The 72089-nt window shown below is 40.3% G+C and overlaps 4 protein-coding genes across 4 annotated transcripts in view; 1 reads left to right on the forward strand and 3 right to left on the reverse strand.

Annotated features, from left to right (window-relative positions):
- Positions 1–9373: 9373 nt before the first annotated feature.
- LOC124092743 (olfactory receptor 1S2-like) lies at positions 9374–10360 on the forward strand. Its single transcript, XM_046444548.1, has one exon. It carries the CDS (start codon positions 9374–9376, stop codon positions 10358–10360), a length of 987 nt encoding a protein of 328 aa, XP_046300504.1.
- Positions 10361–17704: 7344 nt separating this feature from the next.
- LOC124092998 (olfactory receptor 9Q2) lies at positions 17705–19384 on the reverse strand. The gene has a single exon (XM_046445058.2). It carries the CDS (start codon positions 18903–18905, stop codon positions 17961–17963), a length of 945 nt encoding a protein of 314 aa, XP_046301014.1. The 5' UTR covers positions 18906–19384; the 3' UTR covers positions 17705–17960.
- Positions 19385–27948: 8564 nt separating this feature from the next.
- On the reverse strand, positions 27949–34223 carry LOC124093222 (olfactory receptor 9Q1-like). Its single transcript, XM_058579682.1, has 2 exons — positions 33953–34223; positions 27949–30199 (listed from the first exon to the last, which is right to left on the reverse strand). The coding sequence occupies exon 2, from the start codon at positions 30184–30186 to the stop codon at positions 29251–29253; it is 936 nt and encodes a 311-aa protein (XP_058435665.1). The 5' UTR covers positions 30187–30199; positions 33953–34223; the 3' UTR covers positions 27949–29250.
- A 35975-nt stretch (positions 34224–70198) lies between these two features.
- The window catches only part of LOC124092744 (olfactory receptor 9I1-like), a 2094-nt gene continuing 203 nt past the window's right edge, over positions 70199–72089 (reverse strand). Inside the window, exon 1 of the mRNA XM_046444549.2 lies at positions 70199–72089. This exon is cut by the window's right edge and continues 203 nt beyond it. Within this exon, the coding sequence (XP_046300505.1) occupies positions 70239–71237 (999 nt within the window). The 5' untranslated portion in view covers positions 71238–72089 and the 3' untranslated portion in view covers positions 70199–70238.

A 72089-nucleotide genomic window follows, 5' to 3' on the forward strand; every position in this document is an offset into this window, starting at 1 on the left:
TGTTGTTGTTTTTGTTGTTGTGCCTTATTTCTAAAACCTACACTCTTTTTTTTTAAAGTGCTTTAAATAAGATTGAATTTCTGAACTGAATTTCTTCCAGTGTAGGACCTCTACTTAGTCCTACTTTAAAGATTCCCAGCCACCCAAGTAATTACTGTATCAGGAACCCTCCTGCAGTGAATAAAGGTTGGTACCTGTAGACGCATCCTCCTGAGGAGATAATGATATTGATTTTATCCCGTGAAAGGTATCTTAAGAAAGGAAAATTCATAAAGACACATTTTACTCAAATGTGTTTTACTGTATTAAAGGTAATGGTAAATCGTAGCTTATTTAATGTATGAATTTCATTCATTCCATCCATCCCAACTGGTTGTCTTCATTTTCTTTCATTTTGCCACGCTAGGACTGGGACAGATCAACCACAGAATTAGTTTTCATTGACTAAGCACCTCAGATTCCCAGCCTTAGGAGGGTATTAAGGACAACCGCTGATGATTGGCAGCACGGCCTGCGTGAGCGCCCCCTACTGGTGGTTCTCACGCAGGCGTTTGGCGCTCTGCCTCCTTCACACCTTCATAACGGCTGCTGCTCATAGATCTACTCAGCAGGTGGCGCTACTGTTCCTCCCATTTCAGAACTCTCCAGTGGAACCATGATCTTCAGGTACCTGTGACCCAGTTCGGGATAAACTCTCAAGTAGAATCCACATCCCTCTCTGGTGTTCACAGCAGACATCCTGCTCCACTTTCTCATGCACACCCTGAGGAACAACAAGGTGAAGAGGGCTCTGGGGACAACTCCTCCCAGGAATTATATCTTCCGAAACAGCTATGGGAGGGTCCAGCCCCAAAAGCTGATTCCAGTGAACCACACCTGGAAGAAAGTGAGAGTATCTGCTTGCAAGTATTAAAAACTGACCTAAGAAATTGGTATGAATTTTCTGAATGCCATATGATTAAGTATCACAAAGGTCTTGAAAAGTTTTTATCCTTTGATTTCATGCAATGTGTACTCCAAAAACATCATCTCAGTAAATTTTCAGAGTCAAACAAAATCGAAAAATATAAGGCTGCTGCTTACATAAATATAAAATGAAAACCAATTAAATCTATAAAATGGAAAGCAATTAAGACCTACAAAATTTATAATATTCTATACAAAAATGAAGCAAGCTTAAAATTATATTTAGAATAATATTTAATAATTCAGGGAAAGTTTTATCATTATATGTATAAGTGACAAAATTAAGATTCAAACCTGTATTTACCGTAGGAACCTAATTTTCTTTGTTCATTTTTGGCAGAACTGGGGATTGAACCCAGGCCTTGTGCTTGCTGGGTAAGTGATCTATCTCTAAGCTACATTCCCAGCACTAGAAATCCACTTTTGTAAAAATATAGGTGTGTAATATTAAATAGAAATACACCAAAAAGTTAATAGTCATTATCTGTGCCTTGTAGGATGCTTTTTTAAAATTTGCTTCTTTAGTTCTTGATGCATTTTCCACATTTTCTAAAGCAAGCCTGTGTTCTTATAATTGGACCAATAAAATTTTTAAAAAGAAATTGGAGGTTCATATAGATTGATTTGGCATGCAAACCTCCCATCATCACAGCTTGAAGCCATTTTTGTATTTTTCCTAGTTTAGGACTGATTCTTTGGGCTCCTTTTTTCCTTCAAAACTGCTTTTGATGCATTTAATTTTTAAGCTGATTTCACATGGGGATAAGGAGAAGAACTACAAAGTGTTACTTATTCTGGGGACAGCCACAGATTTGACAATATATTAGAAATGCTTTTGCTTCCAAGTAAATGCTGCAGGAGAAGAATAAAACTCCCTGGTCGACAGGCTGCTTATCAGCCTATCCAGGCCAAGTCAGATCAGAACATAAGGCATCAATTATATTTGTACACATTGTGTCAGGCATTGTCTGAAATACCATCAAAAGAGAAGTTTGCTTCTGTATTTTCATGCTTCCTTTCATTCTCTGTTTAATGTAACAAATCATACAGGAAATTAACTTGGAACTCAAAAAGAAGAGGATGAAATAATACTCTATAGCAAAGAAGGCCCTTAGGGGTTGCTTGATCCTTTCAACTTGAATTAGTGGGCTCTCCCAGCTACCTTCCTGCATAAATTTGAGATAAATAGAATAAAGCCCCTCTTTTCTTTTCTCCTTTTCTTTTTCTATTATTTATTTTTAATTAATAAATTTTGTACATTCGTGGTTTAGGCAACATGGTTTTGATGAAGCCACAGTTGTGGAACAATTACATCAGCTACTTAACATATGCATTGCCTCAGATACCCTTTTTTAGCAACACTTAAAATTGATTTTCTTATCAATTTCCAAATATACAGTATATTGTTATTACTGTAGTCATCTTGATATACATCTCTTGAACTTATTCCTCCTGTCTAACTGAAATTTTGCATCCTTTGGCCAATATTTCTTCACTCCAGCTACTTCCCAGACTCTGTCTCTATGAATTTGATGTTTTTTATCCTTCACATATATGATACCTTGTATTATTTGTCTTTCTGTGCCTAGCTCATTTCTCTTAACATATATATGATTTTGTGTGAACCCCATGAGTGGTGTTCTAAGAAACAACAAGTTTTGAAAGCAAAAAATATATATACATACAGTATATGGATATATAATATTATATATATACATTTATGTGTGTGTATGTTTACTTTGTGTAAACCCTGTGAGTGGTGTTCTAAGAAACAACATGTTTTGGAAGCAAATAAGTCCTTGAATTAACATTGGGGATGTGTGATCTGTGTCATGCTGTTAATCTTTCTGGGGTATTGGAATGTCTGTGTTTGAAATACTACCTAAAATGCCGAAGATGAGTATTCCATGTTTGGCTACTCATTATAGTCTAATGTGTTTGGAATATGCTGATAAACCTAACATTTATAATTATTAAACAAATTACAAATACCTTTCATAATGACAAGAAAGTTACAATTTTAAGAATGCTTTTTAACTTCATTAGAAAGTTAACTTCATTCTCAGTCTCCACAATAGGGAAAACTGAGAGCTCTGATTATGTGAAAAATTGAATTATTATGAGAAAGATAATATGTTTTAAAACTGAATTATAAACATGACTGAGAAGATAGATGTATCATATCTATCTATCTATCTATCTATCTATCTATATATATATATATATATTGGAAACAAAGAATTTACATTCGTAATATAAAATCATTTATAAATCAATATAAAGCATAACCTAGTAGGAAACAATAGTCAAAAGATAACAAGTAATCTACAGAAAATAAAATATGAATGAGCCATAAACAAAATATATGTATTCACAAGCTTGCACATAATGAAATAAATTAGAAAGATTTAAGGGTAAGCATTTTAGTCAATCTGATTAAACAAGCTTATATCTGATATGCATAAAGATGTAGGGTAACAGAGGCTCACAACTATTGTAAATGTAGATTCCATACCATATTTGGGGAGATATTTGGCAATATCAAATTTTACTTAAAACATATATTTACTTGTGCATTACCTTTTATAACTTTTTTAATTTTTGTTTTTTAACTGATATGTAAAAATGTAGAGTATACATACTAATGGAATAGAATGTAATAGTTTGATAATGTATATTATGTAATACATTATGTAATATTTAGTTAAGTATATCCATCTCTTCCTATATCTTTATGGTGAAAACATTCAAGATTCTTCCTTCTAGCTTTTTGAGATATACAGTACATAATTGTTATCTACAGCCACCCTACTGTGCAATAGCATCCCAGAGTTTCTTATTCCTGTCTGACTGCAGTTTAAGACCCATTGATAACTTCTCTACTCCCCCTCCACTTCTACAGCCCCAGTCTCTGGTTGTGTTACTTTTAAGTATCTATCCTAAAGAAATATCTGCAGAAGTGCATAAAAATATCTAGAACTATTTCAGTTCTCCATTATTTGTAAGTGGAAAAGTTAGAAGCAATCTGATAACCCTTTAATATGAGAATAAAGAAATCGTGCATTATGCCATCATAAAAAATGAGGTACATCTAGGTATACTCTTGTGGAAAGTTATCCTCAGAGACATACAGAAAGGGGCAGAAGGGGGATCCTAAGAACAGGGAGCAAAGAGTGTGCTCTGCCCTGTTAAGCTCAGCACTGACAATGTTTAGCATTGCAGGCACAAGGTGATAATGAAAGGTAGGCTGTCTTTTTGTCATTTTTGTTGCTGTGTTAAATTCTTTGCAGACAATGCACCCTCTTTCTGCCTACACCTGGATGTTCTACACCCCCGGCCCTCACCCACTCTCCATAGGTGCTGTCTCCCAGGAAGACCAGGAAGATGTGCTGAATACAGAGCACAGGAGAGTAGCAAGAGCCTGGCCCTGCTGGGCAACTTCATCCCTTGTCCATCACCATATGATGCTCTAAAATATGACCTCTTGAGAGTAATGATTTCTGCTGAACTTCATCCTTACAAATTTTTTAAAAGCTCTTTGGCTAATTCTATTCCTAAAATAGCACAAGGAAGAGGGCTATGGAGAAATCATTTCCCTACCTTAGCTAAGTTGACATATACATTCCAGTGCAGCTAGATGTGGGTTTGCCATTCCTGTCCATAGGATTCTGCCAGCACAATCCAAGCATACACAGAATGTCTAAACTGTCATTATAAGAACATCTCACACAAACTGCCTGGGACCAAGGGACTCTTTTTAGGCCAAAGATGGTGTAGCAATGAACTCATGACCACAGAATTCATCCTTCTATCACATAATCCATTTGACAGAACAATGGAGCAATCTAATTAAACTATCTAAGGTACCAAGCAGGAAGCAATATCTTGTGAGTTGGGTAGTGTCCTTCTGGATTGTGCATATTCTTCGAGCCAACCTCAGATAAGCAGGAAGTCATCCTTCATAGCTAAAACACAGATTCAGGAGCCAATGGATAACAGCAGGAGTGGCCCTTCTCTCTCACACCCAAAGTCCAGTTTAGGCAACTGTGGCTTCTCATTCCTGAAATCCTGAACCAGAGTAATTCCAAATTATAAACTGTGATAAGCAATGATCACAACCAAAACCCAGCAAGATCAGGGCCATAAGAACTGGGATCCTTCAGGGGAAAAGGTCCAACTCCCAAAGACCAACACTGGTCAACCAAACTGTGAGCTGAAGTGTGAGGGATGGAAGACAGAATATATCCATCAGAGCCTGGGTGACAGCCACAGAAGTGAAGATTCTGGAATGCATGTGGACAGCGTTCCTGCCTCAGCATTTTTGATCAAGACAAAGCTTCACCTTGTGAGAGACTCTAGACCATGCCTTCTCAACAGGAACAAATTCACATCCACATGGCCCAAATTTAGTCCTACAGGGGAGAAAAAAAAAATTCTTAGATATTGTCGTAATGTGTTTCTCTCCAAAGCTCAATGCCATCTGAGAAAAATTGTTTCCCCAAAGTATTTAATGTCATGGGGGTGAGGTTGTGAAAAGAATCCAGGATAAAAGTCTACAAAGGCTCCTAAGGTAGTATCTGAGCAATAAAAAATAAAATATTAAGGAACATTTCTATGTATTGGCTGAGAGTTTTGTTTCCCCATTCAAATATTTTCATTCTCCTAAGAAAATGGAGTCACCACACTGTACTGTCGATGGGTCAGCATGAGCCAATCCAGGTAGCAGGACAGGTGAACTGCATTGCACACCACATGTCCCTCCTCTTTCTAACAACACCACCCACCTCGCAAAGCCTGCTTCCTCTTCCCAACTTCTCTGAGCCAGTGACATTGAGCCTGTGCATCAACTCTTCCCGCACAAAATTCCCCTTCTCTTCTAGAGTCGGAGTGAGAGACGTATATTGTGGAGCAAGGTTCCTAACTTCTTGTGTGGCTACCAAGTGGCTAGAGAATGCAAGGTGGAAGCTCAAGATATGGAGTGGACCTTAGCTACTGGAAAACAGGAGATGAGAAGGAAAGACCATATAAAGATGACTTCCTATCTCCCCTCTGTAGACCGCTCCCAGCTGTGACTTCTCCTTCCATAACAAATATACTCTGAGTGAACATATCTGAGGAATAACCTTATCTGGCTCTTCCATGCCTGTTGTAAACAATGATTCTTGGAGTAATGCATTGTGTTACATTTTATTGCCTTTACGGTAGTCTCAGATGACTGTATTCCTCCTCCTAACCTCTCTGAGGTTTTTCCTTTCGGTAAAATACCAAGACTTAAATTCTTGCCTTGGGCTCTGCTTTCTAGAAGGCCCATCTTAAAACAGTAAGAAAAGGGACTGATAAATATCCCTCATGGACCAATTGCCAACAAAAAGATACTAACTCCACCCACATTTCCTTCCTGTGACTAGACATGTAGATAGTAGATAGATAGATAGATAGATAGATAGATAGATAGATATAGTCCAGAAGAGAAGAAGAATTTTATGTGGGAAGAGTTGATGCACATATAGAAAGAAAGAATAACTTGCCTTTAGTTTCTTCCCCATTACCTCGTTATTTTAAATATTAGTCATGAATACATGTTATTCAATCCATGTCATGAAACCATGTTGAGTTGCTTGCTGTTTAGAAGAGAATACATGCTCTTGGTACATGTATTATAATACATGTTATGAGGCACATGTATATATTAGAAGAAGAGAAGTATTAATTGGGGCTGTATATCCAGCTGTGCAGCTTCTTTCATTCCTGTCCATTTTGGGGTCTGTTTTTTCAGATTTCCCAATGTATTTTGAACCACTAAATATGATTTCAAAGTTTCTTTTCAATATTATTAGCACACATCCATTTTCTTTGCTTACTGGGTCTCGGACTCCCTTCTAATGTTGACAACCACTGGAGTGCTTAGAGGTCATGGTCTATACCCTTCCACAGGGGATGGCATCTCTTTGGAGTCAAAATCACTAGCAAAAGAATGCAAACCAGTTCTCCAGTGTTTACTAAGTGTCCCCTCCAGCAGGCTCTAGAGAGAAAACAGAGAAGGGACTTTTGAGATGCTATCATCTCCCCAGGAACATGAGACTCACACAAGTCAGTAATTGGCTTGCTCTGAAGAGCAATATCCAGCCAAATTACAAGTAGGAAATCACACATAGGAACAAAAACAGACAGGAAAAGCAGAGCTGCCTGTCTATTCCCCATTTACCTCATCAAGGGCAGGATGTGAATATTTGTCTCTGGGGAAACACTTCAGGGATGTTATCCCAAAGGACTCAGAAGGAGCTCAATGTCCCCCGTGAGCCCAACACTATGAATCCATTAACGCTGACGCTCAGAGCAAGAACTCAGCAGCTCTGTGAAGTGCATGACAGCTGCCCCCAGGCCCCATCTGCTACAAGAAAGCTTCTGAGTCCAGACTCCTGTAACTTCCTGAGATCTTACCGACATTCAGAGGTGAATCTTTTTAAAATTTAGCAACTGGTCTTACTTAACCAGCTGATCACTTCAAGGACTCAGAACAATGTGTGCAAGACGGCTGGTGGCTGGGAGAGGGGAAACAGCAAGGAGAGATTAGAGATCAACACTCAAAAACACACAAGCCCCCTTTCTAGTGAAGCCCAATCCAGCCCAAGACCTGGAACCACAAGACCCTCTAAGATCAGTCTGTGTCTTAGGCATAGATCCCTGCTGGTCCCTTCTCTCATTTTAGTTTTGTCATGGAACCTCCCCTTCCCTGTTTGATTTGTAAGCCAGGCTTCTCAGAAGCAAAGAGACCTCAAAGCTCCATTGACCTTCAGTTTTCCAGAATCCCAGAGGTGGAGATTCACTGTTTCCTGACCACTCCATGGGAATAAAAAAAAAAAAAAAAAAAAAACCTTTGAGAGACAAGGGACTTGGGAGACAAGAGAAGAAAGAGAGGAAAAATGAGAGGGTGACTATATAAGGAGATTAGAAAGATGGCAATCAACCCCCGTTTGGTTCTCACACTGATATTCTTTCCAGTAAGTCACTAATCCACGCTCCCTTCCCAGTCTTTGGTGAAACCACGTGAGTCCTGGCAGTTTTCTGGGTCACTTATGGTTTAACAATGACTTTTACTTTGGCACTGAAGATCTACTTCCAGGTATTAAAAAGCCAAGCCCAGCCAAGCCTGGCCCAATTTAATCCTTTCATTTTATATCCACTTCAAAGCCCAGGTCCTCTCTCCGCAGCTCACATCTGATGTACAGCATGGAGATCTACAAACCAGAGGCAGCTGTTCTTCCCACGTTCTTTAACCCCACATCCCCATCACATGGCTGCCATTGTCATTGTCATTGTGGTTGTTTGGGTCCTCCTTTCTTTTCTTTTTCAGCTTTATTGAGCCAGGGAGGAAAAATGAGAGTGGGGAGGAAAAGGTGGGATGGTCCAAGTCTATTACCATAACACACCCAGCAGTTGGTGCCTCCCATGTGTCAGACATGATTCCTCTTGAGACCATTTTTGGGTTCTTCCAAGGTGTCCTTTTCAGACTACTCCATTATGCAGTTCCCTGAGAAGGGCAATAACTTTTCACCCTCATCTCTTTCATAAGAGAGCTGTCTCCGGTGTCTTCCTGCTATAGCCACCTCTACCCAGCACACTGTTTCATGGCTGGAATCCCAACAGAGTGGCTTGAGTTCCAATGACCCCCTGTAGCATTCACTTCACAGACTCCTGCCTGGCCATGAGTGGTGATGCACGGTTTTCCTACTAACTCCCATTTTTCACTCTGCCCTGCTATAGTAAGCTGATCCAGTGAGCTTCCACTTTTAGAAGGGAGAGCTACAAGTCTGAAGGTTCACATGAATCCTCTAAATTCTCATGGATCACCTAAACAAAGGTGCCAGTGAAACAGAGTTCTGGTCATCCCTTCTTGCATTCATTTCCCAAGAACAGTTCTTTTGGAGTCCTCCCCTAGTGTGCCTCTATAAGGATTCTCATGTTCAGTTGCTTCTCCTTCCCTGAATTCTTCAGTTTTCAAAATGTTATCTCCTTAGATTGAAAGGATGAAGTGGACAGTGGAGACAGCCTTTGGATGAGTTTGTTCATTCTTAAGTAATTCCTATAAGGGTATCTCGCATCTTTGGAATATAGGGTGCGCTTCATCTGTGGTCCTCAGTTTGGGAGATTTAAGAAATATTCAGAGCTACCTGGAAAAATCACATTCAGAATCCTGTTAGAGTTTAAAACACGTTAATTGAGAATTATCTACCATGTGCTGTCTTTTTCTTAAGGCATTTCCTAAGTCTCTGCACTGCTGAGATAGTTCCTTATTAAGTAGCCCTTCTACTAAGTAGGAGGAACTTCATTCTCCTTCAGTTTAGAGGAGGTGCCCCCACTCACGGAAATGGCTGAGGGGTACCATTTTGTTATTTCTTATGGGGGTATGAAGACTTTGTGTTCCATTCTTCAGGATAACAGAAATATGCATCAAGGAAACCACACCACCATATCAGAGTTCATCCTCCTGGGACTCTCCAACAAAGCTGAGCAGCAGAATCTCCTCTTTGTGCTTTTCCTGGGTATGTACCTGGTCATTGTGCTTGGGAATGGACTCATCATCCTGGCCGTTGGCTTGGATTCATACCTGCACACCCCCATGTATCTGTTCCTGGCCAACCTATCCTTTGCCGACATTTCCTCCACTTCCACCTCAGTCCCCAAAATGCTGATGAATATTCAGACCAAGAGTCAATCCATCTCCTATGAGAGCTGCATCACACAGATGTACTTCTCCATCGTGTTTGTCGTCACTGACAATTTCCTCCTGGGGGTCATGGCCTATGACCGCTTTGTGGCTATCTGCCACCCTCTGACCTACATGACCATCATGCATTCCAGGCTCTGTGTTTTACTCACTGTCATCCCCTGGTTCCTCAGTAATATGGTAGCCCTGACACACACCCTTCTGCTCACTCTACTGGTCTTCTGTGACAGCAATGCTCTCCCACACTTCTTCTGTGACTTGGCCCCTCTGCTCAAACTGTCCTGCACAGACACCATGATCAATGAGCTCGTGTTATTTACCGTGGGCTTATCAGTTATCAGCTTCCCCTTTGCCCTCATCTTCTTTTCCTACGCCTGCATCGTCAGGGCTGTCCTGAGAATCTCATCCGCAGAGGGGAAGTGGAAAGCCTTCTCCACCTGCAGCTCTCACCTGACCGTGGTACCGCTCTTCTATGGGACCATTATGGGGGTTTACTTTTTCCCTTCGACCACTCACCCTGAGGACACAGATAAGATTGGGGCAGTCCTGTTCACTGTGGTGACACCCATGATGAACCCCTTCATCTATAGCCTAAGGAACAAGGATATGAAAGGAACTCTGAAGAAGCTCATCAATAAAAAAAGGTTACTTCCTTTGATACCATGAGCATCTGAATTCCTTTGATCTTCATGGCCAGATGGATGATTGAGCCCAGAGTTTGTGACAGAGATGGGATGGTTCAACTTTGATGAACTTCCAGATAGCTGCCTCCTATTCCAAACTCTGAAGGGTTGGTGATTTCCCACATAGTTCTGATCTTGAAAACAAGATCCTTCACCCCCACATACATATTGTTGTCCCGACAACAACACACATCTTGATTGCAATCTACAAACTCTGGTGTAAAATTTTAATAACTTAGACACTAGTTGGTACATGTAATGCCTAGAGTCTAGTTTTTGCAGCTTTGAAGCCAGTTGTTATTAATCATTTATTCAATCTGTTTTCTAGGTAGTTTTTCCCCAAAGTGTGTTTGCCAAAGTTCTATTCAGTGAGATGTTTAATAGTTGTAAAAAGGAATATTCCCACTTTCAAATAATTTGGGGCAACTCTGAGTTAAATAAGGCAAAATGTTATGAACTAGCCAACTTCTCTGAGTTTTCAGCTAATATTAATTTAAAGGGTAAAGTGGTATGCAGCACTTCTCAAAACTGAGCTGATTGATAATACAGAAACTAATTCATCTCAGGGTGGTTTGTGGAACTAGTGTTGCATAGAATACATTTTGAAAAATGTGATTCCAGGTGACTTCAATTATTTCCATAGAAAACCATGGAAGTGTGTATACAGAAGTTATCAGTGATGGTCCTGACTCTGTCCCCAAGTTGCTATTAACCTTCAAGCATGCCAGTTCACCTTCTTGAGCCTATTTTCTTATCTACAAAATAAGGTGATTGGTCTAGGCTGCTTGTGCATCAGAGTTACTGGGGAAATTTTTTTTCCAAAATTCACATCTTTAGATCTTGCAATGCCTTTTTTCCTTGGCCAGATGCAGTGGTGTGGATTCAGGCTTTTTAACTCCCCCTGAGTCAATTTTACTGAGTTTTAAGAAAATAATCAGGACAGTCACATAAAGCAGTTCAGTGGAAATCTCCTGACTCCTAGGCATGCTTTTTAAATATCCCAGTTGTTCCATGTATGGTCAAGAGAGAGCACTGAGTGATATGAGCCACCACAGTTCTGGAAAACATTAAGCCTAGAGCTCCTTAGGCATTATACCCTGTTAATCACAAAAGACCCTCAGAGGCGTGTGACTGATGCTCATTTGTTGGTGCAACTGCATCTCAGCAAATATAGATTACTCATCAATTATAAAGATCAGTTGCAAGAAGGCTTTGACCAAGGTTCAAACGTTCAGTCTTCTCTGAGGTTAAAAGAAATGCTACCAGCCATGTTTTACTACTTTCACCCCAAAACCCACCCTGGACATGCTGACCCAGCCTCTCTAGTGAAGGAATCAGGCACTCATGTTTGCAAAACACAGAGGGCTACCCCAAGAGATTTGGGTTAAATTGGTCTCTATCCCTATGACCTGTTCTGTCTATTGTCTTTGGATTTGAAGTTCCACAGGAGACTGGAAGGCAGGGAGTGAGTAACAGGAAAGCTAATTTGGCCAGAAATAGACTCATATGCAAATTGGGAGCTTGCTCAAGAACATGAATTAGAATTAGGATTAGAACATAGAAGATAACTGGGAAAGAAGAGAGAGTCACAAACTCTTAAGAGGACCTTGACAAATCTTCACAGAGGAGAAGTCGAGATTCGTATCTAGATGCTTGCATAATCCTTAGACCCCAATTTGTCATCGTCAACAAACATCTATTGGGAACCTTCTGTTTACCAGTCTCTGAGTCTGACCACAGGACTAAGAGAATAAATGACTCACCATGCATGACCTCAAGCACTACCAAACCAGAGAAAGATTAAAAATAATTTTACATGATTTTTAAGACTTGCTAAGCAAAGGCAATGTTTGGCCAGTAATTCATGTCATTAAGGAAGCATAAGATTTTTGCACAACACAGTCAAATGAATTGTATATTATTTTTGCTCTAGCCATGCCTGAGAATAGCCAATTTGTGATTTGATCAATAAAAAAGAGAAACCTCTGCCATCTAACTGTAATGCAAATGTAAGATGGATGCCTATAAAGACCAAAAAAAAATCTATATATTTGGATATTGAGTGAGCTATAAAATCTATATGTATAAAAAGCTTGCAAATACTCACTAAGCAAAATTTTTGAGTACCTGTGGGAGTCAGAAGGAAATAGGGGCAGTGTCTCTGCTTTCTTGACTCTTACCTCATAGGTCAGGAGACAGTGAGCTTGTAAATGAATAAATGATGACTATAATACAAGGCAGAAAGAAGTAAGCAGGGTTTGGGGAAGATAATGAAATAGGGTGGAAGGTGTCTTTTAGGTAGGGAGGATTAGGAGTTGGGGGACACTTCCACTAGGCATTTGAGCAGAAAACTGAATAAAACAAAGGAGTGAGCCAAGAGAAGATCTGGAGACACTTTCAAGACAAGGGAAGAGTGAATTTAAAAGATAACCTACATAGGGACAGGGTTGTTTCTCAAGGGACAGGCAGCAGATAGCCCTAGGGCAGAATGAGGAGGAGAAGGAAGTAGAGACAGCCATGGGGTGGTTAGGAACCCATCCAGATGCAGTCTTGTAGGTCATGTCATGGCAAGGAATTTTATATCAAGTATTTATAGAAGGACTGCTTGGTACATACAGCTGAATGAAATCGCCTGTGACTAGAGAGAAAAATTCTGACAAAGCCCTGGAAGACTCTGATCTTTAAGAACAGAATAACATAATGCCCAGAAAGACAAATGAATTTTTCCAAGAAGAGAAAAACTGTTTCAGATCCACTGTTACAAATACGTTCTAATTTGCTATCATCCCTAGCTATCTTTCAACCTCAGCAATGAAATCAAAATGACACTGACTTCTGCAGAACAGATTTGTAAGGAGATACAAACATCTCACATGTCTTCCTTTCATTTGCTCTATTCTCCTTGTAACAAAGGACTGTCAATAACTCAGAACACAAACCTCTTTTATAATTGAAAATAAACCTATTATATATTTTATGAATAACTAGAAGAGGGGAGCTTGCAGTCTCAAAACACAAAGTAGTGATAAGGAAATAGAAATTTTAATTACCTTGATTTGATATACATATTGTATACATGCATGGAAATATCACACTGTATAAATGTGTACAATAATATGTGTCAATCAGAAATTTTTAAAATAAATAAATGGAATTAAATTAGCATACAGCTTTAGGCAATATTATCTGTGGCCTTTTTAACTACTCAAGAATGATCGAAAATATCTTCTATTTCTCTCATAATAAAGAGAATAGTACACTATTGACCAAGTATACACATTCCAAAAGCAAACAGTGTATTCAACATATTAATAAACAAAAATTTAAAAAACAAAAGGGTATCTCATGGATGCATAAAATCTCATGAAAAAAAATCCAAAAATCCATTCCTGATATTTAAAAAAAAAACTCTCACAAACTAGAAATCAAACAGAACTCCCTTAACCTGATGAGAAATCCTCAAATGAATGGTGAAGAATTGAAAGTTTTCCTCTAAGATCAGGAACAGGAATTTATATCCCCTCCAAACTTATATTCAACATTGCAATTCCAATCAAATTTTCAATAAACTTATTTTTTTTTAAGATTGAAAGACTGGTTTTAAAAATTATATGCAAGTTCAAAGGGCATAGAATACCTGAAATGGCCATGAGAATAGTGAAGTTTAAGGACTAGCACTAATTGAAATTGAGATACATTAGTATTCAACATGTGGTATTGGTACAAAAACAGAGAGATCATTGGAATGGTATATAGAGTCCAGAAATAGGCCCCCACATGAACAACTGATTTGGGGCAGATGTGCAAAGGGAACTCAGTGAAAGTCATCCCACTGTCACCTTGAATGCATACCATCTTTATTTGTCATTTAAATATTTATATCAAATGTTTTTAAGTGGGCAACAGACATTTCTCCAAAGAAGATTCACAAATGCCCAACAGGTATGAAAAGACACTTAACCTCTAATTCAATACTCCACCATCCAAAAGATGGTTGATGAAAGGAAAATGTGCACTCACTACCATAGAGGAACGAGACAGCTTGCAATGTGCCCGGAAGCCTCATCAGAGAGTGCTGCTTTGGGTACCTGAGTTATCCCAGCAATTCGCCTCAACTGTCTTCTCTGGTGGGGTCCTTGATCCCATGAGGGAGCTTTTCCCATTCCCTCCTTCTCCCCTATTAACCCCCTTTCTCTGCTCCACTGATCACCCTTCTATTTTCATGGAATAATCCTCCCCCACTTTTTGGTTCCCCTCCCCCCCCCTTTTTTTTCTAAAATTGATTAAGGGGTAGATTTTATGTTATCTTTTCTTACTATGATTTTTAAGAAAGGTCTAGGCATGCCAAGTGTCCATGAGAATTTGGAGTAAGTGGAATTCTTATGCACTGCGAGCATTGCTGATGCAAATGTTAAGTGATACAACTACTTTGGAAAACAATTTCAGAAGATTCCTAGAAAGTTGTACACACATTCTACTTTATGACCCAATCGTTCTACCCCTAGGTATATACTTGAGGGGAAAGTATATATCCAGTCAAAGGTTTTCCATTGACAATTTATAATAGCCAAAAACCGGAAACAACCCAAAAGTCCATAAACAGATACATAGATAAACAAACATGGTATATCATATGATGTAATAATACTGAGCAATAAGGAGTAAATTATTGACATATGCAACAATGTCAATGATTCTTGAAATAATCGTGGTAGTTGAAAAAAACTATACATTATTCCTTTATACCAAATTTGCATGATTTTGTAAGAAATTCAAATCAATGTATTATGACAAAAAGCAGATGAGTGTTTTTCTGGGATGTGGAGAAAGAGTAGTAGGAAAGGCCACAAGGGATGAAGTACAGTAGGGCATAATAAAATTTTTAAGAATGATGTATACATTTTTTATCTTGATTATGGTGAGAGTTTCATGAGCATATTCATTTGTTAAACATATCAAATAGTAAATTGTTTAAATATACAATTTGTTGCATGCCAATTAAACCTCAACAAAGCCACATTTTTAAGTCAGCAAATCAGAAAGGATTTTAGACACATCCTTCGAGTATATCTTAGGTTGATGACCATAGAACCAAAAATAATGAATTATATATACATAAATATTCAATTCCATGTTTGTACATGGTATTAAATAGTAAGAAATAGCAATGATTATATTTGGAAAGTAAACTCAATTCCTTCAATGATTCCTTAAGCCCAAAAAAGAAGATTTGAAGGCAAGGTTGGTGACTGCATGGTGGCACCATATTGATTAGCTGTTTATTGGAAAAAGCTTTGACAGAACAGGTCTTTCTGGGAAGGCTTTGGTGGGCATAGTTCAGCTGAACCAATCCTGCTCTTTCTGAAAATACCCCCAGACCTTCCACATTGTCCCATGGGAGGTGCCTAGGTAAGTTTCATGAACTTTCCATTTATGTCAGTCTCAAAAATGTCCCCACTGCAGCCCACAGTGACAGAACATTGAGAACAAGTGTACAACTGAAACCCGGACCACTCTGAAGAAAATCTCAAGAATGTGGGAACTTGGAGAAAGAAAGGGCAGAGCAGGCAGAATCAGTTAAGAGGAGACACTTTGGAGTAAGAGGCCTCAGAGCAGAACCTTCATCGTCTGCCACTTTCTTGCTACATACTTTCAGTTCAGTCAGTTAAGTCACATTACCTTTCTGGTCTTAGTGGTTTTTTTTTTTTTCTTTTGCTAAGTGGAGTCAATAATAATTATTTTCCATTACAGTTGCTAGGACTAAAATCAATGATTCATGTAAAGCTTTTAGCATAGTGCCTTGCATGTGCTTAGGATGCATTAACTTAAGAGTTAAGTTTAAAAATTATTAGTGAACTCTCCACTTGTAGAAGTGTCTACCTCCAAAGCTCAAGGGACCAGGAGGGACTATCCCAGACAGTTCTGAAATAAAAAGCCCCACAGATCAGCTCTTTGTGTTCTGAAACCTGGACGTTCATTTTAGTAACATGTATGGATGGTTATAGAGCTAATCAGCACACTCCTATTCCACAAGCACCCAGTTGGTTTTAAGAATAAATGATACATGAAAAGCCCACGCAGGGTAAGTGCTCTGTAAGTAGAATTTCACAGATGAGAAGCAGGTTGAAAGGCACTAACTAATCTGAAGCCATACAGCGAAGAAGTAATAAACTGGATACAATGATGCCAAATTCAAGGACTTTTCTACAACATAAACACATCTAACACTCACAGGAAGCCAGTGTGTTGAGGGAACACTTACATAGCAGTTGATATTTGAAAAAAGGCCAAACGTTGGATTGTTTTCACCCCATTCAGCAGTTTTTAGGTGTTTGATGCAAAGACACGAAAGCTGACAGGTGAACTCCAATGTTGTGGCCACCTGCACAGTTTTTTTCCCCTATATCTTTACCTTTTAGAGTTTGAAAGCTGCCATCTGTTTAATCTGCGCACCTCGCTTTCTCATACACAACTATATGTGCACGTGCGAGCACACACACACACACACACACTCAGTCACATTACACAGCACTAGCACTTGGGCTATAAAATGAATGATGCCAGCTTCCTTCTACTTCCAGAGATTGGACTTTTACCTTTTCTCCACCAGACAAAAGGAAAAAGAAAAGAACAATAACAATAAATTCTGGGCTGAGTGATTTAGAGCAGGCAGTAGATCACAGCTAGAGACAGGAGGTATGGCAATTAAGAGCTCGGACTCTGGCTGGGTGGAAGTGGCACTCTACCATTTGCTTGCTGACCTTGGGAAAACAGCTCAACCTCTCTAAGCTTAAGTGCTTCGTCGACCTGCAGGAATAATAAGAGACCGTGCCTTATAAGGATATCTTAAAATTAAATAAGGTAATTCCTGTAGCAAATCTCCTATTATTTCTGGAAGGTAATATCGAATAAACATTAGTTGCTATATATTAATATTATTACAGTCTTTATTATTATCATTTCAAGCCACAGAGAAAGAAGGAAAACAAAAGGAGAAGAAATAATGGGATTTGGAAAATCCCTTCGAATAAAACAGAAGTTTCCTTTGTAGACAGCTTCATGATTTTTCCAAATATTTTTTCCTAATTCATCATGTACTTCTGTGTCAGGGAATGTACTGGGGCCAGCAGATATTAGTGAATAAAGACAAACATGGTCCCTACCCATTCGTGCATAAGATGCTCAAAAAAAAAAAAAGGACTTATTAAGTAAGTAAACCCATAGGGCAGATAAGAAACTAAGGACTGAAGAAGATGAAATTTGAAGGTAGACACTGAAGCTTCATTCATTCAACAAATATTTATTGAGGGCTTTTTATGTGCTCCATTCTTTGCTAAGCCCTGAGTATGAAAACATGTTTGTCTCATGTCAATTACTTTCCAGTTGTGAGTATCAGACAATATCAAACATATAAAACATCTAGTATGTCCATTTATGACAAACATTACATAGAATAATAAGAGTGTAATTAGGTGCGATTTTTTACTAGAATAGTGCAGGAAAGCCTTCCTGAGAAGGTGACATTTGAGAAATGACGGGAAGGATGGAGAAACTGGGAAATGACATATTTCACAGGGGTCTGGCTAGGGCCTTCTGGAAACCTTTGATCTGCTCAAGAATTTCATAACTGCCTCCTTGACCTCCTTATTCCTCAGACTATAGATGAGGGGGTTCAACATTGGAGTCACCACTGTGTAGAGCACAGACACCACCCTGTCGCCCTCCGAGGACTGGCCTGAATTATCTCTCAGATACATGAAGATGAGGGTTCCAAAGAAGAGAGCGACAGCAGTGAGGTGGGAGGTGCAGGTGGAGAAGGTCTTGGCCCGGCCTCCAGCGGAGCGCATCCTCATGACGGCCACGATGATAAACAGGTAGGACACCAAGATGACCAGGATGCAGGCAGGCATCACGAAAATGGCGAACACGACAATCACCACTTCCTGGGTGTAGCTGTCCCCACAACTGAGTTTTAGCAGAGGAGGGAGGTCACAGAAAATGAAGTCAATCTCACTGTTCCCGCAGAAGGAGAGAGTGAAGGCCGTCACTGTTCGAATGAAGCCACTGGCAAAACCGGCCACATAAGCCCCGGCTACCAAGCCCACGCGGGTCTTCTCGGTCATGATGGTGACGTAGAGCAGCGGTTGGCACATGGCCACATAGCGGTCATAGGCCATGATGGCCAGGAGGTAGCAGTCAATAGAAGCAAAGAAGGTGAAGAGGAAGAACTGAGTGGCACAGTGAGCTTGGGAGATGGCCAGGCCGTGTTCCCACAGCACGGCCAGCATCTGAGGGACGATGACAGAGGAGTAGCAGATGTCCACAAAGGCAAGGTGGCTGAGGAAGAAGTACATGGGAGTGTGGAGTCGGCGATCTTTGCGGATCAGGAGGATCATCCCAGCGTTCCCCAGCAGAGTGGTGAGATAGAAACTCAAAAACACCAGGCAGAGGGGAAGCCCCCACTCGGGGTGCTCAGTGAAGGCAACGAGGAAGAACTCAGTCACCAAAGTGTGATTCACCTCAGCCATCCACGTAGCGCTTCACCAGGAGCCAGAGGAGGGGACCCCTCCAGAGAAGTTCAAGTCATTTCAAGGAATAAAGCTTAAATTGAGTGTCTGACATGTCGTCATTTGACTTCAACACACTTTGCCATCTCAGGGTGACATGAGCAAGTTGAGAATTCGTGGTAATGTAACAAGTGATGAATGGTTCTATTATAGTGGGAATGGAAAGCAAGTGATTCTCTAGGTTACAAGTCAGATCTTGTATTTGCAACTCGCTTTCCAATTAGCTGTTTGATGTTACCAAGGCACTTAACCTCTCTCGACCTCAATTTCTTCCTCTGCCAAAAGGTGATCGTAGTATCTGCCCTGCTTAGGAGCTAATGCATAAATTAAAACAGATGTAAATGCACATTGAAAAGTGAAAAGCATTCTATGGATATATGTGGGCTATTTACAATTTTAAGTGAAAACTTTAAGGAAGGAAAATTAATATTCTATGAACAAAAGAGCACAAACCAAAAAAAAAACAACAACAAAAAAACATTCATTAGCAATCAGCAATGGGCTCTGCTTACAGGAATAAATCTATTCTCAGTTTACAAACATGAATGTTTAACAAACAGCTGTTATCCTCATTAGAGCTGGCTGGTTTACTGAGGCTTTATATAAATATATACACACACTAGCATTAACCCTGGAAACAACAGCAAACATAAGCTCCTTTAGGCACCTAAAAAAGCTCCAGAAGCATTTTTCAGTTATTCTCAAAGACTCTAATAAAGGAAGAAACTTGATAATAAACAGCATACAAATTTGAAATCAGGAGGAAGCAGAAATGCTTTTGCAGTCTGGTGTTGTCGGAGTGCTATTGGACAGGAGTCTGGGTTGATAGATTTGGGGGTCCTTGATGGAGTTCTAGCACAAGGCTGTCAGGAGCACCTTGGTCATGTTTGAATAGCTTGGGCACCAGCAGTCAGGCCAATGCTGAGCTCACCCGAAAAGGATAATAACAAAGACAAGAAGTTGGCCCTGCAGGCCATCAGCTGGGCTTGAACTGTCCTTACCCAAATTCCACTTTGCTGGTGTCTTCATCCTCTGTTTGCTGTTTCCTCTGCTTGTAACCTGGGAATCCAGAGGACACTTGGGTTGTGGTTCATCCACATCAAGTGTGAAACCCTGGGCAAGTCACATTTCCTCCCTGGGCTTAATTACCTTGCCTGTGTTCCCTTTCAGTAAGCAACGGTGCAGCCTGTGTCCACAGTCACAGGAACCTGATAGACATGGGGTCATTTCTAGTACCTCTATCCCCTGTTCTCACTTCTTGGAATCTCTCCTCTCACCCTTGACAAAGCAATACATCTCTGACACTAGCATTTCCTGGGAGGTTTTGCAGACCCACCCCAAGTCAGCAGGGCTAGGAGACCAGCCTTTCTCCCCCTGCTTCCTCTCCAGCCCTCACCCCTGCTGGTGGCACTTCTTATATTCACCGCCCCAGCATGGTACCTCTAATTGGTTCCTGAGGTGACTCTCCAGGGGAAGGTGATTTTGTGACTTCCTAACAAGGGCTCTAATACCTTTGAAGATTTCTCTTTCATTTCAAACTCCCAAAGCCCCCTCCTGTGTCTTGCCATGCCTCAGCAGGGTCTGATGAGGCTCATTTCTAGTCTTGCCTCCTTCCTGCTTTGTCCTTGGAGCCCTCCTATGTCTCAGTAGCATGCACTTTTGCTCTCTATCACCGGGACCAGCTGAAACTGGTGACTGAACATTGACATGTGGCAGAAGCAGAGGATGGTGCAAGTGGGGCGTCACAAGATGGCATGTGACGGAGGCAGGTGCGAGTGAGCTGTGAGCAGACTTCCTTCAGAGAAACAGAACACACTTGATGATGACCACATTCTGCACCAGGGCTCTGGTTCTGAAACCTCAGTATGCATAAGAGCTACCCAGGGAATTTGTCTACCATGTGAATATCAGTGTCCCACACGATGGGTTTGGGAACAGTGCATCTCTTATGGGGAGCAGGAAGCTACATTGTTAATGGGTACCCCAGGCGACCTGATAGAATTAATCCTCAAAAACTATATCTAGAGACAGTGTCTAGAGGAGCATTTTGGGGAGCTCTTGCCCCACTTGACCTTCTGCCATCCCTTCCCCAGGCTGCAAAGGAACCCTGTGCCATAAACCAAATGAAAATAATAAAGACGTGTTCTTGAAGAGCCTGATTGCTCCAAAGTCCCAGTGATGTCTTCCTTCCTTGTAGGAGAACTGAGAGTTTTGATGTTTTTTGGTCTTATGAAAAGTTTTTAAAACCTAGATACAGAGATAACCAGGAAGGTTCTTGGTGGCAAAACAATAATTCAAAGCAGGCCAACACTCTGTCAACTAAGCCCATCCGGAAGTTGCTCAAGACAAGACGACTTCAGGGAAGTAATTCTCAAGCTATCTGCACATAAGAATCTCCTGGGGAGTTTCTAAAATCCCAAGGCACAGCCAGATGCAGTGGCAAGTTCCTGTAATCCCAGCAGCTCAGGAGTCTGAGGCAGGAGGATTGAAATTCAAAGCCAGCCTCAGCAATTTAGGGAGGCCCTCAGCAACTTAGTGAGATTAAGTCTCAAAAAATAAAAAGGGCTGGGGGTCTGGCTCAGTAGTTAGGTGCCTGTGGGTTCAATCTCTGGTATCAAGAAAAATTCTTTTTAATTAAAAATAATAATAAAATCCCAAGGCCCCAGTTGTACCCCTGAATAATTAAATCAGAGTATCTGAGTATAGGAGCCCAACATCATTCCCTGGTGATTGCAATGTGCAGCAAGGTTTAGAACTACTAACAGAAGGCTCCTGCATACCACCAGGTGTCTTGGGACATCTGGAGCTTGGAAACCGCATTGTGCTATATTCCTATATGGAGAGTCATATTGAATTACAGCACATTTGAAGATAGGTAAAGTCCTATAATTAAGAAACCTCATCAACTTTATCTAAACCATGATTTCTCTAAATTATTTAGTCACAGAACTTCTTTTTTATTAGCATCCCACAAAACCAGAGTTCCTAAGGATGGATGCTCTTTAGTAAAGAAATAAAGAAGCTCAGAAACTGTCCCAATGCCAAGCAGCAAAGCAGCAATTATTCTAAGAAACAGCGTCTCCTAATGATTCATCTCAGGATCTGGCTCCTTAAAGTCTCTGTGAGACTGGTTCCCCCAAGAGCAATTGCTCCTACTGGGAAAGGAATTGGGAGGGAATCTGGGGGAAAAACACCCTTCCAGACAGGTCCCCCAGGAGCTATGGAAGTGACACCACCTTGCCCTTTAAGAAAGGTGTCCTCTTCCATCAGGAAGTGGATCCCATGGCTGAGTCCCTCAGTTCTACTTCATGAACAACCCTGGACATACCCACCCCTTCCCCAGGCTGCAGAGGCCACTGAAACCCTGCTTTCAGGAAGCATTGAATCAAGTTGAATGAATTCAACTTACTTAATTAGGTTGATTGAATCTTTTCACAATGTTTATTTTGATCAAAACATCACATCATACACATAAACAAATACACTTATCATTTGTCTGTTAAATGAAATGAACTTAAATGGCTTAATATAAAAGCAAACTAAAATGATTATTAAGCTGATTCAGCCACCATGTGGCCGGCTCTAGAAAATGAACCTCCAAAATGAGTTTTCGTCACATTTTAACACATTGTATTAGGACCCATAAAAGTAAAGTAAAAGAAGTTTAGATTATTTTTTCCTAAAACCTACAACTCTGAATAAAATTTTGAAGGAAAATCCAACAAGATAATAATAGCAAAAGACTATTTTAACTGCTTACTATCTATATAGCACGCCTCTTCACTCTTCTAAAATAGATGACTGATGGATGGATTGATTGGTTGATACACTAGCTCATTTAATCCACACAATGATCCCATGACTTGCATACTATTATTACTCCCATTTATAGGAGATGAATGCTTAAGTGGATACCCAATATTCCCACAGAAAGAGCCAAAGGTTTGAATCCTGCAGTCCAGCTCAGAATGAGCACTCTTAACTCCTATGCCATACTGCAAACACTCACAAAATGGTCTCTAAATTCCACAATTGGAAATGGTTGAGGGATTCTTGCATGTCTGTATTTTCCTTCTAGACTTTTGGAAAGAAAGGGTCTTGGCTTAGAGATGGCATGAAGCTACAGGTGAGTAGATAGTGATAGGAAATTCTTGGGTACTTTCCTGGGTCCCTGCTCTATTCTGCAGACTATCACCACAGCCACTGCTGATAGCAAGGACTCAGGCCCACCTATTCACATGTAGTCTCACCTTCCTAGACATAGTACATCAGACAGGTCCAAGACCTGATCTGAGTTGGTTGCAAAGAATAACCCTCTCTTCTTCCAAAAAGAAGATCTGCTCCAAGTGGATATCTGTTCCCTGGAGCCCAGAAGTTGTGACTTGTGACTTGGAGGGGATACTAGGAAGGATATAAGAAGGACATATCTTCAATTCTCACTTTATTATCCCTGGTCACTATCTTGCCCCATCCATACTTGGGTGGATCTCATGCCAATTTAAGGCTGAGGGACACCTAGCACCAATAAATTTGCCTTGGAAGAACTTTGGAAGGACTTATCCTGCCACAAAAACTTCTCTCTCAATTCATTATTGGTATTCCTGCTTTAGCTTTATATATTCTAGAACTGCAGGATTTTTATAGTCTCTCACAGCTATTAGAACTAATAGGAATATTAGAGGTCAAATGACCCAGGCTTTCCGATTCACAGGCAAACTGTTCCAGGCCACCAAACAGGAAGATTGTTAGTGGTTGGCTCAATTAAGTTGATTGTCATCCATGACTGATAATCCAGCACTTTACCCAGTGGGCCCTTATTGCTCACAAACAAAGAAGATGCCCCACATAAAAATGACTAGATAATCATGTTAATTCATCTTGATACAATTCTATGCATGTCTGCCCCCTAGCCCCAAAACACTCCCAGAGGCAAATAGTCCCAAGATGAGTTTCTTCAATTGTTTCATTATAAGGTTTCTCAAAGTTTTCTCAGAGTCTCCACATCTGAACCTCACAGAAGGGTGGAGTCAGAAGGAACTCAGGAATCCAGTCCAACCCTTTACTTTATGGGCATGGAAAATGAGACCATGAGGGAGAAGGACCTATAGCCCTTGGGTTTCTTAATGAGATCTTAGTTGCAAATGACAGAAGCCCAGAACCTGGTATAACTTGAACACATAGAATTTACCGGAATATCCTGAATTTTTCAAGTGTACACCAGAAATTTCTCAACATCATTTAAAGGATGGGCCAGGATGCAGCTAAGCCTGGGGTACAACTGAGACCAGCAACTCCTGAATTGAGCAAAAATTTCTCTTTTGTCTGTAATTTTCTCTTGAATATCGGCTTTAGTTTCTTCCTAAACCTACTTCTTCCACAAATTAGGGAGGGGGAAAATCCCTCTGGTTGTTCCCATACTTTACATACAACAAAGAAGATGAAAACCAGTTGTTATAGTACAAAATTAAAACAAAAAAAAAAATCCTTTCGGATGGCAGAAGGCCAAGAAATGGGAGGCAGGGATTGGCCAATGTTGGCCAATCAGTGAAGACTAGAAGGATGGTATTTATAGGGAGATGTAAGTACTCCTGTGAACCATTTGGTTAGAATTAAGGAAGGAGCATTTCCAATATTAGAAAGATGCTGCTCTGAGAACACAAAAGAATAGATCTTCACCACAAAATGGCAGGGAGGGTCAGAGCAATTGCTACTGCCCTGTGCTTTAGGAATCCCACAGAGCTGATGACAGGTGGCAGGACTGAAAGGTCTACCACTGGTGGGTGCTTTAAAAGTTCACGTTCACATCCTATCTGCCATCAACAAGGCATTGGAAAGACCACTGATGCTTGGGGGTTTCTTTAAGTTTTCTGCTTGACCTTCTAGAGTGAAAAAAACGTGTAGAAATTTTTGTCTCTGGACATTCCTTCCTTGGACTTGGCCCCCATTCCTGTACTTAATTGCCTGGTTCTCAAATGTTCTCTCTCCATCCAAACCCATCCCTGGAAAGAGTTCTGAGACAGTCCTTTTATGGCTGGCAAAAGGGTCCCTTCTCAAGTAACTTAAATGTCATCAAAGTTAAAGCCCAAACAGAGGGCTGGGGATGTAGCTCAGCGGTAGTGTTTGCCTATCACATACGTCTGAGCCCCAGTGCTGGTGAAATAAAAATCCCCAATAGATATATGAAATCTCAGGCCACAGAAGGATCCTTAGAATTCCCTTATTCATCTTTCTGCCTCATTTTGCAGATGGAGAAAATGAAATACAGAACAAGGGGATTCCTTTGTGGAAGGACACACAGCTGGTTGGTAGCGGTCATCACTCAGCTCTCTTTCCAGCATATCCTGTGTTCTCCAGTAAAGGTCAAACAGGCAAATTTCAAGCAAAGGATTTGGAAACAAAAAAAAGGAATTTAAAAAGGAACTATGCCCTTTCTTGGCACCTCGGAATCATGTGACATTGCTCACATCTTCTGCCACCAAAATAAAATAAAATCTGCTGATTTGCACTTCCCTGGAAGGACTGTGGTCCTCAGAACATCTCATTGATGTGTGGGTAAAAAATGGTGGGAGGGTCTTCTAAGACCCTACCTGACACCAACAAACCCCTTCTTTGACAGCTTCCAAAGGACCTGAACCTAAAAGTAAAGCTCTCCTTGGAGGGCACCATATGTTGGCAGACACCTGAGGAAGGTGATGTGAGGAGCCACGCGAGGGCCAGGCATGAGACAGGCAGGGTGCAGGTGCGGCACCATGTCCCTCATCCCCTTGTTGAGCTGGATTTCCATGCTTTCACATCAGAAGATCTTTTTAGTCTCCTTTTAGATATTATAGCCACATTCAAAACTTCCCAGTAGATGGTGTTTCCTAATCTGAATAGCCTAGTTTTCCCTAAGCATGTATATCCAAAAGCAGAATTTAAACTTTATTGAGTAATAGGTACACAAAAACATTGCATTTACTTGATGTAAACATTTTACTGAGTTTTGATATATAAATATACTCATAATACTACAATCAAGGTGCAAATTTTTTCTCATGTTCTTTTTTGGATTTTCTTTTTTTGTTGTATTCTGGGTTGTTTGTTGTTATTGTTATTGTTGTGTTGTATTTTGTTTTGTTTTTGTTGGTTGATTGGTTGGATTTCTGGTGCTAAGAACATTTAAGATAAGACCTTTCTTCTTTCTTCTTAATATAGTATAAAGGGTACACTATCATATCGTTAGCTGTAGGTACTATGTTGTACAACAGATCTCTAGAACTTATTTGTCTTGCCTATTTGTCTTACTGTAACTATACCCATCAAACAATTACCTGTTTCCTCCTGACCCTAGGAACCACCATCCTACTCTCTTCTATGGGTTTGACCAGGTTCAATACTTCACGTAAGTGGAGTTCTGCAGTATTTGTCTTTTTGTGGCTTGCTTAAATCACTGAGCATATTGTCCTCTGTGTTCATCCATGTTGTCACAAATGGTAGGATTTCCTTTTTTTCATGGGGCTGAATAGTATCCCTTGTACATATATATCACCTTTTCTTTATCCATTCATCTATCAATGGACATTTGGGTTGCCTCTACCTCTTGGCTGCAATGAACATGGGGACAGGGGTGAACAGATGTTGGAGATGATGATTTCAATTCTATTAAATATATACCCAGAACTGGTATTGCTGGATCCTGTTAGGATTCTATTTGTGATTCAAAAGCAGATTTTTAATGAGTTATCAGCAATCATGCATCTTCTATTAAAGCAGAACTTTTAGAATCAAAATAACTGAATAAAAACAACCACAGATTGTTTAAATAAGTTCAACACAATGTGCAGAAAGATGTACAGAAATACTAACACCATACCCAAGCGACAACCCACTGACCTCCCTATTATCAACTACTCTTAATTTATTCCTAACTAAGCCTCATGTCCCATTTCATACATGAATAGAATGCATTTTTCAACTTTTGCTGAGCTCTTTTCGCAGTAAAAAAAAAAAAGTAAATGGAGTCCTACCTACAACTTGGAGTTTCATAGTCAAGTTCCTACAACCTTCTCACTTAACCCTTTGATTTTGAATAGAAGTCTTTAAGTGCCTGCTTAAAATTTAACCAGAAGGAGGCAGTGAAGTGCATCCTTGGACCTGACAACTCATTCTCTTGGTACTCCCTTTCCATTCATCGTGTACCCCCTGCCTTCTGGCAGATTCTAAGGGAGCAAATAACTCTTCAGTGTACTGCTTTTTTCCAAGACTCAATATTGCCTTTTTAAATGAAGAGTGTTTGGGTCAGCTTTTACACTGCTGTGACCAAAAGACCTGATGAGAACAATTAAAGGAGGAAATGTTTGTTTTGATGCTCACAGCATCAGAGTTCTCAGTCCATAGACTGCCAGTTTCATTTGCTCTAGGCCCAAGGTGAGGCAGAACATAATGGCAGATGAGCGTGGTATAAGAAAGCAGCTCAGGACATCGCCGCCAAGGAGGAGAAAGAGCTCTCCTCACCACAGACAAAATATAAACACCAAAGGGCACATCCCCAGTGACCCACCTCCTCCAGCCACACCCTACCTGCCTGCAGTCACCACCAGGTTAATCCCTATCAGGATTATCACACTGATGTGGTTAAGGCTCTCCTAACCGAACCATTTCACCCCTAAGTTTTCTTACATTGTCTCACACGTAAGCTTCTTGGGGGACATTTCATGTAAAAACCATAACAAGAAGGGAAATTCCTATGACTAACTCAAGATCTCCAACTTCTTGCTTAAGGTTGTCTACCACTGTAACACACGGACACTTGAATTATATGTTAATCATGCCCTTTGATGGAGCTATGCATTTGCAGCCTAAGCATTAATTCTCAGACAAAACTCTATTAAAAATTTAAAATGTTTCTTATAAAAATTATAATATTTGTTTTAAAATATCCTTTCCTCTAAAAAGAAACATAATGTCTTTGAAGATTTCTATGTGTTTTATTTTACTACATGATCTCAAATTGAGTATCCCTGGGGCTGTGTTCTCTGAATCTTCCACCTTTCATAAAATCTGCTTCTTCCACTTTGAAATCCTGTTACTATTCTGTGGAGCTGAGTTTTGAATCATCTGTTTCTTAGATACCGTCATCCTCCACCTCCCAGAATTCTGCACATGGTTTGTTCAACCAGGATCTTGTTTATTTGGTATTCCAGGTAGCAGGGAGAGAAGGAGTTTGAGTTTTGGAAATGAACAATCAAAGAAAATGAGTAGATGGGACTGTTGCTTTCCAGTGCAACTGGAAACTGACTGAGACAAGATACCTGTGGTTGGAGAAGTGAAGATCAAGAACCAATACCCTTTAGGAGGCTTTGGGTGCAGCCTGAGGTGGTGCAGCATACAGAAAAGTAGGACAGGCTGGGATGCCTCCCCACCACCCCTCCAGGGACCGAAGCTCTGACAGCACAGAGCCCATGCATGTGATACCATTATGGGCAATGGGAATAGTAAAAATTCACCAAGTGGCTTCTCAGGTCTGCAACATGACTAGGGAGCTGGGACAGGTGGGATAGAAGAAATAATAGGGTGTGTTTCCAGTGCTGAGAGCAATTGACAGGCATGTTATCACGGGTGGCTGTCATCTAGAGATTCGTGTGAAGCATCCCTGGGAACCACATCCAGGATCTGAAGGATTCATTCAGCAGGGTCAGCTTTAGTAACTGGGCCACCAAACTACCTCAACTCAGTCATTAAAAATGAATAAAATCTAAATATCGAATCCTAATTGGTAGCATTGACTCTGCGGTGCATAAGGATGAAGGACAATGCCAATATCTGCAACTCACCTTGAAATTATTCAAACAACAAGGCTGGTTGATGGATGAATTGATGGATAGATGAATTAATGGATGGATTATCCATACGGGATGCAGTAAATATAGCCAAATATTAGCAATGACAGAATCCAAGTACTGAGTGTTAGGAGCTTACTATAGATTACTTTTAACTTTTCTATACGGTGGAAATCTTCCATAGAAAATTTTGCAAAGTAAATATAATCTTGTTCTACAATCACAGAGCAATGAGGTGTGCCGTATCTGGATGACCCAGGATTTAATTTCAGATTCTGTTGCCGCTTGTCCTGGGAGTCATAGCTCTTGTTCCACTCTTTTCTCAGCCCAACTTTTCCTTCTCTTCCTTCCTCTCCCTGGTGCTGAAAGTCCTGGTTCTCTTTATGCTTTGTACCATGAGGGCCTCACTCGACCATTCTACCTGTTATAACAGGTATGGCCCAGAATGCTGGCCCTACAGAGTGGGTGACCCTAAGACTTCTCCAAGGTTAGGACAGCTGGATTCTGCTGAGAATATTCCTGAGTGCCTCCTTCACTTCCTTGTTCCTCAGGCTGTAGATGAGAGGGTTCAACATGGGAATCACGGTCGTGTAGAACACAGACACCACCCTATCTTTTTCCGAGGACTGGCCAGAGTTATCCCTCAGGTACATAAAGATGAGAGTGCCAAAGAAGAGGGACACTGCAGTGAGGTGGGAGGCACAGGTAGAGAAGGTCTTGGCCCGGCCTCCAGCTGAAGGGATCCTCACGATGGCCACGATGATGAACAGGTAGGACACCAAGATGACCACCATGCAAGCAGGGAGGACAAAAATGGCGAACAGGATAATGACCACTTCCTGGGTGTAGCTGTCCCCACAGGTCAGCTTCAACAGAGGAGGGAGGTCACAGAAAATGAAGTCGATCTCACCATTCCCGCAGAAGGAGAGAGAGAAGGCTGAGACGGTCCGCACCAAGGCGCTGAAGAGACCAGCCACGTAAGCCCCGGACACAAAACCCAGCTGGGCCTTCTGCGTCATGATGGTGACATAGAGCAGGGGTTGGCACACAGCCACATAGCGGTCGTGGGCCATGATGGCCAGGAGGTAGCAGTCAATGGAACCAAAGAAGGTGAAGAGGAAGAACTGAGCAGCACAGCGTGTGTGGGATAAGGCTGCCCCATGCTCCAACAGCACGGCCATTGTCTGGGGAACGGTGACAGACGAGTAACAGATGTCCATGAAAGAGAGGTGACGCAGAAGGAAGTACATCGGGGTGTGGAGTCGGCGGTCCATGCGGATGAGAATGATCATCCCCAAGTTCCCCGACAGAGTGATGAGATAGATGCACAAAAACAAGAGGAAAAGAGGGAATGCCCGTTCAGGATATTCAGTGAATGCGATCAGGAGGAATTCGGTCACTAAGGTGAGATTGGTCTCTGCCATGAGCCAGTGGTGCCTGAGGGGAAGAGCATGAAAAGCAAGTTAGGAAGCTGCAAATAGGATTTCCCTGCATGTCTACTTTACATTTACTAAACATGCACAGTGGACAGATCCTGGCAGGTGCTACGAGGGGTTTCAGAAATGACCTGTCTGAACTCCCGCCTTCAAGCAAGTTCCGTGGCCTAGAGTCATGTAAGCATGTCAAGAACAAAAGATACAGGTATAGATTTCAGAATAGGGGTGCATATTCTCCCACTTTCATTGCCAAAGAGCTGTGTGAGCTCCGAGAGTCAGATAATCACTCTGAGCCAAAATTTGCGTATGGCTCCAACGGGAGCTGACTGATCATCTCTCATCTACCCTGAGGCCACCCTTTTCCTCCATGACCACAGGTCCTCCTTTATTTCCCATCCTCTTCATCTTTTGTCTGCATTAACAGCAGCCATGGAACTGACTGTTCTCCCTGCCATCAGATTCACTTCTTGTGAATTCTTGAAACATCAGTTAAAAATCTCAGTATTTTTAAGACTTTGATCATATCACATTCCCCTGTTAAATATCACATTACCCTGCCATGGTATCCCATCGTGGATAGGGTGTCGCTCAGACTCCCTCGTTTGGGAATTCTCCCCTGGAATCTCCTTCATTTACTTCCTCATGCCTCTTCTTACTTCTGAGACCTCACACCCATGTCACATCCTCCCACAGTCTCTCCAGCCACACTGAGTTAGCAGGATTTCTCTGATCCACCATGTTCTCTCACATCTCTGTGCTTTTGGCAGAATACTTGCCTGGTATACCTTATCCTTCTCACCCATGGGTTCTTGCCAACTCTTGGGCTGCCTTCAAACCTCAGCTCAGGAGTACTCTTAAAGTCTCTGGGGTCACCTCCTCCAGTCAGTGCAAGGCCCTTGGAGGTCAGCACATGGCAAGGGCTTGAGATGTTTGCACAGAAAAGCCATCAAATGAGATATGAAGCCCCTTGCAAATGGAAAGGCACCATGCACATGTTCAAGTTTTATTTTTTATTTTATTGACTTTATTTTTCTGTTGGCCAACAGAAAATGCCTAAGAATAAAACTAACTAAAATTGATGAACAATCATGAAGGTCATAAGCCATTCTTGAGTTTACATGTCTATCTTCAAACTAACAATATGCTAACTTAATATCTGCTATCATATTTAACCCTCTTGGTTTTTACCAAAAATTGATTTTTTTAAACTATATGGTCTTGCCTGTAATCCCAGCTACTGGGGAGGCTGAGAAGGGAGAATTTCTTCAGTGCATGAGTTCAAGGCCAGCCTCCTTGGCAACAGAGTAAGACACTGTCTCAAAACAACATTTATTTATTTTTCTTTTTTTATTGATTTAAAAAAAAAATGACAGCGGAATGCATTACAATTCTTATTACACATATACAGCACAATTTTCATATCTCTGGTTGTATATAAAGTATGTTGACACCAATTTGTGTCTTTATACATGTACTTTGGATAATAATGTCCATCACATTCCGCCATCCTTGCTAACCCCCTGCCCCCTCCCTTTCCCTCCCACCCCTCTGCCCTATCTAGAGTTCGCCTGTTCCTCCCATCTCCCACTCCCTACCCCACTCAGCATCCTTATATCAGAGAAAACATTCAGCATTTGTCAAAAACAATATTTAAAACAAGAAAGAAAGAAAACTCTAATTTTCTTTTTTTCCTATTGTTCTTAATAACAGAAAACAATATACACACTACTCTATGTGATTTGCATACTAATTCACTTAATCCCCATAATCACTTTATGAAAAAGGAGATTCTCTTATCCTTATTCTACAGATGAGGAAACTGAGGCAAAAAGAGTTTAGGTAAGATGGAGAAGACAGCACAACTAGTAAATGAAGCAACCCTCATTAGGGCCAAAGCTGCACCCAGAAGTGCTGTTTACCATGCCACAAGATTTCACATGCTTCCCAGGGCTCTTCCAACAGCCCCTACTCAGGAAGTGCCCACCATTAAATCAACAAGCACAGATGCCTGCACTGCAGCCTATGAGTATCTGAAGGCTGGTGGAGGCTTTTGGACTAAGGGATAGAACGTCCTTTGGCAGACTTACAGTGTAACAGGATAGAGGAGGCATTGATCATCTTTAAAGCATAAGACTTTGGCAGCTAGAGCAGTGTTGGACTGACCTAGTGGGGAACGTGGTAAATAAAGGAAATTGGATCTGGTGACCTGAATTGAACAAAGAACCAGAAGAACCAGGTCAGTTCTCTCACCTGAATGAATTCCACTTTGGCTTTACCTAGCTGGTCCTCTCCTTTGTCCACTATTTTTCCTTAGTCTCTAAAAGGTCATTTCTCTTTCGCTCTCTGGAGAAGGGTCCCACGGGTGTGGAGGGACCTGTGTGCACGGAACAGCAGGAGGTCGGGGTGGATCCGTTTGCACTTCCATGTCTGCTCAGTTATGATCGGAGCCAGTCTCTTGGATCCTCAGTGGCCTTCTCTCCTCCCACACCCCCTCACACACATGCCTGCAATGTATGAATCAACGTGGGGACAATAATGCCTTAGCTGCCCGACGGTTTCTGGACTGTATGGTTCTCAAGAGCCTTCTAGGCAACACTGTTCTGTCAAGGACTCTCTTCTCTTCCTCTCTGTTTCCATGACCTGCTAGGTCTGGTTAGGATACATTCTTCACCCTTGCTTTTGTTCTATTCCAGGCAGAAGTAGACACCCTGCTCTAACATATATCCCTTTAGGAAGACACACTAATATTTGCTGAGGTCCCCAGTCAGTAAAGTGATCTCTAAGGAAAGACAATTATTGCTCACATGGACTCCTCACAAAGCACCTGGTAGATCTCACTTCGGAGGAAAGAAGCCTTCCCTCCCAGTCCCAACTCCCAAAGCCCTAACAAATACCCAGAGTGGAGTCTGAAATTAACAATCCCAATTCTGCATAGTCCCAGGAGGAACTAAATGTCTCTGGCTTTAATTTCTCCAATCAGAGCAAGGTCACAAAGGATGCCAATTGTCACCCTCACCAGTGTGGCTATTTTCTGACAGAAGGGAGGCTTTGATCCACAGAATTAGGAGGGTCAACAGAGCACCCTGCAGAGAGACCTCAACAGGATGCATTCATTGTGTCATTCCTTTGCCCTTTCTGGGAGTCAGAGGTTTCATTAAGCTCCCCCCTGCCTTTCTTTTTTTTTCCTTTAAACACAAATGAAACCAGAAGGAAAACAAAAGCCTGGGATGTTATCCAGAGGGGGATTGGGCAAGTTCTTCTTATTGATATGGCCTTTGCCAGTTCTCCACCTCTTTGACACCATGAGTTGTTTTTTTTTTTTTTAATCCTCCAATTCATAAGCATTTTGCTAAATTGAATTTCAACAGTTCTCAATTCATAAAAGAAAACAAGATGAGAAAGAACAGAATAAATCTCCTCTTTGACAATTATGAAACCGAGAGAAAATGGGGCCGCCTGGTCCATCAATTCACCACTGTGCTAAGAATTCTAAATGAAGAATGATTAGAATAAGACATACTTCATGTTTGTATACATGTCAAAATACACTGTCATGTGTAACTAAAAGAACAAACAGAATTTTAAAAAAATGAAACACACATACAAAACACACACAACATCTGCCTGTTGGAAATAGGCAAACAAATAGGTGAGATAATCATCTATCGTTCAAGATGACAAGTACTAAGTTAAACTGTTAAGCAAAATGTGAATAATGCGCCATGGGGAGTCAGTGTAGGGTGCAGTTACTTACAGGTGGAGGAGATCAGGGAAGGCTACCCAGAGATGGGCTTTGACAGTCTGCTAGGATGGAGGAATGTTGACAAGCTCTGTAGGAAGAGGAATCAGCATGACCAAACATCCACAGTTAGATGATCCCAGGGACGACTCCTAATGCAATAATTGGCACTTTGATGACAGCTCAGAATGGTACAGATTCCAAAATGCTGGGGACATATCAGAAATCAGACATTTTCATATTTTCAAATATTTGCATGTACATAGTGACATATATAGAAGATAGGACACATATCTAAATCTGAAATTCATTTATATTTCAGGTATATCTTATGCACACAGCCTAAAGTTAATTTTATACCGTATTTTTAATACACCTATGTTTTGACTGTGACCTGTCACATGAACTCAGTGTGGAATTTTCCACTTGTGTCCTCAGGTAGGTACTCAAAAACTTGAATTTCAAATTTTCATATTAGCACTACTCAACCTATATGAGGCAAGTCAAGTCCAGGACTCAGGATAAAGTATATAGGTGTTGGTTCAAGTGCAAAAAATAAGGTGGCAACAAAAACCTCAGTATAGAAGATAAATAATATTTTAGCATAATACTTTAAAAAATCAAAATCAATGCAATATAGTCTAAGATAAACAAATATAAAAATTGTAAATAAAGGCCGCACAGCATTACTGATTTTTCCCTTGGCCTCAATCCCATCATGGTTCGACAGTTGCACCGGTGCTGGGAGATATGTTGAAACGGGAGGGCAAGACCAGAGAGCTTCCAAGGGACAGACTTTCCCTTGGAGAAAAAGCCTTTCCATCATCTAGGGATTTTCATTTCTTTTCTCTCTGTTCTCTGTGTAAAAAAAAAGAAAATGCAAGAAAGTCAACATAATAAGATCAATACTTGAAGAGTGCCTTTAACCATTTCAAATCATTCCCTTCATCTATCTTCACAAGAGCCCTATGGGATAGAGAGAGAATGAGACTCCTCATTGTACTGAGGAGTAAACAGAGGATTAGAAAGGTGTTCAGGTCATACAGTACATTTTGTCTGTCCTGCATACCCTGTTTGCTAGAGGACTCTGCCCTGGGCACAGCCCCTTCTGCCCAAGGGGATTTTTTTTTTTTTAATGATCATGACACTCTCATGCATATGCATGTCAGAGCTCTCTAAATGAAAAAGTCTTCCAAGCTATCCTGTGTTAACAAATAACAGTAACACAATGTGACTTGCAAAATAAACTTATTTCTAATTCATGAAAAACACAGTGTGGTTTAGGTGGTGCTGAGTCTCATAGCTATGCCCTTTGGAGCTGGTGGACTTGGGTATAGCTAGCGCAGGACACAGCAAAGAGAAGACTGTGTAGAGGAGAACCAAGGACAGCCTGGAAGCGATCTTCTTCACCCCAACATCCCAGTGACCAGAAGCAAGTCACATGCGCTCAACATAACTGCAAGAGATGCCAGGAAATGCACAAGAGCACACAGATATCTGCACAAACTAGTGTTCAGGCTAACATCTCTGCTACCTTTCCTACCCTTTGTGCAGTATAAAGTCTAGAACCCTCCTCAAAATTATGAGGGCATGCAAGGGTTCACTATTACATTTGCATGGCTCCTCCTCATCCTGCTTCCACTAATACATTATTTATATTTGTGCACATTTCCCATAATTGTGTTCACTCTTCTCTGCACCACAGCACTCCAAGTGTGAAACATGACCTGTTTACTTTTTGTTTGGTTTGGGGTTTTGTTGTTTTATTTTGCAGTACTGGAGATACAACCCGGGGTGCTTCACCACTCAGCCACATCCCAACCATTTTTTATTTTTTTTATTTTTTTTTTTTTTGAGACAACTCATTAAGTTGCCCAGGCTGTCCTTGAGCTCATGATTCTTTTTTTTTTAAAGAGAGAGAGAAGAAAATTTTTTATTTTTAATATTTATTCTTTAGTTCTCTGCGGACACAACATCTTTGTTTGTATGTGGTGCTGAGGATCGAACCCAGGCCGCACGCATGCCAGGCGAGCGCATGCCAGGCGAGCGCGCTACCGCTTGAGCCACATCCCCAGCCCGAGGTCATGATTCTCTTATCTCAAACTCCTGAGTCTGGGATTATAGGTGTGTACCACCGCACCCAACTCATCTGTTTTCTTTTTTTCTTCATTTTCTAAAATTGATACAGAGTATGGGCAGCAGACTTTTAGTAAAGATACTGTAGAAAATTTAGGAGGTTTACAGTACTGCACAGATGGGAGGGGAATTTAGAACTGAATAATGAATGTTGTTCTGCAAGTTTCCCGCCATTTCCATCTGAAGGAACTCATTACCAGCTGCTCCTCACCTTCACCTTCAGCCTGCCTACTACCATCCAACCCCATCTCTTTCTCTACTAAGGTAATCTTTTATTTATATCTATATTCTTCCAAACCCCTTTCTATCCAGTCCACTAGAAAGAGATTTAAAATTCTTTTCATATTGTTATGCATGATAATGTAAATCTTTAATATCTAAATTTCTTCCATTTAGATCATGCATTGAAAGTTCTTAAATTTCATTATCAAGATGCTATAAATCACCATGTGCCTCTATCTTTCAAGAGTGTTTTCTTCAACCAAAAAAAAAAATTCTCTAACAGAGAAAAATTAGGTCAAATGTCAGCTAAGATTTTTTTTAACATACCAATAAAGGATTCAATGTTCAAAGAAGTCTGGAAAAAAATTAAATGAAGTTAAAAAACTATCTTTCCAGAGACTTTAGTATTTCATATGCTTTATAAATCTCAAAAATAAAGAGTATATTATGAAGCAATTCTCAAAAGTATTTAACCACAGAGTGCTTTGTTGTCTACAGTGGTGTAATAAACACCCACAAATTCAGTGGTGCACAATAATGAGTGTCTTTTTCCCCTCACATTCGTGATTTCACGGTCAGCAAAATTCAGCTTTCTTAAGCTGCATTTGGCCACCTTGTCAAGCTGTCAGGCTGCAGTATGTTCCTGATCTGCTTGCATGTCGTCTTTGGATAAGCAAGCCTTTCAAGGAATGTTCTTTTTCTAACAATAATAGAAATACAAGCAGACAAAGCCCCATTATCAAAACACATTTCCTTCATCGACTCTACTGATGTCCCATCCGTCAAAGCAAGTTGTGTGGTCAAGCTCAGCATCCTCAAGGATGGGAAGGAGGGGAATTTATTCTATTCCCAATTGGAAAGGAGTGAAATGAATATTTTCTGAACACTAGTCCAGCCATCACTGTTGTTCATAAATGTTCATGTCCTACCAACCCCCGTGAGCCACATGCAACATACATTCGTCATCACCCAATAACCCCCACCACAATTTTCAACAAACTATATCATCGAGATGAAACTCTGGCATCTTGCAATCTTCACCATGTCCAGAGATAACTCCCCCTGAGTCTAAAGAATTATAATCTAAGATGGGCACAGTGGTGCATGCCTATAATACCTGCGGCTCACCAGACTGAGATAGGAGGATATCGAATTCAAAACTAGCTTCAGCAAAAGCAAGGCACTAAGCAACATATTGAGACCCTGTCTCCAAATAAAATACAAAATAGGGCTGGGGATGTGGCTCAGTGGTCGAGTGCCCCTGAGTTCAATCCCTGATACCAAAAAAAGAAAGAAAGAAAGAAAAAGAAAAAGAAAGAAATATAAACTTAAAAGACAAGTTTGATGTCATCCCACAAACTTCAAAAATGCATTGATGAGTCAGCGATGAGCACTTCCATTAGAAAAGAGTGACAGACACCTGCAGTCATTGGTCTATAGCAATTCTGAAATCCTGGTAAAGTGTTGCTATGTCTCCTTATCCTGGAGAAGAAAACATGCCTGTCAGTGCATGAATCATCTCCCCTGGGAAGAGGAGAGTGGCAAGTGGCAGAGAAAAAAACACCATGACCATATTTTTTTTTTCATAACCAGAAACATGCAAACAGTTTCTGTGTTTCACTGTCTCTTTTTTTGCGGTACTGGAGATTGAATCCAGGGGCACTGTACCACTGAGCTACATCCCCATCCATTTTTATTTTTAGTGTTAGTTTGAGACAGGGTGTCTCATGAAGTTGCCCAGGCTGGCCTGGAACTTTGGATCCTCCTGCCTCAGCCTCCTGAGTCACTAGGATTATAGGCGTGCGCCACCCCACCCAGCTCCCGTGTCTCTTTCAATTAGCATGCTGTAGCCACTTAGAGTTTACCAGAAAGAAGGGGTAAGAGTAAGGGTTCTGGTCTCAGATGGCTTGGGTTTAAATCCTGTCTCTATCATTTTCCATCTGTGCAATCTTAGGAAATACACAAAATCTCTGTACTTCAACTTCCTCATTTATAAGTTGGGGGATAATAGTAACAATCTCAAAACATCATGGAGAAAATCAAATAAAGACAGAAAGTAAAGCCACTGTTGAGTTAGATGCCCTGGTCTTCTCTGCATCAGAGGGTGTTTCCCAGACAATTTCCCAAATTCAACCTTTCTTCCTACTTCCAGGTCAGAATCTGCGTACATTCAATAAACACTATAGAGCTCACACCAACTAGTTACTTTAAGACAGCAGTAAAACCTATCTGGACTCTAATAACAGATGTGATAACCACAGAAATAGTCTCTCTGAGTGCCCATTATATGCCAGGCACCATGCCAAGCATTTCACATAAAACTCCCCTCTTAAGAATAAAATTATAAATTGTTCAAACTAAATATGGCATTTCTAATTATGTAAGAAAATATCCTCAAAGATTATTTAAAAAAAAAAAAAACTTTTCTTTAGATGAGAGCTCTTATAACTCCATCACTCAATGTCTCCCATGGTTCTTCTATCCCATTTTGCTCTTCTCTAGTCCAATGTTAATTGACTATTGATGTCAGCCTTCCCTGTCATTGCCTTTACATAATTTGATTTCAAATATATGTCAATCTTTCTTTCCATTAAAATATGAAATTTTTTGTCATTATGCCTCCGTCTTTCTCTGTCTTCCCTGGTGCAAAGCTTCTTGGGAAACTCCTTATTGAAAGATTCCCTACCTCGGGGGGCCTGGTTCCATGCCTAGTATGCAGTGAACACTTGCAAATGATTATGAGAGCCCAGATGGTTGGTACAACAGAGGAGGTGCTGATGGACACTTTGTACAGCTCTGGAGATAATTAGAATAACGTGGCTTTATTAAAAGCTTTCCTCGGGGCCTCCTTTACTTCCTGGTTCCTCCGTTCATAAAACTGGAAAGTTCAACCTGGGGCTCACTACTGTGGAGAACATGGCCACAGCCTTTCCCCCCATCAGGGAGGGACTTGCCTAAATCATTATATACACAGATTAAAGTCAGAGTCCCAATGACCAGCCCAGCTGCAGTTACACAAGAGGCAAAGGGACTCTGCCTACAGACGTGATTTGTAGATGTGCAGACGCCCTGGTTGTTGAAAAGGATCACAGCTGCTCTGGGCAGAATCATCTAGAAAGAGAAGAATTAGCAGCTGCTTGAGGACACTAACCTCCGGGTCAGTGCCAGCAGCAATGGAGGTCACAGAACATGAAATCGACTGTTGAGAACAAAAGGAGAGACAAGGCGTGATGTATTGGAAGGCCAACAACTGTCAAACTCTAAATCATGCATCCATCACCCTCTGCCCGACATCTTGGGAATCATAATAGATAGGGGGGTAACAGTGCCACAAAATAATCACAGTCCCATCTAAAAACCTGACTAGTATTTCCAAAGATGAGGCCCTAATTTTAAGCAAATAATACATTCAAAAATGTTAAAGCAATGGCTTTCAGTCATCCCTGTGATCACCACCACATGGTGCCCTGTGTTTCTTTTGGCCCTTGTTTAGCCACCCTGCTTCAAGAAACAGCAATTACCTGTCCTATACTTTCCCTTTAGAAATAGACCTGATACATCATGGACTTAAGGAGCCAAGAGAATTTCTAAGTCAGTTTTAATGCATTAAAGATAAAAATTGCCTTAAGGCTAAAGTTTTTCATTGAAAGAGAGACTATATTGAAAATCAAAAAAAAAAAAAAAATTCATTGGAATTCCCCAAAAAGGATCTTCTGATATAAAGAGCAATCCTGGAAAACAAGGGAGAGATTATACTACTGAGCATAAAAGTCACACTATACAGAGTCATATTCTTTTTTGTTGTGGTTGTTATTTAATTTTTAAATTGATTTTTAAAAAATAAATGAGAGCAGAATGCATTACAATTCTTATTACACATATATAGCACAATTTTTCATAACGCTGGTTGTATATAATGTATGTTCACACCAATTTGTGTCTTCACATATGTACTTTGGGGAAGGGAGGGGGCAAGGGGTTAGCAAGGATGGTGGAATGTGATGGACATCATTATCCAAAGTATATAGAGTCATTCTCTTTGTTAAAGTGACACGTTATCTGTAGGTAAGGGGGGGGGGGGGTACCTTGATTAGATTACAGGTGTTTTCTGGATTCTTAAGAAGTAGCCAGTGTCCGACATCCCTCAACCCAGGATGATTCCCAGAGGAAATCATCAGAAAGCCACCTAAGTCTTCATCCTGTTTTCAGAGGCATCTGGAAGATGGGATGTTGTGTCTTGCTTCCTAGGGTAATGGAAAACCTTGGCAGAGAATCCCTGCACCCCACATGCCAGCAGAACCATGCACCAGCAATGGTTGGTAAAGGTGTCAGGGCAGAGGGGCCAAAACAACCTCACAGAACCCTAAACACCTCCATGCAATAAACTGCTGAGTGCTGGTAGCCAAAGGAGCCTCTGGGCCATGCAGAGAGAACGTGGAGAGCATGGATCTGAAAAGGGAAGCTGTGGCCTGACTATGGGCAGCAGCAGCCCAAGAACAAAAAGCTAGCTAGCTGCATCTAGACAGAGGACGGGGGAGCACAGGGAACTGGCTGTGCCAAATGTCCTATCTAAATGCCAGAGTGATTGGCAAAGCCCTTGAAATTTTAAAGCGCTCCCAGGGAGAAGAAGAGAACAAAAAGGAGAATTTCAAACTAAGGTTTAATCCTGCATGGGCTTCGCTTAAAACTGAAAGTGAGAGAGTGGCCCTGCATTGGAAAAGATTTGCTTCACCCCCCACATCCCCCAGTTGAAAATGAGTGAGTTTAATTAAAACAAACTTTTAAAGTTGCTTTTTTCACACACCTATATTGAGACTATAACTTATACACCTGCTACACTTAACAGAATATAGAGCAAAAATGGGACCAGAGAGAATGAGAATTGTGAAAAAAGTTAAGAGGCACAAAAAATTTAAAAAAAAAGGTAAAGGAAGATAAAATTAAAGAAATAACAAAAAGAAACTTTCTTGAGTCTTAGGCCTTCAGATTCAAAAAACTTGTCAAGACCCTGATGCCAATATTGAAACAAGACATACTTCTATATGCAAGGACAGAATGAGTACATTGTACATTTCTGTAGGGAAAAACAAAAAACAAAAACGGGTGATTTATAAGGAAACAAGGAGACTGCCATCAAATTTTTCATCTTCTATACTGAATAATAGAAGCCGAAAGAAAGAAAAATGTCTACATAGGTCAGAGAGAATGGCTTTCAATCTACTATTCCATACCTGGCCGACTTATCACTCAACTGTGAGTTAATCATACAAGACGCATATTCTCTGACCACAACATAAGGCATAGAGAAATTAACAAAGGACTAACTGAAAAAATGATTAGCCATTTTGACATAATGAAGTAACCTGAACAGTTACTCTTGAGATAAAATGAAGCTCATCCCAAAATCACAAACTATTTAGAAATAACTGACCTTGATTAAGTACATCTTAAAATATGTGAATCAGAGCAGCAAGAGCAGAGGGGCAAAGTAGGCCTTTTAATATATTTTATTAGACAATATGGACATCAAAAAACAAACGGAACAAGGAGTCTCAGTGGCGCTTGCCTGTAATCCCAGTGGCTCTGCAGACTGAGGCAGGAGGATCGCAGGTTAGAAGCAAGTCTCAGCAATTTAGCAAGGCTGTAAGCAACCTAGAGGGACCCTGTCTCAAAATAAAAAAGGGCTGGGGATGTGGCTCTGTGTTTACATACCCTTAGGTTCAATCCCTGGTACCAAAACAATAATAAATAATAAATGAATGAGTAAATAAACAAACAAATAAAATGGAATATATATTACAAGGAAATACACAAATAGCACATGCACACACACACACATCAAAAAGAAGCTACAAGAAAGTTTAAAATTTTTCAGTAGAAAGTAATGACATATGCAATAAATTTCAAATAGACCTGATAAACCATGAGTTGGTTCTTTGAAATAATCAACAAAATAGACAAATATATTGCCAGTCCAAATGAGGGAAAAAAGACACAAAACAAAATAAAGGAGTGCCACTAAGACTGATCAATGAGAAGACACAGTTTGTGGAGTTAATAGTCTATTATAAGAAAGAACATCACAAATATATCGTACTAACAAAAAAATTAAATATGACCTGAAGTCATGTGTATCAGTATGGATAAATCTCATAAGCATCAGGCTTATGATGGTTATAAATAACATTGCTGGAGAGTTGGACATTATGAACACCACGGCACCAACAGATGTGAAATTTTAAAATAAATATAAATAAATCGTAGGTTGATATGGAGACATAAATGTGTGCTGAATAAGCAAAAGCATGTGTGGGAATGTTAGCACCAAGTTCAATGTAGTTATGATCTCTGCAGAAGAAGGAAAATGGTTACACCTGGATGAGCACTCATCATATAACTGTTTGTGTTTTGTGTGCTTAAGATATTTTGTAATAAAAACTGTGAGAGATACCCTACACAACTATTGAAGGCCTAAAAATCATGCTTCACTTCTCAAGAAAATGTTAAAATTATTAAACCAGCACAAAAGAAATAGGAAAGTATGTATATCATCAGAGTTGAAGAGTAGTAAAAGACCTACCCCCATCAAAGGCATCAAAATATTATGGGTTTTATGCCAACGACCTTTGGAACTTATAAGGATAGATCATCCCTATGATATTTTAAAACTTCTGAGCACATAATGGCTAGCACAGCATTAATATCAAAACCGGACAGAGATAGCATATATGCACACCAAAATAAAATCATACAAAAATCTCACTTTTATCTCCAGTTGCAAAGACTTTGGATAAAAATTAGCAAACTGATCTCACTATTGTCAATATATAAGCTTGTGACTTCTTACAAGAATGTAGGGATGGCTCAACAGTAGAGCATCTATTCATGAGAAGGTTTTTACATATTAAAAGAAAAAGACACGTGTCCTTTGTGATACATCCTTAAGAAAAAGCACTTGATAAAGTTGAACACTTATTCTTTACATGAAAATATAAACAACAACAATAACAAATTTGAGCAATTAATAGCAGAGCTATATTCAATCCCAAAAAGCCAAAGACCAAATGTTTTCTTCAATATGAGGATGCTGATTCATAATGGCCATGGCAGGGAGCATGGGAGGAATGGAGGAACTTTAGATAGGGCAAAGGAGAGGGAGGGAAATGGAGGAGGCAAGCGGGTAGGAATGATGGTGGAATGAGTTAGACATCATTACCCTAAGCACTTGTTTGAAGACACAATTGGTGTGAAAATACTTTGCATACAGTGACTTGAAAAGTTGGGCTCTATATGTGTAATATAAAACTAATTGCATTCTGCCATCATGTACAACAAATTAGAATAAATAAATAATTTAATTAAAAAAATAGTGGAGCTATCTTGTCTGTGCTGATGAGGGACAGTGGATTCCAGACATTAATGGCAAGTGCCACCCTGAATGGCAGGCTACAGAAGACATTTTGACTACATTCACATGCAGAGCAAAGCAGCTTCCCCTCACAGTCCTGACCCAACATTATTCTGAGGTCCTAAGCAACACAACAGATTAGAAAAATAAAGCAAAATGTTACATATTTTGATGAATTGGAAAAATATCATAATTTATAAGTCATATATTGTCAATGTAGAAAAATCAAAGAATTGGCTGAAGAGTTATCACAATCTAATCTATCAATGGGGTATCTATGTACAAGAAAAACATTAAAAATTAATAGCTACAAATGCCTACAGCCATGTTGTTTGTTATGGCAGAACTAACCACAGGTGGCTATTAAGCACTTGATATGTTGCTAGTTAGAATTCAGTTCTAAGGGGCTGGGGTTGTGGCTCAGCAGTAGACGGTTTGCCTAGCACATGAGAGGCCCTGGGTTCAATCCTTAGCACCACATAAAAATAAATAAACAAAATAAAGGTATTGTGTCCAACCACAATTTAAAAATAAATATTAAAAAAGAATTCAGTTCTAATATCAATGCTGGATTTTGAAGATTTAATATGAGAAAGAATGTAGAATACCTTAAAATTTTTATGTCACGTTTAGATGCTAGTTTTTTAGATATAGTATTAAATAAAATGTTATAAAAATTAATTTCATCTGTTAACATTAAAAGAATTTTAAATTATGTTTGTATGCCATATTTATGGTTTATATTATATTTTTTGGATAACACTAGATTAAACAACATAGTAGAATAGAAATTTAAATCATAACAGTAACAAATACTATGATTACTATTTAGGAACAAACAATAAGAAATATTCCGCTATATGTAAACAAAATTTTAAGAATCTATTGAAGGAGCTAGGGATGAGGCTTAACGGTAAAGCACTTGCCTGGCATATGTGAGGCCCTGGATTTCATCCTCAGCATCATAAATAAATTTTAAAAATATATATCTCAATGGGGAAAAAATATCATGTTGTTGAATGGGAAAATTCAATCTTGCAAAAACTGTCAGAATGAAATCCATTGCTTTAATTCAAATCTAATCAAAATCCCAATGAATTCCCTACTCATGTTGTTGGTTGTGTTGTAATGATGGTATATCAATGACCAAATTAAGAGTTATCCTCTACTGTGACCTTTGCAATGTGGTTGCAGCTTTGCCCTCCCAGAGATGGAGTCTGTTTCTCCACCCCTGAATATTTCTGATTTTGTGGCTTTGTCCCATGGATTGTCACTGAAGGGATGGCATGCCATTTCTGAGCATTAGCTTCAAGGCACCTCGCTCACTTCTGCTCTAATTCTTGGAGCAGCTCTAATTCTAGATCCATGTGACTAGTATGAGCTATCTTGTTGGAGGATGAGATAGCACATGGAGGAGCATCCAGCTGTCCCAGCCAAGGACGACCTACAGCCAGGAAACTCCCAAAGATGTGAGAGAAAAGTAGCCAACCTACAACCTGGTCCACAGTTCACAGATGTGTCAGCCTCCTCAGTCAAAACCAAGAGCACTAGTCAACCCACAGACACAGCTGAAAATTTCAGCAATCATAAAAATTTGGCAACAGATAACTGATCCATTGATAAAACACAACAAGTTGATTTTAAAGTTTATCTCAAAATTTGGAGAAATAAGAAAAATAAAGACTTTTTTTAAATGCTAATGAGATACTTTGCCTTGTCAGAAACCAAAATCAACTCCAAAGCCTCAGAAATTAAACATTAAGTTAAATACTACTGCAGAATTAAAATATATCCATGGAACAAAAAAAGAAGTACTGAAAAGAAATTCAAATCAATATGGAAATATGATATGAAAATGAAGTGTCAAAATAATCGATAAAGAAACCAGTAAACAGTGATTAGAAAATTGGCATATCACATAAAATAATGTATGACTCAGTATCATTTTATTTATAAAAATAAGAAAAGTATTTTTAAACTTTGGGGAGAGAAGGATGACAGGAAATACCAGGAATTAAAGCTTTAGAAGACCCCTGGCAGGAGAAGTGGCGGCGGTCTGGGAATGGTCCACTGGTGGAACAGCAAACATAATGCTGTAGGAGGTGAGCCCCAACATTCTCCTTCTCTCCATCCCCTGGTCCCCTGCACCAGTCTTCAGAGCCTAAAATGAATATGGCTTCTACTTCATTTCCTTCATTCCTCCAACTCCCATGCAAATGTTTATTATGGCCCAAACTGAACTAAAACTATGCAAAGAAAATAATTGTAAAAAATGTTGCTCTAGCTTGGCTGGATAGTCACAGGACAAATCTATCAGCAATTCCACTTCTAACCCTTATCACGTGAAGATCCCTTCCTACTAAGAAACATTATGCAGCTTTTAATAAGAAGGCATGCCTGGTATCGTGATGCCTCCTGCTTCACTTTTCTTGCTAAGGATTGTTTTAGCTATTCTGGGTCTCTTATTTTTCCAAATGAATTTCATGTTTTTTCTATTTCTATGAAGAATTTCACTGGGATTTTAATAGAAATTGCATTAAATCTGTATAATGCTCTTGGTAGTATGGCCATTTTGACAACATTAATTCTGCCTATCCAGGAGCATAGGAGATCTTTCCATCTTCTGAGGTTTTCTTCAGTTTATTTCTTTAGTGTTCTGTAGTTTTCATTGTAGAGGTCTTTCACCTCTTTTGTTAGATTGATTCCCAGGTATTTTGATTTTTTGAGACCTGTGAATGGAACAGTTTTTCTAATTTCTCTTTTAGTAGATTCATCACTGATATATAGGAATGCGTTTGATTTATGAGTGTTGATTTTATATCCTGCTTCTTTGCTGAATTCATTTATTACTTTTAGAAGTTTTCTGGTGGAATTTTTTGGATCTTCTAGATATAGAATCATGTCATCAGCAAATAGTGATAGTTTCAGTTCTTCTTTACCTATTTGTATCCCTTTAATTTCTTTCTTTTGTCTAATTGCTGACTGGAGTTTCAAGGATGATGGTCAGAATGGCAATTATCAAGAATATAGGCAACAATAAATGTTGGTGAGGATGTGGTGAAAAAGGTACACTCACACATTGCTGGTGGGACTGCAAATTGGTGCAACCAGTATAGAAAGCAATATGGAGATTCCTCAAAAAATTGGGAATGGAACCACTACTTGACCCATTCCTTGGTTTGTACCCAAAGGACTTAAAATCAGCATATTATAGTGATGCAGCCACATCAATGTTTATAGCAGCTCAATGTACAATAGCTAGACTATGGAACCAACCTAAGTGTCCCTCAATAGATGAATGGATAAAGAAAATGTGATATATATATATATATATATATATATATATATATATATATATATACCAAATGGAATATTACTCAGTTTTAAAGAAGAGTGAAATTATGGCATTTGCCAGTAAATGGTTGGAGTTGGAGAATATCATACTAAGCGAAATAAGCCAATCCCACAAAACCAAAGGCGGAATGTTTTCTCTAATATGCAGATGCTAATTCAAAATAAGGCGGGGAGGGGGCTAGGAAAGAATAGCATTACCTTAAATTAGGTAGAGGGAAGTGATGGGAGGGGATGGTAGAGGATGTGAGGATAGGAAAGATAGTAGAATGAAATAGACATTATTACTGCATGTATATATGTGACTGCATGACTAATATGATTCTGCAACATGTATACTCAGAAAAATGAGAAATTATATCCCATTTATGTATGATGTATCAAAGTGCATTAATGTATTCTACTATCATATATAACTAATTAAAACAAATTAAATTTTTTTAAAAAAAGAGAAGGAATGCCTGAAATTAACAAATGATGAGTTATACATAATTGTAACATAAAATGAAAAGTTTCAGAAAATGATGTAAATTATGATATGATTTTTGTTTAGAAAAAAAGCAAATAGTTTAATGAGCATAAACAGACTCATACAAAACTAATCGTGTACCTGGGTGATAAGATTGAAAGTCAGAATCTCTGAAAAGGAAGGAATCGCACTTATTTTTTTTTACTTTATATATTTATGTATGCTTTAAGTTTGTTAAAACAAAAAAAAGTCTGATTTTCGTAAAACAAAATCCAACTAAGTCTGTAAAAGAAACCAAATATCTAAAAAATGTATATTATGGAAAATTCACAGGCTGTGCACTCATTACATTTAATCATATCTCTTCCATTAGGATAAATCAAGTTATAGTGAAGGTGGTGGTGGTGGTGGTGATGTTATTAGAATGAGGCTTTTTGGTGGCCCACTATCTCCACCTCTATCCTACAAGTTGGAAGACTTCTGAACAGCAGTTTTAAAACATAAATAAATCCTTGGGCTGGGATTGTAGCTCAGTGGTAGAGCACTTGCCTGGCATGTGTGAGGCACTGGATTCAATTCTTAGCACCAGATGTAAATAAATTTTTAAAAAAAAGGTCTATTGGCAACTAAAAAATATTTTTTAAAAATAGAGAAATCCAGGGAGTGTTTTATAATTTTCCTGTGCTAAATAAACAACAGAAATCTCTATGTTCAATCTTGAAACTCCAGAAGGTGCACAATTTTGTAAATGTCAACGGTTCAGAAGAAGGAATTTCCCACATGATGTACTCACCGAGGCACGAGGGGAGGGACTTCCCTAAAGCATCCCTCAGTGGACCCTGAAGTCAAAGAATGTATTCTACTCTCTCCTTGGCACTGCTAGTGGCACCTGGCCCCTTCTATCAACAGATACTCATTAGCTGTCCACTGACGCCAGGCAGTGAACTGAAGGTACAGAAACAGCAGCAAGCAAGGCTCACACTGCCCCTTCCCCACTGAAAAGTTCAAGGCCCCCTGGGGAAAACAGACATCAAAGCAGTCACGGGAAGTGACTGGTGTATTTCAAAAAGGAAGGGAGAGGGAGCTACAGGAGCAAACAGTCCACTGGGGGAATCACAGACAAGCTTAATAATGTCTGCAGAGGATTCTGGATGTGGAAAGCCTGTTACCTAAAGAGCCCATTTGTGACAAGATCGAGAAGAAGACTTTCTTATTGGGAGAAAGAAAGTGAGTTTTTCCTTCCACAGACATTAAGCATATGTTATGTGCCAGGAACTGTGGTATTTCTAACAAGCCATTGTACGTTTATTCATTCATCATTTATTCCACAAATATTTCCTAAGTACTTTCACCTGCCAGGGACTTTTTTTAAAGCACGGAGAACACAGCAGAGAGCTATGCCCTCATGAACTTGCATTCTTGTAGGGTGACAGAAGCTAAAATTCCAGAGGAAAACATATTAGATGGTGATAAGGACTATCTAGAAAAATACAGCAGAAAAGAATGTCAGGGAGCCTGTTTTCCATTTTAAACAGGGTGATCAGAGAAAACCTCATTAAAAGGTGATCTGTGAGCAAAGATTTTAGAGGAATCAAGACAGCAAGCTATCTAGGGGAATAGTATTGTAGGAGAGGATACAGTAAGTGCAAAAGTCTTGAGGTTTCATCATGCCTGGTGTGTTCAAGGGACGGCAAGGAGTTCAGAATCTAGCAAAAGAATAATCAGATGAGGGCTGGGATTGTGGCTCAGTGGCAGAGTGCTTGCCTCGTATGTGCGAGGCACTGGGTTCAATCCTCAGCATCATATAAAAATAAATAAATAAATAAAAGTATCGTGTCCATCTACAACTAAAAAAAAAAAAAGAAGAAGAAAAATAATCAGATGAAAAGGAACTCTCTTAAAATTCAATGTGACCAGCAATGTGGCTGGAACATTTTGCTAATGAATTAAGGAAAGCCATGCTAGAATTCTAGAGCTGGGCCACATAGGCAAGGTTTAGTATTTGCTGGAATGGAATGTTTTTAAAGAGATGGAAATGTTAACCACCCTGAGGTGGTCATTCCACATTGGATGTCTATGTCAAATTATATACAATTAAAACAATATTTTCTTACAAAGAAACTGGAAGCAAGGTCAATGTTAAACAGAGCCATTGTCCTCAGGACAAGTAAAACCAAAAGCTGACTTGGCAGCACAGGGACAGGTGTGGTCAAGGTGAATGGGATCAGACTCCTCCCTGAAGCCCCCTTCCCCTTTCCCCGGTGTGTCTCCTTTGTTCCTTGTTTTTTCTCTGCTGGTGACCTTCTGGTCATCCACTGATGGTGATCTCCGGGTGAACTCTGCTCGGGGTGACAGCACACCCTGGCCCAGCCCCACCACCATCCTTGACCAGCTGTGTGATCCTGGGTGAGTCTCTCCATCTCTGAGCTTTCACACTCACATCTGTTGCTTTTCACTATCCCCCACACGCACACACAAAATATAGAGATGATCACAGTTTAGTCACTTAACGACAGGAAGCTGGAGACGTTTCACTTAATGATTCTTTTTTCTTCCCACATGTGCATCCCCCATGCAAGCAGAAGCAGGTTGGGAGTCATCTGCTGGGGGCTCCTGGCTCCTGCACAAGATTGTACCGGTGTGTTCTGTGCTAGCCCTGTGGCCAGTCAGTGACTGGTCTGAGTCTCCAAGGAGAGGTTATTGCTGATACTGGAGTTTCCTTATGTACAGATGGCACACTGTGGCCTGAGGTTCCTCTTCAGCCCCCATTTCTTAAAGCCACAGGCTTTATTGGGCCATCGTTAAGAAGGATGAGGGAGCCTGAAGTTCCAGTTCTGCCTTGTCCCATGAGGAAGCATCTATCTCCCAGTTTCCTCTGTCATAGTGAAGTCATGAATGAATAGGCTGCCACCCTCGCCACCTGTGACCTGGGAGAATGGACGCTTTGTAAATACCCAGCCTTTACCCAGAGATGGTAAAATAGAAACCCATTCACTGCAGAGAAGAAGAGGCCCATTGTAGCCACCAGTTGGCCCTCTCTGGGGTCAGGTGCTTCATCGAGTTTCTCCCTTTAATCTTTAACACAAGAGAAACCCTATGGGGAAAATAAGTAGGACAAGCGCATTTCCCCGAGAAGCAATTGGCAGAGTGAGCAGGTTGGCATAACCTTGGCCAGCTCTCTGCAGCTGAGAAATTGTGGCAATTATTCTTAGCATCAGAGGCACAAGCACTTTCTATGACTTTCAAAATGTCCAGGCAAGAAAAAGGAAAAGAAGAAGGTTTAGGTGAAACTCCTTTGGGATAGGAGGAACCAAGAATAGGACAGGTGGGAGCCACCTGCACCCTTGGTCATTTTGTCATCCATCTTTCCTTGTGGAAGGTGCTCTAGTAGCCAGGACTGACATTTATACATATAGAGAGAGACATACATATTTCCTGCCTTCAATAGCTTTATCGGCTACCATAGGAAGGCCATATATATGATCAATCATTTCTAAACCATGATGCAAATTCAGAGGAGATGATTTCTAAGGAAGTGGCATTTTGGCCTCAACCTTGACACTTAAAATTTCAAACTTCCTGTTCTCATTGTCCTGCCTAATTTTCTTGGATAGCCTAGAAAATGACATATAACTTACTTATTGTATTTATTGCCTGTCCCCCTCACTGCTATGTAAACTCTGACCAAGACTTCTGCCTCACTTTCTGTCCACCTCAGCCTTCCCCCTGAAGAAAAATGCAAAGAAAAAGTGATGTGCTCTATGTTCACGGAGTACCTTCGATGTTTCAGAACAGCACCATATGCACTGTATCCTGAGAAGGTTATGTGACTTTCCCTGTTCTTCTGAAGCAGGGACACGGGGAGGCAGGGGCTAGAAGCTTACCCGGGGCCATTCACACCCACCAACCTTACAGAGATGAATTAGAACCTCATGGGGCATATAGAAAGTGCTCAAGAAACAGAAGTTGTTATTTCACTTTTTCTTGTACTTTTCAAAAGGAAGATATCAAATTATCTTAGTACTAACAGCTGGCATAGGAAGCCGTGTTTTTCCTTTGACTTTCCTGCTTATTACAATGCCAGAAATTAAAATCACCCTTCATTTAGTGCCTTACCTTTTACAAAGATCCAAGAAGGTCTTTTTCCAACTTCCGTAGTGTGACACAGATGGCCTCACTGATGGAAGACTCTTTCTTATGCTTTGCTCTGGAACAATTCATAGCATGTATTCACTAATCGCATCCTCAGTACAGTCACAAGCCAGTCTGAATTTTAACACCCTGACAACCCATCATTAGAGGGATACACTGTTTCTATGTATCATTACAATAAACGCATTCAAAGAAAGCATAATACTTCTCAGCGATGAAAGCTGATTTTCTCAAAGAAGTGGAGACATTTTTTACTAATGACGCCTCATTACCAGTAACTGGTGAAAATAATGGCATGTTAGCACATTACACAGCTACAGAGAATCATTGTTAGGAACCTTCCTCAAGGACTCCTTCATTTTCTTGTTTCTCCAAGATATAAACCAAAAGATCCCATGTAGTAACGATATGTGTAAACCATGTAATCACCTTAACCAAATCAGCATGATCAGTATTTTGGAGTATCAAGTTGTCTATTAGCACCATGAGGTCAAGATCTGTATATATCTTGAGCAAGTGAGATGGCGCTTGGGGTGTCCAGGAGGCTCCATAGGTGAGGCAGAGCTCTGGGTGTCCCGGAGGCCTCATAAGGTAAGGCAGAGCTCGGGGTGTCCAGGAAGTCTCCTGGCAATGCCATTTCAAAGAACCTTGAGCTTGGTGTTACCTACTGGAGAGGAAAGGAATTTCTGATTAACTATATATGTCAGCTGGGACTCTTTTATTGTAAATCACCAAAGACAACTTGAACAAGCTTGTACAAAGCAAAATAAATTTTATTATAAGAATATGTATATTCAAGTCAGGGCACAGTTGCACACTCCTGTATTCCCAGAGGCTGGGGAGCCAGAGGCAGGAGGATAGTGAGATCAAAGAGAGACACTCAGTGACCCTGTCTCTAAATAAAAAAATATTGTTTAAAAAGGTGCTGGGGATGTGGCTCAGTGGTTAAGCACCCCTGGGTTCAACCCCCAGTGCCAAAAAAAAAAATGTTATTCAGAACCCAAGCCAGGATTCCAGTTGGAAACTCTGTAGGAAGTCGGGTAGTACTTTCTGTCCATCTATTGTATAAGTTCATTCTTGGTATTCCTCTCTCTCTCTCTCTCTCTCTCTCTCTCTCTCTCTCTCTCTCTCTCTCTCTCTCTCCACCTTCTACCTACTGTGCTGTGCAGAATATATAAATTCACAGAATCCAAGTTTAGATGCTTTGGGTTTAGTTGCATGCATACCTCTTAACTCTCTCGACCTACTTCCAAATTCCCAGGAAATTATTCTAATTGGCTTAAACTGAGTTAAGAAAAAGTTGTGGTTCAAGCCACTTGTGACCCAGGGTCACTGCCATCTATTACAAAATATATGATGGGTGATTCCATCATTGTAGGCTATAAGGGGAGTAAACATGCTGTGTTCAAGAAACAGGAAGGGCAATGTGAATAGAGGGTGCCGAGGGACACTATCTCAAACCTAATATTCCCAGGGAGAACTCATAATGAGTCCACTTTTTAAAAAATGTTCTTAAATAGAAGGGAAAGCAGTACAGTAGAAGCAGGGGACCAGTGAAAAATGAGGTGGGGAAGAAAAGGGAAAGGGGGGGAACTGACCAACTTATGCTGTACGCAGGTGTGAACATATCCCAATGCATTCTAATTTTATATATAACTATAATGCACTAATTTAAAAATAAATAGAATAAAGACCAATGGAATAGAGTAAGGGGATCTGAGGATAAAGGAGGGAAGAAGAAGGGATAATACTGAGGACTGAAATGGAGAAAACTATGCTATATGCATTTATGAATATGTTTAAATGAACCTCACTATAATGTGTAACAACAGTGCACTGAAAATGAAAACAAAAAATGTTCTGCTCCCTCTGATCAAAATCCTTACGTTCAGTTCTTCTCTGTTTTCTCATACATTCAACATTTAATCTGTGGTTGTCTGTTGCCACATAATAAATTATTCCAAAACTCAATGGCTTCAAAAAACAATTATTTATTATCGCTCATGGGTTCTTGGATTCATGGATTCAGACAGGACATAGCAAGGCCACAGATACCATACAGAAGGGCTAGGACTTTATTAACTCACTCACTTGCATATCTGGCTACAGTTGAAGGACTCTCAGGGCTGTGACCATAACACTCCTCCCATTGCCTCTTCATGTACTATAGGCTTCCTCACAAAATGGTGGCTAAGTTCTTTGGGCAAAAGTGGGAGCCAGGCAGAAACCATCTTGCTATGCTATACAGGACCTAGCATCAGCATTCACATAGTGTCTTTTCCTCCACATTCTATTGATTGAACTACTTGCTAAGATTTGCCTGGTTTTGAGAGGAAGGATCATAAACCCTCACATCTCGATGGAGGCATATATCAACATCATATTGCAAGGAGAGTATGGGTGCATGTATCTTGGTGTGGTTATCTTTAAAAACTAAAGTCAGCTATACTATCTATAAATTTTCTTAAATCTACCTCCAGAAAACATCTCAAACCTGACCTCTTTCTCCACCATTACCATCCTAGATCAGCTGTTTTCAAAATGTTTTAGACTATTGTCAATTGCTTTCAAACTGGTCTCTCTACTCTCACTTTTAAACTCCTTTCTGTCAGTTCTTTACAGAAAAAGCTGAAATGTCTTTTCTCTGTTCCACCATCTTCGTCACCTTCAGAATAAAATTCAAAGTATATACACCCTTCATAAATGGCTCATGGCTGGCCACCTACAATAAGAAGATCTATTATAGGTTTGAGGGCAGGGAAAGCTGTTGAAGATTTATCAGTTCCTCCAAGCTATCACCAATCTAGTCTCGGTGTACCCATGACTAGAAATAAGTAGCGTTCCAAGAGATCTATGGTGAACTTTGGCAGATTTCAAAGATGTGTGATGCAGCAGGGACTTGAACTCTGAATGCTTGTATAATAAACATGGTTTGGAATTGATACCCCCATGCATGGTCTATTTCTTTTAAAACTCTCACTATGAAAAATATATAAGGCACATCAAACCTGTGCAACCCTGTTCATGTCATATGCCCCAGACCTTATCTAAATGCATGATCGTGATGGACAATATAAATACTGAGGAAGGTCAGTTGATTCATGTTTCTTCTCTGAAGAATTTTAACCAAGAAACATAGATACTGTAAGCCACTTTGGTGGTAAGAACTTGAACTGATTATCTTCATATATTTTAGGGCTGGCGGTCATATTTAGCCCCCGTACAGAGGACATTGGTCAAAGGATTCAAAAAGAATCAGAGTGAATCAGAAATGAATCAGACCACAACACCCCTGAGATATGAGAACAAAGTTTTGGTTCCCAGTAGCTTTTGGAGTCCAGTTCCCAGGGTGCCTATCTGCATTCAGCTCCCTTATCCTTGAAATTGACTATTTTTTCTTGACAATAAAACTCCCCACTGTTACTGAGGTAGCTTGAAATGATTTCCATTTGCCACAACCAACAATCCCTGACTAAGAGAGCCTGAGAGGGTGTCAGGTGGAGAATGGAGCTTGAACCATGGGAAACATGTTGCCACCAGCCATTTAACTGAGGTACTCAGAAGAGCATCAACTCACGCATCTACCTGCTCACGTCTACTTCTTTGGTTCCCAGAAAATTAAATTCTTTAAAAAACCTCCAATCCATTTTCTAAGTCTCATCAGAAAAGCACCTGCCAGTCAGTGAAAATCTACTAGACACGAGAAGAGCAATATACAGTTCTTTCTGGACAGGATGGGCCATCCTTACCTGGCTGACAGGTCATCAGTGGAAATTCCAAGCCTGCCATATAGCATTAAGCAGAAGCTACTTACCAGCCACTCCACAATCTTCTTCTCTCCCTCCCTCCCTTCTTTCCTTCTTTCATTTCTTCTTTTATTTTATTTCTTTTCCTTCCTTCCTTGCTTATTTCTTTTCTCACAACCATTATTTTTTGTTACTAAAGGATAAGAGTCCAATGATGACCAAAACAGACAAAGCTCTTGCTCTTTTCAAGTTTGCAATACAGTTGGGAAAATAGACATTAAATAAATATCAAATAATCACTCAGCAATATAAATATATACCTACATTAAAAGCTACAAAGAAGATTTATATGAAAGAGAATAAGAGGTTCATATGACCCTGACAGGGAAGTCCTGAGAAGATTACTGAGGAAGGAAATTAAAACCGGTGCAGGTAGGAGCAACTTCCAGGAAGAAAGTGCTAGAAGGAACAGATCAGCCGGCATGAATAGGTCAGGGACTGCAGCTATCCAAAGTCATACACTTGAGTGAGTAGAAGCAGCTGTTGGTGCCAGGACTCAGCTAAGAAAAGTATGGATCAAATCGAGGATAGCTGTTAGTTGGGACTGGATTATATAGAGTCCAAGAGCCAGGTCCAGGGATTGCTCTCCACCCTAACAGCAACGGAAATCACATGCGCCAAGGCATAATATTGGTTGATAGGTTATTAGAGAGAATGTCTTATTATCCTATAAGGAAGTTTGTTATGGTTTTGTTCAGGAATGTTCTCCAAGGGTTCACATGTTTAAGGCTTAGTCCCCAGTGCAGCAGTGTTCAGAGGTGGGACTTTGGGGAAGTGATTGGATCATGAGGGCTCTAACCTCATCAATGGATTAACCCACTGATGGATTCATAATTGAATGGAAACTGTATGATGTAGGACGTAGGACCTAATTGAAGGGAGAGGGTCTTTCAGAGCATGCCCTTGGAGACAATATCTTGTCCCTGGCCCCTTTCTTTTTGCCTCTTTTCTTTCTCTTTTCTCCTCCTCCTCCTCCTCCTTCTTCTTCTCTCTCCCCCCTTTCTCTCTCTCTCTCACAAATGGAACTCAGAATTTAAGAAGACACTCACTTTAGGGACTGACCTCATACTTTACCAGTTTCAAGAGTAAGCACCTCCTTAGGAGTAGTCGCTATGGCATGCCATCTTCCAAGGGGCCTGTGATGGTCACCTTGTGCCGCAGTCCGGCTGCAGCAAAATAACCGGGGAGTGACGAACAACTTGTGTAGATTGATACAGCAGGAGTGGGAGCCGTTTATTGTAGGACAGGAGCGGTATTTATACATTCCACACAGCTTATCTAATTAGCATAAAATAGATACAGCAGTCAACCAATCAGGAATCTCCACACTTAATGGCTCACTTTTGTTACTTCTCCAACCACTCCCTCTGGCATTTTGCCAGGCACCATCCAGACTTGTTTACAGACTCTAACAACCTTGGGTAGGTGATGGTTCTCAGCTATTTGGTCAAACATCAGTCTAAGTGTTGCTGTGAAGGTATTTTTCAGATACGTTCAACAGTTAAATCGGATAACTGAAGAAAGCAGAGCACCTGCATAATATGAACAGGCCTCATCCATCAGTTGAAGGCCTTACTGGAAAAGACAGAGGCTTCACAAAGAAGGAAGAATTCTGCCTCCAGATGGGCTTCAGAGTGAAGATCACAGCCTCATCTCTCCCTGAGTCTGCAGCATGCAGCTTTCAGACTTATTAGCCTCCACAATTGTGTGAACCAATTCCTTAAAAGAATACTTGCAGATGGATGCATAGGTGTATAAACAGACACACAGATGATTTATTGATAGATATGTGTATAAATATATATGCATAAAAAGTGAGAAGTATGTCGATATGAATATATCTCCTGTTGTTTTTTGAAGAACCCGAATGCAGGACTTTGCAATCACTATCATCAAAAGTAAGTCAAACTCAGAAAGTCCAGGGTCAAATGTTTTCTCTCATCTATGGAAGCCGGAGAGCAAAATAAAATAACAAAGGGATCTTGTGAAAATAGAAAATGAGAGCAACAGAGTAAAGGAAGGGAAATAGGGGATAGGGGAGGAGAGGGAAAGGAGAGGTACTTGAGAAGAAAGTCAACCAAATTCTGATATGTGCATGTGTGAACATATCACGACGAATCCCACTAAATTGTGTAATTACAATGCACCCCCTAAAAAAGCCTATGTCTAAGCAATTAAAAGCTCATCTGCTCAAGGTCAGTGTAGTGAGAGGCGAACTTCATAATGACTCAGAGTGCAACTCTGAAAACAAACAGCCAGCATTCAATTCTAGATATGTGTCCAGCTTTCTTGACCTCCTTGTGCCTCCATTTCCTTGTCTGTAAACGGGAGACAATATCGGTATTAATCTCAAAGCACTGTTGTGAAGAATAATTGAGGGAATGTATACAAAATGCCCAGAATAATGCCTGAGCCAATAGGAAACCTCAACAGGTGTCAGGATGTGTTAATTTACTAAGGCTGTGATAACAAAGGACCACCAGCTGTTTGGCTCAAATGACAAAATACCAAAAACGTGGGCGGCTTTAACCGACTTGTCCTCACAGTTCTGGAAACCAGAAGTCTGATATCAAGGTGCCTGCAGAATTGGTTTCACTTGAGACTATGAGGGACGATCTGTTCCAGTCCTTTCCTTAGTTTGTCTTCTCCCTCAGTGTCTTCCATCATCTCCTCTCTGTGCTGGCCGTCTCCGTGTCCAAGTTTCCCTTTTCATAAGGACACCAGTCGTATCGGACTAGGGCCAACCTAATGACCTTGTTTTTAATTGATTGCCTCTATAAAGATTCTACCTCTAAATGAAGTCACATCCTGAGGTACCGGAAGTTAGGACATCAGCAAGTGAATTTTGAAGGGGACCCAATTGGACCATTAACCCAGAACTACGATTCCCCTGGATTCGTCTGCACAGCAAGTTCCTTGTTGTCTGTGGTGGGCTGGGCTTTCCTACAATCAGACCCTGAGCTGTGGAATCGAGGGCAAATTGTTTACCTAAGAGGTGACCCCAAGAAGTGCAGGTAGGGAGGTGGACAAGAGAGATAAGAAAGGAAGAACAGGCCAGGTCTGTGAGCAGCTGCTTCATGCTGAGACCTGTAGCAATGTCCGGGAGACAGCCGAGAGCACACCTCGGAACTGGACCATCCTGGAAGGAGGAGTCTGAGAATTTTCCTACAAGTCCAGACACTCCTTCTTGAGGGCTACTCTCCCGGCCTTAGCTTCCTTCCTGACAAGCCTGAGGGTAGAGAAAGTCCTCAGGAAAAGAGGGGAGGGTGTTTACAGGAGAAATCCCCCAGGTGGTGTGCACTGGGGTGGCCAGTGCTGAGGGGACATGGGAGGGGCTGCGACAGCCTCTACTGTGTTGCTGTGCACAGCTGAATCCCACCAAGCATGACCATGACCTCGTAGTGCATGGACACTGGAAGGTCTGTCTTCCCTGAAGGAACTGCTTCCTAGCATTCTGCAGGCAGAACATCCAAAAGCTGCAGGGAGGAATCACTCTATCGGGTCTCGGGTGCGACAGGAGGGAACGCCATCTCTCCCTGGCTGTGTTTTCAGTGTCCCCAATCATGGCTATAAAGATCAAAGAAATCATGAAGGATTGGGAGGTGATAATAACTCCTGTTCCTTTCCAACTCTCTCAGCTTCACCACAGAACAAAACATCCACAGCATTGATTTTTATTGCAAGCCAAAACACTCCACTTTATTAGTGACTAATGCAGTCTGCAGACAACCCTGTGTCTCCAGGCCACTCACTGGGCTGAGAGCAAAGTGCTCAGACTCTTAATTTCCTTTCTGAACACCAAGTTTTAGTCCAAAATTGCTTTCCTGCCCCCCACCACCTCTACTTTAAATATCTCCTGGCTCTTTCTCGCCTCTTACAACTTGCTTATGTGATTTCCCCCACACTATTATTACCAGCAATTAATATTTATTGGCATAAAATGATACAGAGCAGATTAATCCCAGAAACATTCTTCCATCCATCAAATCCTAAGTCTTCCGCCATCCTATCTGCTCTTTTCGTATGCTGAGTCATATTCTAGTGATATAGCGACACTATTAATAATCCCTCGCATTTAGATAGCTCAGGAAATCAGAGAGCCCGAGAAGTTGTGAAAGGTCATCTGATCCAGAGACTGTGCGGCATCCTATGTACCAGGCCCCTCTTATCTGAGCCGGGGGTCACACTCTGGTGGGCCACAGAAGAAGTAGAGATATCAGATAAGCATTTTTTAGCCCATACGTGATTTTTAAAAATCAAGAAACTTCCCATTTTTAAAACTCAGTTTCAAACTTTCTTTAAAAAAGAAAAACTGTTTTCTCATAGTGCATGGCAATACTCGGTTAGAGCCCAGAGGTGGTGGCTCCTATAGAAGAGGGTTTTCTTCTGCATGATTCACCACCCTTCCTGGTGGATCGTCTCAGTCTGAATCACTCAGTTACTGGGGTTCTCTGATGTTTGAATCACCATTAAAAAAAAAAAAAACTCAAAAGACAAACTTGGGAAAAATGTTTGCAATACAAATGACGAAGAACTGGTTTTGCTAATATACAAATTACCCTTACAAACCAAAATTGACAAAATACATTAAAAATTTACAAAATAAATATAAATGATGTAAGTATATGAGACAATTCTAAGCCTTATTAATAATCAAATTAACACTAATTAAAATAATGAGATGCTTTCCAAGTAAATATTGGTCATGATATTTTAAAAAGGTTGTTCCCCAGTGCCATGAGAATGCTGGGACACCAGTGGTTTCATTCATTGTGCATTGGAACGGCCCTTCTTTAGGAAATCCAGCAATACCTCACTTTGCATGTTCCAAGCCTGTGGTTTTAATTGTTCCCATCCTTCATTCTCTCATCCAATCTATCCCCCAGTCACATCACGGCTTCCAGAGCTAGCTCCCAGCTGCACCGTCCCAGATCTCCATACCAATCAATTCTCTTGATTCCACTCAGTCTACAATTCCTGGGACTCATGCCCACTGGCCTTACCCTAGAGGATTCCCACACAGCTTGTCTCTGCCCACAGGTCTCCCGGGAAATGCAACAATGGTGGCTAACATGGTGGTCTCCCCGAATTCGGGTTCCTGAATTGTCCAGGATTGCATTTCTACCCCAACTTCTATCCCTGCAGTGGATGGTGATCCTAATTGGAAAAGAAATGTAAGGTCCTAGGACAACTAAAAACAACAACAACAACAACAAAACAGTAACAGCAAGACCAAAACCATTCACATTGATGCCTGGGGTAGTTTGGTGCAGTGTAGAGAAATGGAAATTAAACATTAGTTCACAGGCCTCATTCTCTAGAAATATCTTTGCTCAGCAAAGACTGTCTGTCCTCATGGTTAGAATGAAGTAGTACCCATGTGCCCCCAGCATCCTTAGCTCATGCTTCTTACCCAGCCCTTGCAGTCTGACACCCACACAGCCCCACCGCTGTTAGTAGAAGTTTACTTATTTGAGTTCAGTTTTTTGTTTGTTTGTTTGTTTGTTTAAGATTCCATAGGTAAGTGAGATCATTTGGTTTTTGTCTCTCCATGTCTGGCTTATTTCACTTAACATACTATTCTCCAAGTTCATCCATGTGGCCACAAACGGCAGGTTTTCCTTCCTTTTTAGTGCTGAATAGTACTTCAGTGTGTGTGTGTGTGTGTGTGTGTGTGTGTGTTTGTATGTGTTTGTGTGTGTTTGTGTGTGTGTGTGTATCACGTTTTCTTTCCATGACTCATGGATGGATACTTACTTTGATTCCATAGCTTGACAGCTGTGAATTATGTTGCAACTTTAAAACACAGTTGTCATCAATAAGTGGGGGTGAAGACTAGTTTCATGGATTAAACAAAAGGAAATAAAGGGAAGGGAGGAGGGAGGAGAATAGGGGAGACAGTAGAGTGAATGGGACATAACTTTCCTGTGTTCATAGATGGTTATGTGACCAGTGAAACTCCACACCATGTACAACCATAAGAATGGGATCCTAATTAGAATCAGTTATACCCCATGTTTGTGTAATATGTCAAAATACACTCAACTGTCATGTATATCTAAAAAAAGAACAAATAAATTTAAAAAATTAAAACAGAGTGGCCATTCAGCCATAGTGCCTGGGCTTATCTAACCTTGCCAGGCCTCTCTTGTTCCTTGCTAAAAAAGAGCCAGCAAGAGATGAGAAGGGGAAAGCTGGTCCTACACATGAGTTGAGAGTCCTTCCCTCAGAATCCTGAGACTATGTCTCCTCTCATTGAACAAAGGACCTCAATAAATTAGTCTAGTGACACTTTTACCAAATGATGATAGGAGGCTGGTATCTGCAGGCAAAAGAATAAAATTAGACCCTTACTTTACACAATATGCAAAAAAATAACTGAAAAATGCATCAAATACCTAAACATAGGGCTAAAGCAAAATTTTTTAAACAGAGAAAATTTTGTGTCCTTGGACTTATTTTAAATATGACAGCAAAAGCACAGGAAATAAATGTAAAAATAAACAAATGGGACTTCATAAAAATTAATAACTTGTGTATAAAATAATGCTATAAACAAGGTAAAAAGGCAACCTACAGAATGAGCAAAAATATTTGTAAATCATGTAACTTATATGGGGTTAATATGCAGCATATAAGGGAACATATACAACTCAAACAACCTAATTTTAAAATGAGCAAAGAGCTTGAAGAGCCATTTTTTTCTAAAGAAGATACAGGAATAACCAAGAATCACATGAAAAATGGTCAATATCTCCAGTCAATAGAGAAATGTAATTTCAAATCCTCAATGAGTTGCCACTTCATATCCATTAACTAGGCTGGCTAGTGATAAAAAAAAAAAAAAATAGAAAATAAGTGTTGACAAAAATGTGGAAAAATGGATTCTTTGTATTTTCCCAGTAGGAATATTAAATAGTGCAGCTGCTGGTGAGAAGCACTAGGTGTCCCCTCAAAAACTTAAATATGAAGCATACCATATGGGCCAACAAGTCCACTTTTAAGTGCACACCCAAAAGAATTGAAAACAGGGATTTGAACAGATATTTGCACATCCGTGTTTATAACAGCATTTTTCACAATAATCAAAAAGAGGAAATTCAAGTGTCCACCAACAGATGAATGCATAAGATAATGTGGTATATATGCATAATGACATGTTATTCACTCATAAAAAGTAATGGAATTCTGATACATGCCACAATGTGGATGAACCTTGAAAACATTGTGCTAAGTGAAATAAGTCAAAAACAGAAGGACAAATGTCATATGATACCACTCATATGAGGAACAGAGAAAAGGTAAATCCACGGAGATAGAAAGTGGAACAGTGGTTCCCAGGAGATGGAGGGGGAGGTTGATGGAGAGTTATGGGCACAGAGACTCAGTGTGGGAGGTTGAAATAGTTCTGGAGATGAGTGTGCAAATATACTGGGTGCCACCAAATTGTACAGTTAAGTGGTTAAAATGGTAAAGGTAATCTTATCCATACTTTACCACAATGAAAAAAAAAAAGGTTAAATAATCAAGGGGAAGATTTTTAAGTTAGTTTTCAAGCTGTGGGCCAAGTTCTAAGCTACCCACTGGAAATACAGTGAGACACAAGATCAGCAAAGTCCCTGCCCACACACAGTGTACCACTAACACAATGAAGCACACAGCTGCATAAATTTAAAAGACATAATTTGGGGTGGTGGTGGTGGTTCTATGCTCAGGCAAAGTAATGTAAGGAGATAATGCTCAGGGAACGGAGGCGGGGTAGGAGTGCTATTTTAGATGCAGTGTCCAGAGATGCCTCTTGAAGTTGGCAACATTTGAGCAGAGACCTAAATGATGAGGAACAGCCACTTCAGGGTTTGGAGGAAGAGTTTGCCAGGCAGAGGGACATCACATGCAAAGGCCACAAGGTAGAGATGAGCTTAATAATCAAGAGCACCAGGAAGGAACAGATGAGAGCAGAAAGATAGGCAGGTGCCCGCTCAAGGGGGCCTAATAGGCTGTAGTAAGGAGTCTCGATTTTTATTTAGGACTACTAGGGAGTCATTAAAAGTATTTAAGCAGGAGAGTAGCATAGTCTCATGGACATATCTAGAAGAACACTGAATCACCACTTTGGAATACTGACAAGGCAAAGAGAGAACAGGAACCCCATTAGTGAGAAATGCCCCCCAAACTCCATATGCAAACAACTGAGCCAGAAATAGTTCTATGCAGTGACTGATACATAGAGCAAATTAGAATCCAGGTCATCTACCTCTTTGGTAATATCTTCCCTTTGGATGCTGAACATTCTTGCAAAGTTAAATCTATTCCTGTAGGGGAAGCTAAGCTGTGTTCCATTTCAGATCAAGAAAATAGGTTGTTTCCAATCAAAACAGCCAGGGATTTTCCCCATCATCCACCATTTATTTCCTTATATTTCTCTAATCTCATGACCACCACTTAGGAAACCAGGACCAGTTTGCTGGGGCTACGCATGAACATGGGCCATTTTCCTCACATCTGAAGTTTGAGAAACCCAGAATGCAATCCTTTGATTCATAAGACTCAGCACCTCGTAGCACCTAAATTTGGAGGATCCTAAGAAGAGACTAAAGATGCTTGGGAGGAGAAAATAGCATTAGGCAAATGAATTTCATAAAGGTTTGATCATCAGAGTCTCTTTATTGAAGATGAATGTCTCTTCAGACAGTGAGCCATGCTGATATAATGCTGCAGGATCTTTCTGCACTTGCATCTGGAAACATCCTTTCTCTGCTTTAAACTCTTCATTGGTTCCCTAAGGGCTGTGGGATTGAGTACAAACCTCAGAGCATCAGAAAGGAGCTCTCAAGATCTGCCTGCTCTTCTTGCTCCACCTTCGCTTCAGCAACTAAAGATGCCTGGGGTAGCCCACCACTACCCCAGCAGCCGGTCCATGACATGAACTTCTTTTTATCCTTCAAGACACTGCTGAAATGTCTCCTCCCTTTCAAAGCCATCTTTGATCATCAATCCCTGAAAGGAAAAGTTTATCATTTCCCACTCTGGCCACTACTATACCTTGCCTGTGAATCAACGGCAGAACGTGTACACGTATATTTTTGTACATGTTGCAAACATTTCTTTACATATTTCTCACTCCTTCTAAATTACAAGCTCCTTGAGATCAGGGACCATGTCTAAGTGGTCTCCAGCCCTCACTGGAGGGTTGTAAACAAAATACAAACTCAGTGAATGTTAGATCAAATTTATTATCAGAGATTATATTCAGCCTAGAAAGCAAATAATACCTCCTACCTCTTCATTCCAGTATTTCTGAAATAGGAAAGTACTCATTTAGGTTGTAAGATTCACACCTCAGTTTTTCCACAGCACTTAACACATTTTAACATACTACATTACCTACTATACTCTTTACTCATTTATTATGGTCAATGTTTCTCCTCTGTTGACTCCGTAAAGATATAAGCTCCACGTGGACAGAGAATTTCTTTTTTTGTCTATCTTCTTCATTGATAGCTCTCCAAAATTGCTCCAAAGCAGTGCCCAGCAGGTAGCAGTCCCAAATAAAGGATTAATTTATTGAATTAATGAATGAATAAAACATTTTAGGTTGTGTCTACAGCGAATCTGCAAAGCAACACACGTAGATGAGCTCTTCCTACAATACCTTTCTGAGGAGTTTTGAGACCCAGAGAAGCACATTTGGCAAGAGAAAGGTACTTTTTATTGCTGTAGCCATCATTTTTTTTTTTACTTTTTTGTGTTTGGACTGTTATGTTTTAAATAAGGACAAAGACATGTCAAGAAAAGGAAACAGACACAATGTTCTTTTTGACTATTTTCAGAAAGCTTCATGACTTTTGAAGAAGAGATAAGTGGAGAGCCCTGAGATTCTCCTTCCCAACAGGATTAAAAGGATGAATTGTATAATGTCCATGCAGCATCTTGATCTCCACAAGCCACCTCGCAGCCCCACCACAGGGAAGCAGGCAGCCTACTTTCCTTTCAACTTCTGTCAGCTATCCTGATCTCCCAGTGATTCATCCTCCTGAACACACTATGTCTGAGGAAGATTTGCGAGAAAATATGCTCTGAAGGTTGAATTCAGCATCAGGCAAAATGAGACTCAGAACCTAGAGCTACCCTGCCTCCTTTGAACTCCATCACCAGTGAAAACCTTTCAACCAAAATGCTTCATTCCCTTTCTGCTCCCTGCACCCACTGCTGCCGGAAAGGTGTGGGAGATCCACAGGGAAGGGTGGTGTGGGTGTCCCAGCGTCTCTACCCTCTGGCCATGTGCATGTGGCTTCAGTGGGGTTTTCCTTTCCTTGTAGTTTAGACAGCAGGATTTGAGCAAGGGTCAGGGGAGAAATATGAAAGTGTTTTATCTGTCCTGTATTGATCCTCATGATAAAAAAAAAAGTGACTATTTTGCTCTTATCTGTGTATTGCAGATCCCCATCACCTCACCTGTACCCACAGACCAGCGTCAATGTATAAACACACACTTCCTCCAGGGGCCTAAGAGCCTGTATTGTGTGGGTTACATGCCATCGTCCCCTCTACACCATGTCCTTATGCTGATAACCTAGTTAATCTGTCCTTACACCTACGTTCCTTCTTGGAAATTAATATATATGTACAGGTAAGACCATGAGTAAAGTGTTAGTGCTGTTCTAAATGATGACAAGAACACAGCACTTTGGCTTCTGGATGAATGGAGTTAAATAGGTCAGTGCAGAGTTTGAGGGTCTACTCTCTTTATTTTTGGATATATTGAAGTCAAAGTGTTACAACTAAAAACTTGCAACATCAAAGCCCAGTTCCTAAAAAGAAAGAAATTCCAAGTTGAGAAGGAATCAAAAGAAAACAATTCCAAGATTACCGGCTAGATTCTACTTCTAAAAGATTATATAAAGAGTCTATTTTAAGAATGAGACTTTCATTTTTTTAAGAACAAGAGTTTTAATTGAGATAAAGGAAAACTCAGGACGAAACTTGACATGTATTAGGTAACTTATGAATATTTCCATTCAAATATTAATACATGTAACTGTCAAAACAACATAAACACCATTTCCTCTGTGTCTTCTATATGAATCAGAGGGAAATAAATAAAAACTTCATTTTATTTTTACCTACTTGGTACATACCTAAAGCAATTATACATATGTATCTTCAAAATCATACATGTACCAAACATCATTCATTTGTGGGCAGTGTTGGTTGTCACTCAGAAAGTAGAAGTTGGGAGGAGAATGAGGTAACAACACCCACCACCACCAAAATAGCAAACCCCTGTCTAACATTTTGGTCTTTAATTTCTTTGTTTTGTAATTTAAAGATGGATTTTCTGCCATTAAACACATAAGAATTCCTGCAAAGATGGTTTCTTAAGCTCAGGAACACAGCCGAGCATCTCATGGGAGGTTAATGAGTGTGTTGACCCCCAAGGAGTATGACCACCCTGAGGAAGGAACAAACGGGTTAGCCCCTCAGGTGCCCAAGGATGGTCATGCTGTATAGAAATAAAGGTGCACCAATGAAAAGGGAGGCAAGCCAACCTCGTGGGCATGCACCTGCTGGCTTTCTCCAGCCCAAGGTGAATCCTGGAATGAAGCACACACAATCTCATGAAAGTCAAATGCCATGCACACAATACCACAATTTGTGTTTCTTAGACCTAGAGAGTCTATGTCCCTCCATCTCCACCACCATGTATGCCCGCTTTCCACACATCATACTGCAGCCAAAGAAATTTCCCCACATTCAGAGCTGACCATTCAATACCTTGCTCTTCTTGGAATCAGTTCCACAAGTCTCTAAGCAGATCTGCAAGGCCCTTTGCCCTGGTTTCTTCTGAATGCACCAGCTGCACCTCACACTAAGCTTCCCCACCTCATGCAACCGCCACTGTGGCTTCTCTTGGTTCCTCAAAGCATCCTGCCTCACAGGCTCTCACTCATGCAACTCTTCCCATCCAGAACAATCTCCCCATCTCATGACTGTGGCATACTTAATTCTTTAGGTCTCTGCTTAAATGTTAGTTTTGCAAGGACTTTTCTTACCACGCCAAAAACAATCAGAACTCTATGATAGACAATATAACAATCCCTGTGTTTCATTTTTTGTTCTATTTTCCAAAATGATTTTTAAAAATTAATTCCCTGTAAAAAGGGTTTACTATCTGTCCATGCCCCAGGTTCTAATTCCCATGTAAGAGGAGCCATACGTTGTACTGAATACTCTGTTCTGAACTAATATCATGTCTGAGGCATAGTAGATAGTCCATAAATATTTGCTGAGTTGATGGATAAGATTGTGGGATCTCCATGGAGATGTTTCCCAAGTAATATTTCTAGCAGATATGGAGGTCATTAAAAAGTGACAGTCAGAATTCATAGTTATCTGTCTTCTGACAATAAAGTAAATGTCCTAGAGGAGATGAAAGTAGATAGTGGGTTTCATTACTGGAGGATAGGAAATAACTTGAGTTAATTGAGGCAGATGTGCATGAGTAATACTTTAGAAATAAAATAGAGCTACAAAGATATATATATGAGATTCAGTTCAGCCCTACATCTAGATAAAATTGTTTCCAACAACTAATGCAGATCATTACATTTTTCTTTCATTCTACAGTGTATTACCCTCTATGACATCTTGGAAAGTAGGCTAATATACTAATTGAACATTTCTTAGAACACATCTCCTTTCTTCTCTTTATTTTTCCTTCTGTTCACTGCTTGTAATTTTTCCATGGCAAACACCTAAATTGGATATGACTAAATGTTAAGAAACATTAATATCCACCCCACCATCCACAACCAAAGAATTTGACTGACCTTACTATGTAAAAACTGAGCTATAGGTTTGTAATTATTTTAGACACAAAAATGAGCCTCAGGAAAAAAAACTCAACCTATACCTTGGGAAAGCATTAATAAAGAACTCAAAAAAACTTAACAACAAAAAAACCAAATAACCCAGTCAATAAATGGGCTAAGGAACTGAACAGATACTTCACAGAAGAAGAAATACAATTGATCAACAAATATATGAAAAAGTGTTCAACATCTCTAGCAATTGAAGAAATGCATATCAAAACTATTCTAAGATTTCATCTCACTCCTGTCAGAATGGCAATCATCAAGAATACAGGTAACAATAAATGTTGGTGAGGATGTGGTGAAAAAGGTACACTTATACATTGGTAGTGAGACTGCAAATTGGTGCAACCACTATGGAAAGCAATACGGAGATTCCTCAAAAAAATGGGAATGGAACCACCGTTTGACCCAGCTGTCCCACTCCTTGGTTTATACCCAAAGGACATAAAAATCAACATACTGTAGTGATGCAGCCCACATCGATATTTATAGCAGCTCAATGTACAATAGTTAAACTATGGAACTAACCTAGGTGTCCCTCAATAGATGAATAGATAAAGAAAATGTGGTATATATACTCAATGGAATATTACTCAGCTTAAAGAAGAGTAAAATTATGGCATTTGCCAGTATATGGTTGGAGTTGGAGAATATCATGCTAAGTGAAATAAGCCAATCTTACAAAACCAAAAGCTAAATGTTTTCTCTAATATGCAGATGCTAATTCACAATAAGGCAGAGGGGTACTAGAGAAGAATAGTGTTACCTTATATTGTTAGAGTCTGTAAACAAGTCAGGATGGTGCCTGGCATTTTGCCAAGGGAATGTTAGAGTCTGTAAACAAGTCTGGATGGCGCCTGGCAAAATGCCAGAGGGAGTGGTTTGTGAAGTAACACCAGCGAGCCATTAAGTGTGGAGATTCCTTATTGGTTGACTGATGTATCTAGTTTATGCTAATTAGATAAGCTGTGTGGAATGTATAAATACTGCTCCTGTCCTGCAATAAATGGCTCCTACTCCTGCTGTATCAATCTACACAAGTTGTTCGTCACCCCCCGGTTATTTTGCTGCAGCCGGACTGCGGCATTATATTAGGTAGAGGGAAGTGATGGGAGGGAAGGGGAGGGGATGTGGGGATAGGAAAGATAGTAGAATTAAACAGACATTATTACTGTATGCATATATGTGACTGCATGACCAATATGATTCTGCAACATGTACACTCAGAAAAATGAGAAATTATATCCCATCTATGTATGATATATCAAAGTGCACAAATGCATTCTACTGTCATATATAACTAATTAAAACAAATTTAAGAATTAAAAAAAACATTCAAACTATATCTAGAACAGGTAAGAAAAATAAATCTTATATTCTATAGCACATTGTTATTTACAAATGTGGTATTCCATTTCTCTTGAGCCTAGCTGAAGGTCTCTCAACCCTCAGTCATAGCAAGGCAGAAATTTGTCTGATAAGAAAACTGATACAGTGCATCTCCAACTCAAGGTCATAGAACTAGCTGCCGCAGCCCGGCTGGCTGGGCAAAATAACTGGGGGGTGACGAAGAACTTGTGTACATTGATACAGCAGGAGAGGGAGCCATTTATTGTAGGACAGGAGCGGTATATATACATTCCACACAGCTTATCTTAATTAACATAAACTAGATACAGCAGTCAACCAATAAGAAATCTCCACACTTAATGGCTCACTGGCGTTACTTCACAAACCACTCCCTCTGGCAAAATGCCAGGCGCCATCCAGACTTGTTTACAGACCTTAACACTAACAAAGTTCCAGAACCCCAAATTCCATTTCTCTGCTTCACGATATCTTAGTAATTATGAAATCTAGTTGATGTTTTAAGAGAGTGAGATTAAAAACTCAAAGCATGACTTGCAGGTACTTCTGGCCTGATGAAGCGCCAGCCTTTCTCAGCTTGGGAAACCCTCACAAATCTTTTGAAGACTTTCTTCAGAGCCTCCTGCACTTCCTTGTTTCTCAGGCTGTAGATCATGGGGTTTAGCATGGGAATGATTACAGTGTAAAACATTGACACAATCTTGTCTTCCCAGAGGGACTTGCCCATGTTACCTTTCAGGTAAATGAATATGAGTGTCCCAAAGAATAGAGCCACCGCCATCATGTGAGAAGTACAAGTGGAGAAGGTCCTGGCTTTACCACCCGCTGTCTGAATCTTCAGAATGGCCCAAATGATGAACATGTAGGATATAAGAATCACTGAAATGCTCAAGATGATGACCAGGAAAGCAAAGAGGTAGATGACCTGCTCCCGGGGCCTGGTCTCACTACAGGCCAGTTTCAGCAGTGGTGGAAGGTCACAAAAGAAGAAGTCCACTTGATTGGATTTACAGAAGGAGATGGAGAAGGTACACCCAGTGCGGACCACGGAATTCACCATGGCACCAGCATATGCAGCAGCCACCAGCCCCAGGCGGGTATGCGGTGTCATGGCCGTGGCATAGAGGAGGGGATTACACACAGCCACGTAGCGGTCATAGGCCATCACAGCCAAAAGGAAACACTCGGTGCTACCATAGAACGTAAAAAAGAAGAACTGGGTGGCACAGCGCTCGTAGGTGATGACCGTCTTCTCAGTCCTCAAGGTCTCAAGCAACTGAGGGACAATAACAGAAGAGTAACAGATGTCCAGGAAGGACAGGTGGCTGAGGAAGAAGTACATGGGAGTCTGCAGCTGAGGTTCACTCTGAATCAGCATGATCATGCCCAGGTTTCCCCCCATGGTGATGAGATAAAAGGCCAGAAACACGAAGAACAAACATAACTGCAGCTCTGCGTGAACCTGGAACCCCATCAAAATAAACTCCACCACCCTGGTGCTGTTCTCTGCCATGAAGCCAAGGTCACCTGCTGAAATAAAATAATAAGTCTCATTGAGGATCCACTAAGGTGACGAAGGCTGGATTTAATCATTGCTCAGTAATATAATGATTTTTTTTTTTTAGATTTGTAAACTACTGTACATTTTTCACAAACTTCGTTGCACTTGATCCTTCAGAAACCCTGGGAAGCACATGTTGTTAATCCCACTTTTGACAGAAGAATATAAGGGAAAAAAGAAGTGAAGTGATTCGTTCAAGATTCACCGTAACCAGGCAAAGCCAGGGTTAGAATGTGCTTCTTCGAATACCTCCAAACACTTGCAGGTCCCATGTTAGAGGCTATATCAGCTTCACATAGAGCCATAAAACACTGCATTGGAAAAACCCTAGTGTTATAGTCCAAAACCCTAGTGTTATAGTATTAAGGACTGGGCTTTGAAATCACCAGGTTTAAATCCTTTCAGACCTTGAGCAAGTAATTCACTTGTCTGACCCTAGGCCTCCTTCTTGGTTTAATGGGATTACAACCCAAAGTCTTAACATTAAGGTGAAAGACATATTTGCATACTGTGCATGGCCCTTGATCTCACTCACACTTAGAATTATGTTTTCCAAATGTGGTATACATACAATGAAATACTATTCAGCTATAAAAAGCAAGGAAATCCTGTTATTTGTGAAACATGGATGAACCTGGAAGACATTACATAAAGTGAAATAAAGCCAGGCATAGAAAGATAAGGACCACATGTTCTCACTCATACATGCTATCTGAAAGTTGAACTCAGATAAGCAGAGAGTAGAATGGTATAGTAGGGGTACTAAGGAGATGCTGGTCAAAAGAAAAAAAATGTCAGTAAGTT

Source organism: Marmota monax, unplaced genomic scaffold (genome assembly GCF_021218885.2).
Source record: "Marmota monax isolate L192 unplaced genomic scaffold, Marmota_monax_Labrador192_F-V1.1 WCK01_AAM20220418_F8-fsc00038, whole genome shotgun sequence".
NCBI lineage: Eukaryota > Metazoa > Chordata > Mammalia > Rodentia > Sciuridae > Marmota > Marmota monax.

Coding starts and splice junctions, on each gene's coding strand:
- LOC124092743 (XM_046444548.1), top strand. CDS start 9,374: ATGAAGACTTTGTGTTCCATTCTTCAGGATAACAGAAATATGCATCAA.
- LOC124092998 (XM_046445058.2), bottom strand. CDS start 18,905: ATGGCTGAGGTGAATCACACTTTGGTGACTGAGTTCTTCCTCGTTGCC.
- LOC124093222 (XM_058579682.1), bottom strand. CDS start 30,186: ATGGCAGAGACCAATCTCACCTTAGTGACCGAATTCCTCCTGATCGCA.